At 37.2% G+C, this 72,089-nt stretch overlaps 4 protein-coding genes across 5 annotated transcripts in view; 1 reads left to right on the forward strand and 3 right to left on the reverse strand.

Annotated features, from left to right (window-relative positions):
• LOC140152467 (arylsulfatase B-like) overlaps nt 1-11,723 on the forward strand; it is a 12,508-nt gene extending 785 nt beyond the window's left edge. The window contains exons 2-7 of the mRNA XM_072174788.1: nt 2,813-2,996; nt 4,309-4,505; nt 7,278-7,494; nt 8,328-8,577; nt 8,873-9,033; nt 11,190-11,723. Of these exons, the coding sequence (XP_072030889.1) occupies nt 2,813-2,996; nt 4,309-4,505; nt 7,278-7,494; nt 8,328-8,577; nt 8,873-9,033; nt 11,190-11,431 (1,251 nt within the window). The 3' untranslated portion in view covers nt 11,432-11,723. The remainder of the gene's footprint in view (nt 1-2,812; nt 2,997-4,308; nt 4,506-7,277; nt 7,495-8,327; nt 8,578-8,872; nt 9,034-11,189) is intronic.
• Nucleotides 11,724-19,094: 7,371 nt separating this feature from the next.
• On the reverse strand, nt 19,095-38,311 carry LOC140152469 (carbohydrate sulfotransferase 15-like). 2 transcript variants are annotated; one of them, XM_072174789.1, is made up of 9 exons: nt 38,205-38,311; nt 32,220-32,291; nt 31,225-31,449; nt 30,504-30,714; nt 29,549-29,638; nt 25,743-25,899; nt 21,983-22,133; nt 20,291-20,438; nt 19,095-19,560 (listed from the first exon to the last, which is right to left on the reverse strand). In XM_072174789.1, the coding sequence occupies exons 2-9, from the start codon at nt 32,277-32,279 to the stop codon at nt 19,355-19,357; spliced, it is 1,248 nt and encodes a 415-aa protein (XP_072030890.1). In that variant the 5' UTR covers nt 32,280-32,291; nt 38,205-38,311; the 3' UTR covers nt 19,095-19,354. The 2 variants fall into 2 exon arrangements, with proteins under 2 accessions (XP_072030890.1, XP_072030891.1); XM_072174790.1 differs by lacking the exon at nt 38,205-38,311 and having other exon boundaries at nt 32,216-32,277.
• Nucleotides 38,312-61,645: 23,334 nt separating this feature from the next.
• LOC140151734 (NXPE family member 4-like) lies at nt 61,646-63,085 on the reverse strand. The gene has a single exon (XM_072174072.1). The coding sequence runs from the start codon at nt 63,083-63,085 to the stop codon at nt 61,646-61,648; it is 1,440 nt and encodes a 479-aa protein (XP_072030173.1).
• Nucleotides 63,086-70,296: 7,211 nt separating this feature from the next.
• LOC140151737 (uncharacterized) overlaps nt 70,297-72,089 on the reverse strand; it is a 5,994-nt gene continuing 4,201 nt past the window's right edge. Inside the window, exon 1 of the mRNA XM_072174073.1 lies at nt 70,297-72,089. This exon is cut by the window's right edge and continues 4,201 nt beyond it. Within this exon, the coding sequence (XP_072030174.1) occupies nt 70,297-72,089 (1,793 nt within the window).

Here is a 72,089-nt window from a genome sequence, read left to right on the forward strand (position 1 = left end):
AAGTCTATCCATACGAATTGGCTTACCGATGTAGCTACCTTGAGAAATACAGGTTTACATTTATCTTGCATTGTTTGGCTGTATTTCAGCCAGAGCGCCATAGGTAGAAAACCCGGGTTTTTTTCTGAGAACAATGCAAAATACGTAATTTTTTTTTCATGATTTCAGTGACGCGACCTCGATGGCTATCGTTTCTATACACCATTTCTATACACCATAAAAACATTTTATGGACATTATCCAAAGCTACAATATGATGCTTACTAAACTTTTGGCTTCAGTTTTTAACCGTTTCCGATGTACCAAATCTGTATTTGCTTTGACCAACATATTTTAACAACCAAAACTCACATTTTCATTAAATAAGTTTTATTTTGTAGCCTAGATTTCAGAGTATAATCATTGGTAATTTCAACTGCCTGGCACGTAAGATAACAGAGATGTGATGATGGAGTGAGAACTTTTTTGAATGTCCCTCGTATATACTTTGAAAAGTTAAGAAGAAATGACAGCAGTAGTACAAGCGAGTTGGTATAGATAGTGGATATGATGAAGTAGTGTGGTATTAGTAGTAGATAACCGATGAATTATGCTATCAGCAGACAGCTGATGAAGCAGTGTGCTATGAGTACGATCATGTCAGAAATTAATATTTTGTTCTGGGTCTGATTACTCGGACTATGCTATGAGCAGTAGATAGCTGATGTAGTAGTGTGCTGTCCGTAATATGTAGCTGATGATAGTGTACTATCAGCGGTAGATAGCTGCTGAAGTCAGTGTTTCTGTCAGCAGCAGATTTCAGACGAAGCAGTATGCTATCAGCAGTAGATAGCTGATGAAGTAGTGTGCATGCTATCAGCAGGAGATAACGGATAGCAAAGTGTTTTATCAGCGCGCAGTCGATAGTTGAGAAGTGTGCTATCCTTAGATTGCTGCTGAAGTCAGTGTGCTATTAGGAGTAGATAGCCGATTAGATAGCAGATGAAGTAGCGTGCTATCCACAATAGATGGCTCATGAAGCTGTGTGCTATATCAGTGGTAGATAGCTGCTGAAGTAGTGTGTTATTAGCAGTAAATTGCCGACGAAGCAGTATGTTATCAACAGCAGATAGTCGATGAAGTATTGTGCTATAAATATCTGCAATAAATAGCTGATGAAGCAGGGTGTGACATGTTATTTGATATCCTCTAAAGATCTCTAAAGCTTTATATCTGAAAGATTAGTATTCGTTTGCGCATATGGACTGCACATTTAAGATGCAAAACATTAGTTATTATTACAAATATTGGTATTATGACATACGGTATATAGAGGTTATCCACTTTACTCATGTGTGACAAAAGGTGCTGATTCCCGTAGTATTCCTCATTCAAACCAATTCAATGCACGACCTCGGGAGTTACCTGCATGACTTTGGCGGGCCTTTTTGAAATAGTCATGGTTGCACATGTAGGTACTTCTTTTGAAAGTCCTAAACAAGGTATAGCAGTTGCTGATAGGATATGCAGCTTATAGAACACGGATAACCTCTATAGATGGTATAGACTATAAAACGACTAATAAAAGGTTCATTATATCCTGTATGTTTATCTAAATTCATTAATATTTGAGAACAATGTCTATACCCATTTAATATGTATAGGCCTACACAGGAGGAACCCTGCTTTTTTTAATTTTCGTTTCTAGTAGCCTACATGCAGCGTCTGACTCGACCTGAGGATCTAGCATAAGTCCCACGGGCAAGAATGGCTCTCCATACACAAATGAACAAAATACGACGAAGGGTCGCCACTGCTCCCGGGCATTGCTCTCCATACACAAATGAACACATACAATGCAGGAGTCCGACTGCTATGCAAATTAGCCTGTGCCCACTCAAGAATATCTATTCTCTGGCTATAATGCTGACTGTTGCGAGGGCGGCCTGTTTCCTCTCTTCGACTTTTAACCGCTCATTTTAGGGGAGTCAACCTTTTCGTCATACACCGTTTTTAGAGTTGTCCTTCATTTAACTCCTTGAAAGAGTTAAAATTCACTCTTTTAGAGTGGTTTTCACTCTTTTTTGAGTGGTTTTAAAGTTAAAAACACATTTCACTCTTTTTGAGTGGTCTTATAAGTGAATCACTCTTTTCGGGAGTGAGTTTTTCACTCTTTTACATTTAGAGAGTGGCATGTGGGTCTGAGTTGCCTTTTAAAAGGAATTTATGCTTCGTTACCATACCTAGGAAACAACATAAAATAGGTCATTGCTGCATTTTGGCAACAAAAAGCATTCTAGATAGTGCAAACTATTCCTTATTTGAGTTCATTTTAAATGGCGAACAATTTGAGACCATTTTCATTGAAATCGGAGCACTTCTAATTTGTGACCGCCTGTGTGGCCAAAAAAATGAACACCTCCAATTGTGACCTTTCTGCTTTTAAACAAAGGACGGTAAGCCGCAGATAGGTCAAACTATACTTTTTCTGAATCGTTTATGACCAGAGGAATACTTTGGTGTGTGACAAAATCTGAACAATTTTGGAATTTCAACCCTATGTATGAAATTTGACCCCTGTTGACCCCTTGGGACACTTTTTAAATTTGTTAACATAGCTTATCTTTTTCAACGTATATATGTTTTCTGATCTAGAAATGTTGATTAGAAGTATATTTGCGAGGGTGCACGCTAGGCCCTCCTTACAACTAAACAACTATTTGTTCTGATGTAGTAATAAATTTCGTTTTGTTTCTTTACGTTTTAACTATATCATAAATGTATCAACGTATACATGGTATAAATGAATTTTGTCTTTTTATGAACTTGACAGAGCCATAACGGGATAAATAGATACATTCATCCAACGGAACCCACCTGTTTACCACTACATTTACCAACCATTGCTGACAGTCTACGACAGAATGGATATGCAACACACTTAGTCGGCAAATGGCATCTGGGCATGTCCAGGAATAATTGTCTTCCACTCAATCGGGGATTTGATTCTTTTTTCGGTAAAGTTTACTTGAATAATGCTTGTGTGCTAAACATTTCTTGCAGATTTATTCGCATAGCAAAAATATCGCCAAATTTGTATTTGCGTTCTGTTAACAGAACGAGATTACAGCACAGTGGCCTATGTATGGAGCAATGTAATCCCGGGAATGTAATACGGACCGCAAAAGAATTAAGGTACCAGTTATTTTCATTCCTGTCTATCCTAAACAAAGACAAGCATGTCATAATTAGAACCAGGAGCCAATAGCTGCATCTTCTAGCTCGTTGAAATCGGTCAAGAAATCATGCACTTATTATCCGCAATGGGCTATTCCAGAAATTAAAGGCACCCCCTAAAGAAGACATGGGATTCCCAAACTTTTTCACAAGTTTTTGCTCCCGGAATTTCCCCCCCCCAAAAAAAAAAAAAAAAAGGTCATTATTTTCACAACCCTAAAGAAGACATTGGAATTCCAAAGAAAAAGACACCTGTTTATTTAGGCTTGGGATTTCCTAAAAACTTTGGCAAAAATTTGCCTGTCTTCTTTAGGGCCACTAGGAATTCCCAATTTTTTAATCATTTTATTGTCAAAATGGGATTCCCATTTTGTTGGATAAAATTTTGTCCTGGGAATTCCCAAAGTTGCAATTTGCTTAGACTCGGTCGGTGGTTCCATATCTGGATAATGTGACAATTAATAATTACATAATGCCCTATGCAAAAAAATCCCCCCACCCCTCCCTTAGTTTTCTCCAAATACTCAGTCAAACCCGAGACACAGGGAGTCTACAGTTTGCTCTATTGATGCTTTATTGATTTATACACAAAACGTTCTTGAACAAGAGATCCCGGCAAGAGCTCAAGCGCCGTGCTCCCGGCCGTGCTTTCCATTGATTCGAACATTAATGATATCATTCCTTCCTTGGGTTTTTATGGTTCTAGGTAACCGTTTTTTTCAATCGCAACAGATTTCAACAAATAAATACACTTAAATCAGAGCTGAAGAGTACAGGTATTGGCTGCTTGTTTTGATTTTTATATATTTTGGGGTTTTGGGGATATACAGGGGTAACTGGTACCTAAATTCTCTTGTGGTCTGTATAATTATACATAATCTTGTATAACTCGCAAACGCAAAATCGGAATCAGCTGACATTTTGGGAATACATTTTTTTTTTCGTGGATATCTACTCAAACATACTATAAAACGAGGACAATGGAATCACAAAATTCCTTTAATTGATGGTTAAGAAACAAAGGTTGTTCTCTTTTGAATTCGATAGTTTGTACAATTACAAAGTACATCTTTATTTATATTTATTGAACAGGAATTTACGGTGGTTCAGGAGACTATTATACTCACCGCGTACATCGCAATGCTCCATCTGGTGAGTTTTCTATTGAAGGATACGATTTTAGGGACAACGAGAGAGTAGCCAAGGAATTATCAGGCCAATATGCGACCAAACTCTATGGTAACAGGGCACTGGAAATAATTGAACAACATGCAAACAATACAATACAGGTATTTCAATAGTATATTTGTTTCAGCACTCCCTTTTCCCGCGTTTTTCCATCCCGAGAAAAATCATGCAAATGGGGTGCAGTGCCGCCGAGAGTCATTACGGACCCGGGGTAAAATGAACGTCAGGGCCTCCTTTTTACGGGCCCCTGGTGCCTCTTTTCTTTGCTTTTTTGGGGCCATTAAGGTATGTTTTCTTTAGGAGGCATCTCTGTAGACGATAAATCAATATGACCTTCATCAAGTGAGGATCAGCCAAGCACGCAAAGTTTCTTGTATAGCGTAACTAGCATATTGTCTTATATACGTATTTTTACCGTGGGCCTATGATCATATCATAATACAGGCCTGCCTCAAATGTAATGTGCGAGTAGGATGATTTCTTTGATATTCTTCTTTATTTGATTAATATTATACCTATTTCTTTTCTTTTAATAGTAATACATTTACATCATCATCAAATTAACTTGTATTAGTGAAAATATTGTCTAAAACAAAATGGGATTTCCCTCCACCTTTTCGTTTTCAAAGAAAGTTTTCAAGCTGGAAATAATGTCACAGATGCCATGTGTAAAGATACGAAATATTTATGTGATGGTTGATGAAGGCTCTGATATCAACTACCGGGACATTAACTATATTGGAATGGGAAGTAAATATCAATTGTGTGAAGAATACTTTGTGGGAACAAGTTAAATTTAATGTAGTATATGATTCTGAATTACAAAGTATTGGTTAGTACTATTGTGATTTTTCCAATTGGCGTTATAAAAACATGTTTAATACACGCCTGCTTTTGTAATTCTTGTTGGGGAGTAGGCCTAAACAAGATATTCTGTGTGCGTGGCCTGAACTAAAGGTCTGTAGTGCAAACCTGTCTATTTATCCAGCGTTTAGAAAATGTGTACTCAACCGTTGCTGTCAACGTCAAAAGACCTTTGATTCTGGATACTTTTCCAAGTATAAATGACATTGTACCATATATGCCTAATGTGGATGCGGTGGCATGGCATAATTCTCCACTGACGGGTATAGAACAGCATTGACAAACTTTAGTACTTCTCGGACCTAAAGATTATAAGAGATTATACACTTGGATGATGTTGTATTCATACTTGCATCTATCATCATCTACATGATCTACGGCGACGTCGCCCGAAGCTAGCCTTTCGAATATGCTTCTCGTGTGGCGTGTGCAAATAAACGAATTAGGTATGAAGCATGCACTTAAGGTTAACATCGTCACACGTCTGCCCATGTCCGTAGTTTTTAGGCCAAGTATAAACGTTCATTTTACATTCTAAGCTATTCTAACCAAGCACATATGCACCTCAAATCTAACCTTCTTCCTCTCTTCTGGCAAACATAGTCCAAGGGTCCCTTAAACGTACTATAACTTATAACGTCAGGGCCTCCTTTTTACGGGCCCCGGGCCTCTTTTCTTTGCTTTTTTGGACCATTAAGGTATGTTTTCTTTATTTTTACGGCCCCTAAGGCCCCCTTAACCCCCTTGTCGGCGGCACTGATGGGTGGCAATGACACCCTTATAATAACTTATATCAAGTCTTATGACACCCTTATATTAACGTATAACGTCAGGGCCTCCTTTTTACCCATGGACCCATTAAGGTATGTTTTCTTTATTTTTACAGGCTATAAGGTTTTCCTCTGGCTCTCTCCTTACCAATAGGTAACTGTAGGACTACCCATTTTCTTTTTGACTCTCCTCCTCTATACTTTTTCCTACTCTTTTCTCTCTTTATTTCTTGTCCATTTACATTAATCTCTTTTTTAAAGTAATTTTTTGTAATTTTGAGAACAAAGTACAAAATATGGTTCAAACATGCATTTAAACATATTTATTCACCAATTACCGAATAGGGTGTAACTTGCTAGACTTGAGTCCAGTCCTCGTTTGTGGAGTTTAGGGTTAGGGCTTAGGATTGAGTAGGGCAGTCTTGTAATAAGACTAGTAGTAGTAGAGTTGCACCCTATTCGGCAATCGCTCCCAAATCTTTTTTAACAATTTTTCAAATTAGCGTAAGTACATCAAAAACGGTTCAAAAAAACTTTCATACCCTGTTTCAGTCAAGACGATACACGATACACGATTGCGTACACGATGTACAAGACGGTTTCTATGGACCAGCTAACCATTGTTGATGCTATTTAGATATTAATTTGTTCTAAACACTCCAAAAAGAATGTGGCCATAATTATATTATTGAAATATCTTTTGGTGATTCCAAATGATGATGTATTGGATTCGTGTATTTGCATTTGCATCAACTTGCATGTCAACTTGCACAAAACATAAAAGACACAGAATACTTCCCGTCTTATGCAATGTCATCATCGTATTATTATCCACATTAATTTTTATTTCATGTCTTCTCTAAACGTTGTTTTTTGTCAGACTGGACGGAGGATGGAAGTAGCAGATCACTGGTTCGAGTCCCATTGAATCCTTGGAAACTATTTTTCTTTTCCTAATGCATGATTGCATTCCGAGTCACGAAGCAACATATTCTCTAGTGCCCTTAAATCTATTGTGATTTTGAATTAAAGGTTGCTGTTCATACCATCTCCATTCTCCATCATGATTTTGACTGCGAATGTACACGTAGTATCAGTAGAGTAGCCCAAGCAACGTTAACGCAAATGAAAGAAAATAAGAGGAACAGAGAAAGAAATCAAAATGCAAAATATTACAGCTTATTTCCGTCCATTAATTACTGTGACTGTTTATTTCATACTTCTATTTTTCATTTTCAGAAGCCACTATTTCTGTTTCTATCAATGCAAACCCCACACTGTCCGATACAAGCACCCGACGGAGAGAGGTTCATTGCTCCCTATGGCGGTATCCAGAAGGAAAGGCGACGTTTGTATGCAGCAATGGTGTCCTCTATGGATGAGGCTATCGGCAATGTGACACACGCACTCGACAAGCACGGAATGAGAAATAACACTGTCATCATATTTTCATCGGGTAAATTTACATTATTTAATCATTGTGAATACACGTTTTTTATTGTAAACTTAAGGGATGGGTAGTAACATTTGCGCAGTTTTTTTGTGAGACATGAGAGCACATCAGACGTATCAAATTGCATTCAGAATACGAGGAATGTCTTTCTGATATCACATTTATTTTGATTTTTTTTAAATTCACAATCTAATACAAATTTTATGGCAAATTATTAAAATTGATATTTTTGACATTTAACAGTCCTCGAAGTAAAATTAATAAATCTAATGAAATTTACTTAAAGTGTAAGTAGCTGGGAGGAAAAGCCGACGATAATTGGAATTTTTTTTAACTTTTCGTGTTGAAGATAGGCCTTCCCCAAAACACCTAAAAATTATGGTCTTTTGGGAACAATGTGTATCTTTAATGCGAAATGTCAAATTTTTCAAATGATCGTCGGCTTTTCCTCCCAGCTACATAACACTTTAGTACATAATCATTAGATTCATATATTTACTTCGAGGACTGTTAAATAAAATAAAAAATCTATTTTTATTAATGCCATAAAATTTGAATAATGTCGCCAATTTCAAAAAAATCAAAATTATTTGATATCAGAAGGACATTCCTCGTAACTTCTTCATTGATATGACAATCTGCTGCCATGTCAAATGATGAATCAAGGGATAACATACTTTCAGGCCTCTTCTTGGCCTTTCCTGTGATTCCTTCACTCTCACTTTTTGTATTATGAATTTTGTATGCATACTAATTCTTGTTATTTGATGAGTGAAAAAAAAATTAATGAAATGAATGAAATGAATTACCGATTGCATTATTTTAAATAATTATAGATAATGGAGGCATCTACAAACAAGGAGGCAATAATAAACCACTTCGGGGTGAAAAACATCAAGTTTACGAAGGTGGTATTAAAGCCGTTGCTTTTGTCAACAGCCCACTGTTATCATCCACGGTAAATGGCACTTCATATTTGGGTTTATTGGGGGCAGCAGACTGGCATTCGACTCTAGTAGAAGGCATAGTTGGCGGCAAAATCACTACCAATCAAACGGATGGACACAACATGTGGAATGCTATCAGGTGAGAAACAAATGTGCTTATTTAAAAATTTCCAAAATAGAACCAGTCTATAACTAGATACGGAATACTGTACCAAAAATTGCCATATGCAAAGGGCAAGGGGGAAGGGGGGGAGCAAAGATTGTTTGGCAGGCCGAGAGGGAGGACAAGCAATTTTGGAAATTTACCCCCTGCTCATAATTATTGCACAGCCCTTTTAATAATTTCATTCTTATTTAACCTGGGTTGCCCCTTACCAACTTGAACTTTGACTGCTAGTACTATAGTTGTTTTGATTTACCATCTTTTCTCACAGGTTGGGCGAACCCTCACCTAGATCAGAATACCTATTTTCAGTAGGAGGAGACTGTGCCTGGACTCCTAAGATACCATTCAAAACCCAGGATCCAAATAATGTTCCAACAATGTATGGCAGCATCAGGAAGGGACCGTGGAAGCTTATAATTGGCGACCCCAGTAAGTCAACCATTTCGTATTCTATAGGCAAGGTGTAAACATTCCGGGTTTAGTTCCGGGGCATGGTATCGCTCACAACAGCCGAGAATGAAACCTCCATAAGGCGACGACGGACCTTTCAAGTAGGGTCGGTCGGTCTCAGGGCGTTGTTTTTTCTATGTAGGCTATAATTACCAGAAAATTTCACCAAAATCTGAAAAATCTGAAAAAAGGGTATTTTGGAAACATATTTTCGACAAATGTTCAGCCAAGGTTTTTTTAAATAATTTTCGTCACCTAATCGAGATCTACAGTTGTGGGTATGGTATCGCTATACACAACTGTATATCTTGTAATGTTAAAGCTAATGTGTATTCCTACTTCAACACACTTGTGGTGTACATTTTTTTTAATATCCACAAGAGCCTATAGATTGATAGAGTGTATGCATTAAACCAACCGGAACGGTATAACAATCGAAATGGCAGCCATGTTGGAGGATAGTTCTTTAAGATCGCACTGTTGTCACCTTGTTTATTGCTAGCTACTCTATTCAGCCCATTGTCACGGTGCGCAGTGCAGAACAACAGTTAAAACAAGAACCACTAACCGCTAACCGCTAAATTTGGATATCCAACAACAAGAACCACTAATCGCTAAATTTGGATATTCAACTAGTTTGCCCCGCAAGGCTACAAAGAACCACTAACTGCGAAATATGGATATATCCAACAACTACGAATTAGCTTGAAGAATGAGGGAAATTAAGGGGTAAAAGATAAAAACATTAATAATAAAAGTAGAATATATATTCAGTATCAACAAAACACAAACTAGCGTTGCGTCGGAGCATGGTCGGAGAGCCAAACGCCTGTTAAGATGACAGAAGGACAGGTCTTTTAGATCGATTCCACGACCATTCATACCTATCATCTGTTTTATTGTATTATCATGCAAATTGCCCCAAGGTACCTTATGGAGGACAGAATTTTATTTAAATGAGGATGACTCTTGTCATGAGTGACGTCGTATTGAATACCATCTATAGAAAATACGCGGATATATAGGGTTTCTCTACCGGAACCCAATTTGTGCCAAAATTCCTTCCCACAATGCAATATGCGTATTGGTCATTACTTCCTTCCACGATTAAGGTGTCCAAGAATGGGATATTCTCTTCATCTTCCTCTTAAAAAGAGGAGGAAAATAAAATCAGAAATGCTCTTTCAGAATGTGGCTACCCCAAATGTGCGCTAGACAGAGTGAAACAACAGATGAAGGACAAACTTCAAAAACAGAAGAAATCAAAGAAATCGGAAGAACCTCATCAAGAGGCATGGTAGTGATTCCGTAGGGCTAGCAGAAAAGCTATAGCGGATCTTTCAAAAGCACAAGATCTCCACAGCGATGCGTCCAACCAATACCCTGAAAAACATCCTGGTTCACCCAAAGGACATCATGGAAACCAGTGATGCGATCTATGATATCCCCTGCAAAGGCTGTGATAAATCGTACATCGGCGAAACTGGAAGACCCTTTGATGTCCGGATAAAGACACGGAAACTCTCAAAGACACTAAATTCACCAGATCCAACAGAAAGGCTTCCACGTCAGAACAACACAAATCTGCAATCACAGACCATGTCGCTCAGGAAAATCACGTAATCAACTGGGAAGGGGCAAGCATTCTTGACAAAGACTCTAACGCCACATCTCGTAGAATTAGAGAGGCGATACAAATACGCAGAAAGGAGGCTAAAACAATCAACCGCGACGACGGGGCTTATTCTCTCAATCACGTATATGATCCACTGCTTAAAACAACCTTCAACCCTAGGAGTGAGAGTGCATCCAACCTCCGCGGGATAAATGCAGTGGACCAGCTCACAACAGTCACTTGTGATCAAGCCATCAGCCTCGATGGCGAAAGCTCAAGCCGTGAGTAATAATATTTCTGGATTTGTCACACACAATAAGAAATATTATAACTGAGCTATACTTCTATTTACATGATTTAGGGGGAATATACTTGTATCCAAGTGTAATAAGCAATTTTGAAGAAACAAAAATGGTCATGACCTCCTATTGTCATGGTCAGTTATAATTTCTCTGCACTTGTGGATTGCATTCTTAACTGTCTTTAAGTAATAATATATTTCCTTTCCTATTTACTACAGAGCAACTGGACTTACAATCAAAGCAAGTGTACTTAAGGAATGCGGATGCAGTCTCACTCTTCAATATCCACGTTGATCCTTATGAACAATCAAACGTACTGGCCGATCATCAGGACGTCTTTGAAGATCTATTAAATAGACTAAAATTTCACTGCCGAACACATGTGAATTATAGTCCAAAGAAATGGGATAGAAACTCCGACCCGAGACTACGTGATGGTGTGTATGGTCCTTGGTTATGACCGAGGTTATAATCAAAAATTAACTTTAATTTGTGGTTAAAAACATTGCTGTCTAACTGTATGCGTCCATGCCGTAAGGGTAATTCCATTAAGGCGCTATATCTGACTATTGACAGAATAGCACAGAATAGCAGGAAAGAGCTATTGTTGAATTGATATATCAAAAGAGTATTATTTTGTGTTGATGTTTAGTTGTGGCAGTTCTGTATTGAGACAATCTAGAACAGCATCTTCTTGTACATGATATTAAGAGGTTTTGGTTCTTTAATGCCTCTACTTGTACCAGTACTTTGTTAGCTGATATAATATACATATATATATCTATTGTGCCTTGGATAAAACTCGTATATTATGTACAGTGTTTTTAATCAATCAGATGTATTTGCCATTAAGCCGCTCTGTATTTTTCTCATGGTTGGGTTATGCAGTTTTCCGTTTTCCTTTTTGTTTGTGTTCTGTGTCCGTTTAGGTCCGGCTGCGGAGCGATGCATGATCTGACTTTTGGAATCATTTCGGTTTTGATATGATTCTTATTTTTAACTTGTTTACTATTGTTCATGTATTGTCGTTGTTGCCATTGTTACTTTTACTTAGTAGTAGTGGTAGTGGTTGTGGTAGTAGTGGAAGAGGTAGTAGAGGTATATAGTAGAGGTAGTAGAAATAGCATCCTTTTTGGCATAATTGTCCATTTATGACATAAACAGAGTTACACAGAATGGCAGGAGAGAGCAATGGTTGAATTGATATATCAAAATTGCACAATGGCAATTATGTATTGTGACAATTGCTAGAAAGGCACCCTTTTGTGTTATTTAGACACTTCAATTAGTTTTCTGAATGTGTCCACCGTGGCGTGGTTACGGCAATTGTGTACATGGCAATTGCTAGATTAGCAGGAGAGAGCAATTGAAAATATGAATACAAAACCCACCCAAGTCCATACTTTGGTCAAATTAAGTTAAGCATGGGAAAATGTTACTATACATAGGCCTGTCATATGTATGAAAGAACAACTCAAATTCATCCTCTGTGTCTATTGAGCATGTGAAAAAAAGCATGTATGAAAGAACCACCCAAGTCCAGGATTTGAGTCTTGTAACACATTGATTGTAATCCAGTATGTATGAAAGTCCACTTGTAACACATTCATTGCTGGAGAGTGACTTTTGACAAAATGGGTTTAATTAATGTGTGTGGTTTATATTACATGGCAGCCTATCAACATTATACATACCTGTTTGCTTTATTTTGTATTATCTTACTAGTGGTAATCTCATTTAAACATTGTTGTCTTTGTATATGATTAAAAAAACCACCCAATTCCAGCATTTAAAATGAACCCCACGAAGTCCCTGAAATGCTAATCGTCATACTTAATACAGTTTAACCCACTCATTTGCACGTAAAACTTACCATATTCACCAGGTAAATCTAACTGAAGGAATAAAAACGATACACAGGTTTTTTTCTCAAAATCACTTCCCATGGACTTGGGTGGGTTTTGAATTCGTGTATTCAATTGTTGAATTGATATATTTGACTTAACTTGACTTAGGACGTTGTGTCCCTTTGCCCTCTGCCGAGTAATCCTCCTCCATTCGGTTCTGTCTGCTGCTTGTGTCTTTGCTTTTTGCGGTGTCATTCCCAGGTCCCTCTGAATTTGCCCTCTTGGGCAGAACATGAAAACATAACAAATCAAGAGTAAAGATATATCTGAATTAATATCCAAAAAGTTCCCACGTTTTACTTGGCACATTTAGAAGTTATTTAGGGTTAAAATGTGTTTCGTGATTTTTTCCATTTTTGCCCAAAAATGTCAAATATTAAAATAGCAGTAACTTTAAAAATAAATTGAGTAGTTTCATTTCTATTGTAGCTTATTGTAGATGTTACATGTCACATGCATTTCCAACACTGGTGAATAAAAATGTCACAGCACAACACTAAAATATAAAAAAAGGTAAAAATCATATTTATTTGCTATTTTGGCTATTTTTGACCTAAATATGGAAAAATAAATATATATTTTATTGACTTAAAAAGTGTGTCATTATGTCAATCTACTTATTTGGAACAAAAATGTTAATGACGATGCATGTCTGTGACCTATAGTTTTTGATCTTTTAATGATCACATGTGGACTAAATATGCATGATTTTGTTAAATTTCAGTGTTTGGAAAGTGGGAACTTCATTTATATTATGGATATATTATATTACTTTCGTTTTAAGCTGTTTGTAGATCCACTGGTAGCTCGGTTTCCATGGCAGCAGCAATTATATCATCAATTTGACTAATTTCAATACAGCAAAATCATTTTAGTCAACATTTTACTGCATTGAAAGTAGATAAAATTGCTGCTACCCCGGTAGTGGGCATACTAGTGGATCTTGAAATAACTTAGAAAAACGTTAAGAGTCCCACGTTACATCGCATGGTAAAAATTGTAAAGAAACTGAACAAAAAGGTGTTGTTTCTCATATTTGTTTTCCGCGCTCGCAGACATTCTCTATTTCATCACTTTGATAAAGTACTTTTGTACGAAACGTCAGTGAATTATTTTATATTAAATACATCGTTGAACAACACCTTTTTGTTCAGTTTCTTTACAATTGAAATAACTTAACATTAAAGTACAATTACATGACCATAATAATTATTAAGTGAAGTTCCCACTTTCCAAAAACTAACAAGTTGGTTAAAATGGCCATAAAGGACCATTTTTGGCGTAATATTGAAAATATTGAACAAAAACATGCTATTTTAGTCCATATGTGAATTTGAAAGGGCCATAGGTCAAAAACTATAGGTCACAGGCATTCACCATCGTGAACTTTTTTGTTCAGAATAACTACAATGCAAGACAAAATAGGTTGGAATGAAAAATAGAATGTGCACCTTGTAATGGCCATATTTTCGTTATTTCTAGAGTGATGAAATGGCACTTTCTTGAGTGTCAAGTCTAAACATTACCCTCACCCCAATACCTCCCCTGCCCCACCAATCAATGTTGGGTACTACTGAGCGCACATGAACGAAATGTCAGGATTCAACATTGATCGGGGGAACGGGAAACTTATTTGTAAAACAGTACTAATTTCATTCCAACCCTTTTGTCCAGGGTTGTCTCTAAGGCTACCCGAAATTACATAATGACACATGTTTTATAGCTATAGTTTTTTATTCTTAGTCCGATTTGCATGAAAATTTACATCAAAATAAAAAAATTAATTGTCTTTTCCTCAATGCCAAAACCAAAATTGTTTTAGTGTCACTAGTGTAAGGGAGCGGTCAATTTATGTACATGCAGCCTTTAATTTGAAGTTCATGCAATTCAACTAAAGTAGCTCATATAACGTCATATATTGCATCATAAGTGTTGTACGTCCAAGAAATGTTAATTTTACCCTTTACATGTAAATGAAATATTATAAATGCATTTCATGAAAGTATAATCTTAGAAACAGAACATGAAAAAATGAAATAAATGTTTTTGAAGTTAAAAAATATACAAAATACATAGAAAATCATTATTTCGTCTTCAGTAGATAGTTAACATGTGTTGTATATTTTACAGATTTATAGCTATATTGTTCTTATTGTAAGTCTGTAGAAAGGAAAATTAAAATCAAATGTTCAGTACAAAAACGAAGCATTTAATTTAGTTTTATTCATAGGCAAAAGCAAATTAAAACAAAACAAATTTATATTTAAAACAAATGCCGGGAATTGAACCCAGGCCCTTCCGTTAACTGTCAGTCGCCTTATCGACTGAGCTATTGAGGTGTTGTAATTCTACGTGTACTCTTGTACTGTAGATTCTTTATAAATGAATAAAATGCGTTTTAAACTAATCCACTTGTTTTATGCAATAATAATTGGCTTATTGAATAGAGAACCACGGTATTCAGACCCGTTCTTCACAAATTAGACTCCAAAACTTGACATAAATAGAAAAATGCACGGTATGCAAGCCTGTAAACAGTATAGAGACGTAGTATTAAAATCTTTATCGTGTCTGCATACCGTAAAACTCATACATTGATATGGTATAAATTATCGCAAACAAATCGAGTAACATTAAATAGCTCCATTGGTAGAGCGCGTACCAGTTAAACGGGTAGATTTAACCGCAAGGGTTCGAATCCCACATGGTCGGTTTTTTTATTTTGATCCAGATATTTTATATTTTCCTTAGCATTTATTTTTACAGAGTAGATTTCAGATTTTTGTTGATCTAAATAATGTTTTACAAGTTTGCAGACTTAAATTTTTGGCATTTAAAGTGGTCAATTGTGTTTCTAAACAGGGCCAAAAATAGGATATTAGGAATTTTAGTGACCAGTCCCTACATATGACAGGTTAGCTATTGTTAATTTTTGTGATAAAGGATAATGATAAGAGCTGCTCAGCCTCCAAATTGCAGGTCCATATCTTATTTACTTTTCATTTTATGGCCAAAAAACCAAAATTAGATGATTTTTTTTCAACTTTTCAAATACAATGCAAGACAAAATAGGTTGGAATGAAAAATAGAATGTGCACCTTGTAATGGCCATATTTTCGTTATTTCTAGAGTGATGAAATGGCACTTTCTTGAGTGTCAAGTCTAAACATTACCCTCACCCCCAATACCTCCCCCTGCCCCACCAATCAATGTTGGGTACTACTGAGCGCACATGAACGAAATGTCAGGATTCAACATTGATCGGGGGGAACGGGGGCTTATTTGTAAAACAGTACTAATTTCATTCCAACCCTTTTGTCCAGGGTTGTAGGTTGACATAATGGCATATTTAAATCAATAAAATATATATTTTTTCCCCATGCAAAAATTACATTTTTAGGTCAAAAAATGGCCAAAATAGTAAAAAAATATGATTTTTGCCATTTTTTTATATTTTAGAGTTGTGCTGTGACATTGTTATTTACCAGTGTTGGAAATGCATGTGACATGTAACATCTACAACAGGAATGAAATTTCTACTCAATTTATTTTTAAAGTTACACAGCAAAGAGTCAAAAGATATGTAGGATTCTTTAGAATTCAATGGAATTTGTATTTATTTATTATCTATCTTCTAAACTTGACATCGCATATAGTAAAAACTATTCTTTTCCTGAATCCCTTGAACATGTTGAACTTGAACAGTTTACGCCCATTTTTACGAAAATCGGAGGAACTTTTAATTTTTCATCCCTGTATAACATGCAAATTGACTTCGGGCCTGTTGAGCCTCATAACTTGGTAACTAAACTCCTCAACAGAAGTTTGGAAAGTTTTTTCAAGCATCTGTATCTCCAATTATTTGTGACATATTCATATCGTGTTGCATATCAATGGATAGCTACAATACTCCCCTTTACAATGACACCCAATTTGAAGCAATAACATTTTTCACGGCTGAGTACACCCTTTGTGAATGTAGTAGGGTCTCAAACAGAATTTGCCAAATTGACCATTATTCTGTGCTCAAACAACGCTAGCCACTAACCTCAATAGCGGGTGGAAAAACCATAAGCATCCACAATAGTCAGGCATCTTCTTCTCATACTGCTCACCGACCTGGTTACTATGGGATGGCATTCCATTCTTCAACAAGGATTCGTCGCAGATCATTCAACGCGGTTGCATATTATGGGCTTCTCTGGCACGCACAGCACGATCAAACTGGTCCCACAATTGGGTTGAGGTCTGGCCCCCGGGTCTGGCCTGATGGCAGGTCATTTTGACTCTACTCCCATATTCTGTAGGTAGTCGTTGACTACCGTGGCTATGTGGGAGCGGTGTCATCTTGGAGGATTGCATTAGGTCCCAGATTGTGAAGATATGGGATTGCAGCTTGCTGCACAGAATAATGGTCAATTTGGCAAATTCCTTTTGAGACCCCACTACATTCACAAGGCGTGTACTTAGCCGTGAAATATGTTATTGTTTCAAATGGGGTGTCATTGTAAAGCGGAGTAGTGTAGCTATCCATTGATATGCAACACGATATGAATATGTCACAAATAACTTGATACAGATGCTTGAAAAAACGTTCCAAACTTTTGTTGCGGAGTTTATATGTCCTACGTGCAAATATGTTACATTTTTCATTTTTGTGATCCTTAGATCCAGATAAATAGTTTGGCATGTTTTTCAGTGAATTTGGAGCATTTTTAATTTTTACCCCCTGTATGATCATGTAGGGAGTTTAGGGGTCTTTTTTAGGGTCACGGGGTTCCAATATAGCTTAGCAGACAAAATGTTTGAATTCAGCATACCCGAATTAAGCAAAATAATTGGTTGTCAGCTTTTCCGCGAACTTGCCGCTTGATCCTTAAATAAGCAGATAATATTTCCAAAATAGAACCAGTCTATACAGTGGCAGAGCACATACCTCATGATCGTGATATTGTGGGTTCGAGCCATGTGTCTGGGGCCCTTGAGCAAGGTGCTTTACCATGTTTACCTCAATTACTCCTCTCTACCCAGGTGTATAAATGGGTACCGACACCCACAACATCGTCACCACATGGAGGGGTATTTTATGTGCATCAGTATCTTGTATCCGATGTCTTCTTCAGGTCTCGAGCTGTTTTCAGGTGGCTTCTTTCATCCGCGAGGTGTTTTATCTTTAGTTCAAGTTGTATCGAGCATAATTGGTGCTTGTTTGTGTTACATAGTTTGGATAATTTATACTACACAACTGATTTATCATTAATCCTCCTTTTATTAATTTTGTGTACATGTATCAGCATGATCAGAGAAGATCATTTCCACTTCTTCCTAGGGTGTCGCTATTATGCTTTGCTAGACATTTTTCTATTGAAAGATAATTATTCAAGAATAATACCCTTTAGGTATTCTATTCTTTATTAGCAACTTCTATGAATATGCGTGAATAGCATATTTGACCTTGATAATTATTGTTGATAAGAAAGCACCATAGATGGTTAAAACTTTTTTTTTCTGTTTATTTGCAACAAGACAAATAATTTGAGATATTTTTCAAATTTTCTGAGCAAATTTCATTCCCGCCCTCCGGTGGTGGCAAATTTAACCATATGACCTCGTTTGGTCTTTTCCCCATAGCTTCATAGATAGTCAGTTATTGCCACAGGATTACGATGTTACCCTCGAACATGTCTAGTGTTACACCGCTCAGAATGTTTAGTTCTGTTTAGTACTAATCAGAATATAACTTTTTGTGGTCCGTAGTTCACGGGTTAGTCGGCACGCTCGCGGCGCAAAAGCATGGACGTTACTATCAAACAAAAACACTGACGTCACCGATGACGTCACCAATCTGGAGGTGAACCGAAGACGTGTATGTAGTTTTCGTTGCTGCTCCGCAAACATCGACATCACATCCCAGTGTTAAGCTAGCTTCAGACTCCGAGTATTGTACGTACAATATTGTATGTACAATATGTACGTTATTTAATCTATTGCCATTCTATTTCCAGTAATGTTTTAGTTCTAACGAATGTTTGATGACGAACAATCGATAATATGTTACATACAATATCTAGCAGAAATAGATTATCGATTTTACGTCATCAAACATTCGTTAGAACTTAAACATTACTGGAAATAGAATGGCAATAGATTAAATAACGTACATATTGTACATACAATATTGTACGTACAATAAAAAGTCTGTATACTGCTTTACTTGACAGGTGCAAAATATATATCATATTCTAGAAAAATATAAAGAAATGATTGAAATGCAACGTACATTTTAAACATGAACAAATGACGTTCTTTTCTAATAGAAACTCTAGATCACATAGCACTGTCCATTCATCAAAATATATTATATTTATTGTTTGTTGTAACCAGAGTTAGTTTCAGGAAAATTTGTGGCTCAACTGTCCCAACAAATGTCCTCCTGATGGATGTTAATCGTCTCGTATTGAGATGTTTTATACTTGCTAGGTATTCCACAAGAATCTTTTATCCTTCAAAAATGTAGCAAGTTGCTTGTTGTAAGGTGCATAAAATTCATCCAGCAATTTCCTTGTTTTGGGAAGGATGTCGCCATGTTTGTTAGATTGTCTTTGAGTTATTTGTTTACTTTTAATTTCATTGAGTGTTTCTTTCTTTTTAATCGGTTGTAGATTGCTTTCAGGTAGAGCTTCTGCAATGGAAACAAAAACAAACAAAGAACTATTAGAAATATCTCCGACCGTAGCGTGAGAACCAATCACCAGAGATGTTGCAAACTACACGTTTCTACACTTGAGGTCACGTAATGTTGTTGAAGATATTCCAAGCAAGGTTTTGCGATTGTATAACTAAATAAATAGGCCCGATTATCATCATATGTCTTTTATTCTATTGTCAAATAAACAAGAAATTACAGATCAGTTTTTAAACAAGATTGCCATCTTTGTTCTTCAAGCTCCATGCCCTCTCTACCCTATCATAATTTCACCAACGCATGCAGGAGATGGCATTTAAACGTAAACATCAGATTATGCGCTGTGATTGGTCAACGCACGGGAAACCCGGCTGGGCCTGTCATATTCATCAGCTTTTAAAGAATGTCGCGCACTCCAAAGTATCCGAACACTTAAAATAAAAGCAATATGTTAAAGACATGAAGCCTAATTTTCTAAATGAATTCTGCGTATTTTGATACCTCATTCGGCCACAATCCGACTTAATATAAGTTTTGCCAATTTGAATAAAAAATAGCATAACTTTTCTCTTGAAACACGCTAATTATATGTTGATCGCTCACGCTATATTGAGGCCGTTAGAATAGCCGGTAGTCGCATCGTGTCAAATGAGGTATCAAAATACGAAGAACAAAATTATCCATCTATTGATTACTTTATATATATATAATATATATTATTCATTACCTATATCAAGGAATTTAAAAACGTCTTGCAAGAGGTTTGTATCTTCGTGATAATGCCAGTCTTCGGTTCTCAAAATGAGAACCTGATCCTTTGGAAACACCCTCAGCCATTCTCGTATATGAGCAATATAAACACTTATGCCAAGTCTCTGCGAAATTGAAATTGAACATTAAATTATTAATTCAGAGTATTGCATAATGGGTATCGCAAGATTGTTGTTGTAAGATTGTGACAGTGATGAGGTGGAAAAATATTTGAATAATCGTAGCCTATTTAATGAGCAAAAATTTAACTCAGTAAATAATGTTCCTTGTATCTGATCCAGAAATTCCACTTACTTGTGTTTGTTTCAGCAAACACTGTTGCCTTTGTCAACATTTGATGAGGAGTGACTGCAGCTACTGGCAATAAACGCTAGAGGGATTTCCAGCGTGGATTTTAGAGTTGCCAGTTGATTTTCCGTTTTGGGATTTTCTTGATCCCTGTTGCAGAAACTCATCGAAAATGTAAGATAATTGATATTGTCCTTCACCTCTGTTCATTATTGTAAGCCCCCGACTTGTGAGTGGTTGTTAACGATTCCTTGCATCCTTATCTAGTGACCACTATGCTGCTGACCTTCTCTGCTTCGCTTTTGTGTTCTTCCAAGTGCGTCCCGAATTTCCTTCCTGTTTCTCCGATGTACGATAAGTTGCAGTTCATGCACGGGATCTTGTACATCGCCTGAGTGGTGTTGAGAGGATCGCGCTTATGTATTTGATGAACCAGTTGTTTTCGAGGGTGTTATGCGGTCTCATTGCTGTGGAAATATTATAGTTCTTCATCAGTCTGGAAACTATTTCAGTGACACCTTTAAGATATGTTAGAACAACCATACCCTTGCTCTTGGTGTTTTCCTCTGTCTTGTTTGTCGCTTTCTTTAGTTTACCACTTTGCATTAGATCTTTCACTTTTTCAAAAGTCCAATTGGGATAACCACATGATTGAAGGGCTTTCTGGACTTTTTTTCTATTTTATCCTCCTCTTCTGTCACTATGGTGTCCTTTCAGTAGTAGAGGGATCGTATCACTTCCAAGTTTTTGATGCAGAGGGTGACGGGACTGGTAATTAAGGTATTGGTCGGTGTGCGTTGGTTTGCCATAGACCAAAAGCTTAACTGTACCGTCCTATTTCTTTACAATCAATGTGTCCAAAAAAGGTAGAGATCCTTGCGTTTCTTGCTCAAACGTAAACTTGATGAGCCAGACTTGTCAACCTGATTGATGTTGTCAGTCAGCTGCTGTACGCTGTGTTTGCTTATAACTTCTAACACACCATCCACGTAACGAAGACAATTCTGTAAAGGCAAAGAGGGCGACCTGTGTGTTCACAGGCCGGAGTGCCAATATCTCTTACGAAGCGGCCAGTATAATGTTGCTGGGGGCTACATCTCCTCCACAGTGAATCTGTTAACTTCCCGGCATTGAATAAAGCTAAGCCGGTACCCATTTGTACACTTGTGTGAGGAGAGGCAATAGGGTTGAAATCCACAACATGTTGACATTGATTATGAGTGGAGGTCTAAGATCACCGTGCCACCGTAACTCTGGGGTTTGTTTAGTGTTAGGGTTCCAACTGCCAATGTTATTATATTTTTTGCAACTTGATCATTACACAAAATGTATATTTAAAGCTTGATTGAATATAACTTACCGGAATATCTCTACTACCGAGTACATTAGCACATGACTTTAATGATCGTGACCGGAGACACTGTTCAAACCATTCAATTTTTTGGACAACTTTTGCATGAAAGTGTGTTGGTGATTTATCTCTTGAAAAAAGAAAATAATCCGATATTGTTCTGCAAAAAAGGAATTCACATGTTAGCATGAAAGTTCATCTGTGTTGGTAGACATTATAATATCACATGTTATTTGCTGTAAATGTCAAGGGATTAAACTAGACACAAATCATTTTAAATTTAGTTGTTATTTGTTTTTTGTTACAGGTTTCTCAACATATAGGCCTACCATGTACTTGATAAAAAATAATAAATAGTTATGTGCAAACTATAAAGTGTAATGGGGCAAAATTACACATTGTGACTACTAAGACATCGTCTGTACCTGATATGACTTGATTGACGGCCATGCCCTAATTCAGGGTACTGACTTCAAGCTACTATATCACTTCAATGATTGTGCCATGGTGTTCGTGCTGAATGTGATAAGCTACGTGAAATTTAGTACGGAAGCGGGAAGATATGTTTGATACATCAACAGCCAATTAAAGCGCAAACAAGAGGAAACGAGAACAAGACCCATGAGAAAGATTGTAGAACACAGTTTTATTCCTCTTCCGCAAGAATGGATGCAATGCGTAATTCGCAATGAAAATACTGCGGATCTTGCTTGGTTTTTATGATATGATTGAAAACATCATTCTTTTTATGCTCTTTATGCTCCTCCAGGAGGAGGCTTTGGGGATCATCAGAAGGCTCAGTTTTCCAAAAGAGGAAAGCTTCTGGGTTAAAGGTCTAATGCATGTGAGACAGTCAATACGGCTCCAACAGAATGCTTGTTGTCAAAGACACACTATGTATTCCTCTTGTTGTTACAATTCTCTGGAAGAAAGCGAAATGTTGAGGTATGGAATGTGGATGACAAATGGTACTTTAATCCAAACGAAATATTACCATGTTCATCACATTGCCAGAATGTACCACAAGCTACGAAATATTACCATGTTCATCACATTGCCAGAATGTACCACAAGCTACGAAATATTACCATGTTCATCACATTGCCAGAATGTACCACAAGCTACGAAATATTACGCTGTTCATCACATTGCCTGAATGCTCCACAAGCTACGAAATATTACCCTGTTCATCACATTGCCAGAATATACCACAAGCTACGAAATATAACCCTGTTCATCACATTGCCAGAATGTATCACAAGCTACGAAATATTACGCTGTTCATCACATTGCCAGAATGCTCCACAAGCTACGAAAAATTACCCTGTTCATCATATTGCCAGCATGTATCACAAGCTACGAAATAATACCCTGTTCATCACATTGCCTGAATGCTCCACAAGCTACGAAAAATTACCATGTTCATCATATTGCCAGCATGTATCACAAGCTACGAAATATTACACTGTTCATCATATTGCCAGCATGTATCACAAGCTACGAAATATAACCCTGTTCATCACATTGCCAGAATGTACCACAAGCTACGAAATATTACCCGTTCATCACATTGCCAGAATGTATCACAAGCTACGAAATATTACCCTGTTCATCATATTGCCAGCATGTATCACAAGCTACGAAATATTACCATGTTCATCACATTGCCAGAATGTATCGCAAGCTACGAAATATTACCATGTTCATCACATTGCCAGAATATACCACAAGCTACGAAATATTACGCTGTTCATTACATTGCCAGAATGTACCACAAGCTACGAAATATTACGCTGTTTATCACACTGCCAGAATGTATCACAAGCTACGAACTATTACCCTGTTCATCATATTGCCAGCATGTACCACAAGCTACGAAACATTGCCCTGTTCATCACATTGTTAGAATGTACCACAAGCTACGAAATATTACGCTGTTCATCACACTGCCAGAATGTACCACAAGCTACGAAATATTACGCTGTTCATCACATTGCCAGAATGTATCACAAGCTACGAACTATTACCCTGTTCATCATATTGCCTGAATATACTACAAGCTACGAAACATTACCCTGTTCATCATATTGCCAGCATGTACCACAAGCTACGAAACATTGCTCTGTTCATCACATTGCCAGAATGTACCACAAGCTACGAAATATTACCCTGTTCATCACATTGCCAGCATGTACCACAAGCTACGAAATATTACGCTGTTCATCACACTGCCAGAATGTACCGCAAGCTACGAATATTACCCTGTTCATTACGTTGCCAGCATGTACCACAAGCTACGAAACATTACCCTGTTCATCACATTGCCAGAATGTACCGCAAGCTACGAATATTACCCTGTTCATTACGTTGCCAGCATGTACCACAAGCTACGAAATATTACGCTGTTCATCACACTGCCAGAATGTACCGCAAGCTACGAATATTACCCTGTTCATTACGTTGCCAGCATGTACCACAAGCTACGAAACATTACCCTGTTCATCACATTGCCAGAATGTACCGCAAGCTACGAAATATTACCCTGTTCATCACATTGCCAGCATGTACCACAAGCTACGAAATATTACGCTGTTCATCACACTGCCAGAATGTACCGCAAGCTACGAAATATTACCCTGTTCATCATATTGCCAGAATGTACCACAAGCTACGAAATATTACGCTGTTCATCACACTGCCAGAATGTACCGCAAGCTACGAATATTACCCTGTTCATTACGTTGCCAGAATGTACCACAAGCTACGAAATATTACGCTGTTCATCACACTGCCAGAATGTACCGCAAGCTACGAATATTACCCTGTTCATTACGTTGCCAGAAAGCCCAGAATGTACCACAAGCTACGAAATATTACGCTGTTCATCACGTTGCCAGAATGTACCACAAGCTACAAAATATTGCGCTGTTCATCACATTGCCAGAAAGCCCAGAATGTACCACAAGCTACGAAATAAAGGGTTCACAAAATATAACTACCCCCTAGTACAAAACATTTCTTGACATACATTTCGTTGATTTGAAAAAATTAAAAACCTGTGAATAAAGGAATCGTTTTCCTACCATCACAATGTTCTTTCTACTAAATATCTTTTTGTTTTGGCAAGAATAATCACATTTCCCACGAAATATTACCCTGTTCATCACATTGCCAGAATGTACAAGCTACGAAATATTACCCTGTTCATCACATTGCCAGAATGTACCGCAAGCTACGAAATATTACCCTGTTCATTACATCGCCAGAATGTACCACAAGCTACGAAATATTACCCTGTTCATCACATTACCAGAATGTACAAGCTACGAAATATTACTATGTTCATCACATTACCAGAATGTACAAGCTACGAAATATTACCCTGTTCATCACATTACCAGAATGTACAAGCTATGAAATATTACCCTGTTCATCACATTGCCAGAATGTACAAGCTACGAAACATTACCCTGTTCATCACATTGCCAGCATGTACAGGCTGCGAAATATATTAACCTGTTCATCACATTGCCAGAATGCAAGCTAACACTGATGGTGCCAGTTTGCGCTTTGATTAACTGTTTGATATACCAATCACACTATCCATACGCTTCACACTCAATTTCACATAGCCTATCGCTTTCACCAATAGGCATGATCAGTGATAGGAACACTGAAAGCTAATTTTTTTGACATTTAAAAGTACTCGAAGTAAACTTTATAAATCTAATGATATTTATTAAAAGCTGGGAGGTCTACTAACACCTACCTATTTGTCGGATCTCTTAAAATGAAGATGACTTTTGCCTTCGGATGTATTGCATGAATAACGTCAGCAAAAACAAATGGAATTTCACCTTCAGTTTGAATACCAGCCTTCTTGACGATATCATAGTTTGCCCAAAGCGTTGATGCTGAACCGTCACCTGAAAAATGATTACTTGAAAGAATTATCCATTTAAATTTATTGTTCACCATGTGAAATTTGTGGAACTGTTTGGGTAGGTTTAGTTTTCGTTTCAAGATGTCAAAATTGAAATCATTTTTGCTGGCAACATTAGCTGTAAAAATATGTTTTTAAATTGCAATATAATTTCATATTAATACATATCTATTAAGTCTCAGCATTATACTACCGTCTGGAAAACCCCCATGCGAAATATGAGGAAAGGGTCATCAAACTTTATATAAGGGTCAAATTAAAAAAAAAATTCATATCTTGTTGACACCCACTCCAATCCCTAAGGATTCAGAAAAAAGTATAATTTGAATCATTTCTAGAGCTATTAGCAAAAAGGACAAATGTCAAATATTTGTATATACAGGGATCAAAACCTAAAAAAATGCTATGATTTAATCAAATCATTATTATACCCAGCAAACGTAAAAATGTTTTAAAACTTATAAACGTGTTATGAATGCGTTTTGGTTTCGTTCAAAACTTTTTAATAACATTTTATTGTCGCGCAATGTAAAGGTCATGAAAACATTTGTAAAACCATTTAAAGTCTGCACAAAAAGTAACTCAGCTGTTATAAATACGCCTGTAGCGTCAGAACTAATAAATGTGTTCACAATATTTTAACATCAAAATAAGGATGATTTATTTACACGCATTTTGATACCGCATTTGTCAAATGTGAGTGGACGCGGCGAATCAGCCGTAAACTCGGCAAATTGTATTCTGAGTTAAAGTGTAAAATGTATGTGAAGGTCGTATTCATAGGTGTATCAATTCGTTGCGACAAATATCTTATAAAACGCTGTTTTAAATCAATCAATAATACTACTGCTGAAGAGGATAATAAGCTTCTACCTATTTCTATAGAATAGTTCTTGTCTTTGTTTGCTTTGGCTAAATCCTGTTCAAGTGGTAGATAACAAAGCATTGTATTTTGTCTAGGTATGTATAATCAACAATGAACAATGAGAGGATATTTCTGAACCTCGTTGACTTGGGGATGATTTGAAATGACCGCCAATTATGACTGTTGGATATTTATTACCAGAAATGTAGAAAAAGAGACACATGTAGAACCGATAAAAAATAGAATTTTGTCGAAGGAACAGAGTTCAACAAATCACAACCCCGCTTTTGGATATCGTTTGAAGTCAAATGATATACCATTTTAAAGCTTATGGTATATAATTTGTAAACACGAAATAAAACAAAATTTACCGGGGCCGACTTTACGGCTGATTCGCCGCGTCCAGTCACAAATGTCGTTCAATATTAACAACAAAGTAGTGCTTTTACAGAAAAATACCCGAATTTAAAAGTTGCAGTTTACAGCGATCAATGGTTATAATGCCAGCACTGTAACACGTAAAGCCCGCCATTATCTTCGCGCTTACTTCAAATCAACACAAATAGCTGCAACTTTTAAATTGGGGGTATTTTTCTTTCAAAACACTGCTGTATTGTCAATAGTGAACAAACAAAATTGGACAAATGGGGTATCAAAATGTGCGTAAATAATATGTCACAGTGGCTGCACAATAATTCTGCTACACTGTGCATGCAAGCATAACAGTGAATTGAAAAGGGCGCGCTTTAAATTAGGCCAATTTTAGAAAACATCCATGTCGATAAAAGAATTTCCTCATATGCTTCATTTATCCAAATTGTTTACATTTTTAATATATGGTGTGTGAAGCCTTTCCGAGGCTAACATCGGGTCCTCAAAAATTAAAAATTGTTTTGTTTAAGTGCTACTGCCTGTTTTTATGGATTTTTGAAGATCGCTCATAAATCAGTAAATATAGGCCTATTGAAGTAAAGGGACCTACCACCATTTAGCTGAAATACTAATCTTTCTTAGCATGTAAATTATTTCCATCGACAACAAATGAAGCACTTCCCTAAAACTAGTTGAAGCAAAACATTAATCAATGATATTTTTAGGGAGTAATTTTTCAAACCACAATAGCTCTAAGCCATTGTGTGTGTCCAAGGCCATACTATTTTTGTATACGCGGTACACGGCCCTGATTTGGTAAAATGATCTTACTTGAAATTAAGATCGCTGTTTTGAGAAAAAGAGCTTTAAAGTTTGAACACTTGACGTTTTTCTTTTTGAATAAAATAAATTATTAAACAGATCTAATGTCTTAGAAAATATAAAAATCTCATTATTTGGTGGCATGGTGGTGATTTTAGGATGTCACCAATGGAAAGAGCGCCTCACATTACCCATGATATGGATTTATCTCAAAATGTCCAAATTTCAAGTTAGATCGTTTTACCAAATCAGGGTCGTACAGTAGAATAGCTGTTCATTTTACCGATTGTCCTCCCATGTTAATCCAGATGACAAAATGTTAATTTAAAGTCTCATTGCAACTGAATTTTTATTTTTACTTTTCGGACTTGGCTTTGAGTAATGGTGACACATACCATGTTTACTGTAAAAATGAAAATTATGTTCCAGACACCGTCAAAATGTCAAACTTTTTATTTTTTTGTATTGTTTTTAAATAATTAACTGCAGTTCATTTATTCAACCTCATAACAGGATCATACTTAAAAAATTTATGATGAATGAACAGACGTTCATTAAATATTGAAAAAAAAACCCAAAATTACTCATGCCTAACTTGCATAATAATATCATAAATACATAATTAGCTGTAATTACCTAATTTGCATAATTAATTACTTTTTGTGAATTTTTTGTTATCAATTGAAAGAACTTTGTATACATATGTGTGCAAAAAAAATCGCACCTTTATATCATGTACGGTATTCTATTGGCATCAATTTTGCATATTAATTAGCTGAACTTTTTTGAGATTAAATTTGTCTGCAGATTGGCCGAAATTGCTAAAATAGTATATTTGGTTAATTTATTATAATTATTCAATAATAGATTTTTAAATTTTGTTTTCTGTAACGAAGTCAGGAAAGATAGGCATTTAACATGTGATATTTAAGTTAACGCTGCTTTTTCAAGCAAGCGTCCAAATAAACCTTCAAAATCTCGAAATGTGCCAATTTTGTCATTACAGCCATTTGTGGCAGGATTTCATTCCATCTACGAACATCTTTAAATTGACACTACATAACAATGCATTGACCGATTTCAATTCTGTTTTTTGATTTTTGATGCTTTAATAAAGCTCAATAATGTAGGAACATTAAATAACGTGTTTTTGTTGCGATTATTTTTGAGGTGATATGCCTATTATTATGTTGAAATATTGTGAAAACAATTATTTGTTCTGAATCTATAGGCGTATTTATAACAACTGAGTTACTTTTTGTGCAGACTTTATATTAAGAAACACTACAGTATTCTAAAAATGATGTCAATTTTACAATATTTTTCGCAAATATTTTTGCAAAATATTTTGTCAAGTCTTTATTCAATTTTGTTAGAATGTTTTGCAGCAAGTTTTCAAAAATATTTTCTGAATTTCATACGTTCTATACCGTCTATATAACACGTCATTAAACGTTTTATACAAAACATTTTGTGTTAGATGGTTAAGATTCAGTTATCTACTTGTGTATTTATTGATCAAAGACGTCTGAATTGACTTTCGTTACGCTGTTTCACACCTATAAACACTTACCAACGACGGATTTTGCTGCCCCATATGGATCTCCGCTTACCCACTTTGCAAACGTATCAAAATGATTGAGGTATTTCTCCGTTCCGCTGTCTGAAAGCAACAAAGAACACGATTATTGGGTCTACAAAAAAGCATACCCGTTATCATTATTTTCATATATTCACGATTTTACCTAGACTATGCCATAGTCGATTTTTGATAAATAAAACATGTTATTAATCATGATGAAAGCATTCAGTTGAACTCGAAATTATACTGATATTTATTACATCAAAATACTAGTATAAAATTGTTATGAAAACGTTTATATAATTATATTACTGACAGTAAATGTAAAGTATACGTAGGCTTATATTAGCACTTCAATACTGAACAATTCTGATTTTAGAATCTACCAGTTTATTAATCGCGAAAGTAAAAATCCCACTTGGGAAGCTAACAAACAGAGGGAGTACGGTGACTGAAAAGTTGATCAGTTGTGAAAATCTATCAATTGTGCACAAATTAATTAACTCGGAGTTTTAAGCTTAAATGCAATATCCAGAGTATGCACAGTATACCAAAATGTAAATGCAAATTTACACGCCCCCATTTGTACCTGATTTTAGACACAATCGAAGGACTTGTAACGACAAATGCCTTGAATGGTTAAGATTTATATTGCGCTTATAATGCGTTAAAAGGGTGATCAGCTGGAGGTAGACTTGGTAACCATGGTAACTGATTGAAAAAAATCTCTTAAATATTACCCAATCTAGTCTATGAACGAGCCCGTAAACAGCGCCCTCACTGTTTTTGACATGCTCTCAAAATTGCACTTGATTCTGCCCACTTTATTTTAAGTATAAAGATTCTTTTTATGGGCAGATATTATGGTGGGCACGGTATTTAATACGAAGGGCGTCACACAGCAAACGATTTACAATATTTTTGTTGATTTTCAGCTGCAACTCACATGTTTTAGGAATATTCTTCAAGAAATGAGGTTCTTTCACGATGTTTTTAAATACTCTAGGATGTCGAAGTAAATTGAACCACAGATCTGTTGTCCCACACTTAGGGGCACCGCCCAGGTAGAAGTAAGGTAAACATCGTGTTCTGTTGCCTTCCAAGAAACATGGATTCTTGTATTCGGGTAAGAAATCACGCTTCAATCTACCAATAACCTTAGAATATAAACAAAATTGATAGGGTTAATCATCAAGGCGCGGAATAATTACGCCTTGGCAACGATCATACCTCACCGTTACTGCAACAACTTCACAAGCTTACAGTTAATGAGCGTATAGAAAATTTTCTTATGATTGTAAAGCTTTTGTATTAAGGAAGCCGCTAAGTTGAGCAATCGTTTCTAAAATCGTACTCATTTTGAAAGAACAAATTTTCTTCAACATGTTCAATATGATACTGATAACAATGTTCGTGTTTGTAATAATGACCTGCGTATCTTGTGGTGGAGACAAAGTGTTTTGGGCAATGTTTATGTTATCATGGTTGGGCCTATATACAAAAAACTCTTCGAAACACTTCGCTCTTCTTCCAACATAGGCCTATAAACTAGACCCGTAACTAGAGGGGGAGCGGACGCAAGTGTGTAGTCTTCCTGCATGTACAATCTTGCCCGTGTTTATTTAGTACAAGTTCCAATTATCAGTCTTGAACGTTTTAAAACTTACTTCGGGGAAATATTGCTGCATCCGAATCCATATTTGGCTGTCAGCAGCATACATGGGCTTCTCTGTTAACAGTGAAACCTCCATTGTGAGATCATCTTCCTCCTCAGATTTTATGAGTCTGGGAATCGCAAGTTCTCGCAGGAAAAGATTGTTGGTATAAGAATAGAGTCCAAGTAGCAAACAAGTGGCAACGAAAAATCCCAAGCAAAACTGCCGATTTAATTCCTACAGAAAACAATTAAAATAAGGGACCGATCGTTATTTACGGCAGGGGGGGGAATGGGTGTTTTGGCAAAAATATTGACAAAAAATTTCGCGTTCCCCCCTCGCGTCCGCTCAAAATTTTCGCATTCCCCTTGTTTTCCCAATTTTCTCCATTTAAAATTTAACAATCCCCCTCCTGGTTCAACTAAAATTTCAGGTTCCCCCTCAAGACCACAAAAAATTTTGTGTTCCCCTAAATTTACCCATTCCCCCCCTGGCATAAATAACGATCGCTCCCTAAGCAAAAGGTAAATTAACGAAATCGGTTAAAGTATCGTAACACATACCCCTAATCCCCAACGCCACACACACCCCCCTACCCCCCCCCACCACACACACACCCCTCCCCCACACACCAACGTTAATATCTTTATTCAAAAGCCCCGGCTTCAGCAATGTTGCTCCTTACTTCTGCAATGCTCCGATAACGCGGTATCTTATGAACGTTAACGCATTTTTTTAGTAATGTACTCATAAATAATTATTGTAAATATTGTAAAACATAGAGCGGATCGTGGTTTGGATTCCAGAGGTAGGCTGTTTGTACGAGACACATAATGCACTTGTATGAGATGTTGATGCATCTAATGCATTCCCCCTGCGGGGCTCGTGTGTTAGACGCACCAACATCTCAGTACGCGTCGATTATTTTGTACAATTACACTCCCAACAGTGATACGAAATTTTAAATATAAACTATAAATAAAGGCTGGTTATACTGACTTACTCACCATCATTCCCCACGGTATCAATGGATCTGCTCCAAATCTGCAAAGTAGGCATATATTCATATATGCCGATATCTGTATATAATTTGAAGTAAAATAAAATAGTTCCATAACATTCTAAGACTTTTAGCCGCCATCTTGGATTTAAAAAATGAGGTAGCCCGTGGGCTTGCCTATACAGCTATCGGCTGAGCTTTAAAATTTCATTTTTAGCTGTAATAATTTCTCTACTTTCTTTTATTTGAAAGAAAATTCTACGGTGTCAGACATTTAAAACATATGTATTTCATTGAATGCGAAACACTCATTCATTTTGGACAACATTAAGTACACTTTTCTGAACAAAATCAAAAAGAATGCAAAAGGTGATGCAAAGATGATTTTTAATTAAGAAAGCATTATCCATGCAAAATGAGCCCCCCCCCCCCATCAGGTTAGGTTATATGGTTAGGGTTACCATAAGGGGTAAGATAGATTAGGAATAGAGTTAGGATTTAAGCCGGGAACTAAGATCTGATTTTGGGGCAAAATGGGGGCTCATGCACTGAAATTACAACATTTTTGTGGGGGTCTGTGAACTAAAGTTGGGCCAAATTACTAGCTTTGGAGCTAAAAATATTCAAATTTAAATATGGGAGGTAGACTGGAGTCTGCAAATTGAGTGCATTTCTATAGATAGTATAACAAAGGATTTAATGTATTCTATTCATGTACTCTACTTGAACATGTTGAATAGAATAAATTATGGTTTGTTATGAAACACACATCTGAGTTACTAGGATACAAGAAGAGGGGTACTGATGAAAATCCCCCGGAAAATCCAGGGTATTATAACCCCTTAATATACCCATGGATGGATGGCTTTGCATGCCACAATAGAAATATCGATTATTTCTGCTGGTTGTATAGGCCGTATGCAGACTTTTTATTAGACGTAAAATATTTGATGCAACTTGCCTATTTCATCTTTTCTACCAGATATTATACGTAACATTTTATCGATTTTACGTCATCAAACATTCATTAAAACTTAAACATTACTGTAAATAGAATGGGACTAGATTAAGATATGTTACATCAAATACAGGGTGAGTCAAAAAAAGTGCAATAGAGAATTCAATCAATTTTTATATAAGAACCGAGTTGAACCTTTTTGGTTTTAAAACATTTTATACATAGTATGTCCATCAGTGACCTTGTGTGAAAAAATAAAGGTATTAGCATTTACCGTTTTGTTTTTATGACACATTTTATAGCGGTACCCAATTTTAATGTTTGTCCAAGAGACATCTAAAATTTGAATGTCAGCCCACTCTGTGTAAGGTAGATTTGGAACAACTGCCATTTTCTTAACCTCACTGGCATTGAAATAAAATAGAGCACCCAAAGTGTTATTGCACTTGGTCTTATTTAAGGAGAAGAAACATTATTTGTTGTTATTTTCATTTTACCTTTACTTTAAAGATGTTTATTCTCTATCAAAAACATACACATTTGTAGGCGGGTTTTTCAAATGTCAAAATGAAATGCGCACAAGTTGAAGTGGCGTGAATTACAAAATATCCAGGAAGTTGGACATATTGTGATTTTAAAAAAACTGGAGTTAGAGTCGAGTGAGGTATGAAGGACTCAAAGAAATGTTAGAAGGTTTGTTTGAACAGAAAAAAGAAATTAAAATAACACAAAAACCAACCTTATTAAAGTTAAAGTCAGTTTCAGATCTGGTGCCTTTACCGTGCAATGTGTGCTGTCATTCAAAATACATGGTACCTCGTGGACAAATAACGAAATTGGGTATCGCAGCAAAAGGACTCATAAAAATTAAACGGTATTCGCGATTCACTTCATATTTTTATAGAAGGTGGCCATTGAGTGTGGCATTTATAGAATATTTCAATATCGGGAAAGTTCGACTTGGTTCTTACATAAATATCGACTATTTGCTCTATTGCAGTTTTTTTGACTCACCCTGTATTATACGTCTATTACTCGGAGTCTGCATACGGCCTAAAAGCCTGATTATGTGGGTTTTTCATAAATCGCAGTTTAACTTATAATCATGATCATGAAACTAAATTAATTAAGTAGAACTACTTCCAACTGATATCATTAAATACGACAATAGTATCAATCATCAACGTTAACTAATCGTTCAAGTCAAGTAATTTAGAATATTATGATAATAATTAATCATAAACATTTGAATTTCTGAATCAAAACAATAAACTTGAATATAAAATTGCTATTAATTAATCATGACGATGCTAAATCCAACTATTATAAGCTAAAAGAAACCTTTAAAGAATTTGTCAACTTATCTTTGCAATATAACTAGTATACAAATATTGAATGTTAATGAGTGCCGGTAAGAATATTATCAAAAGGTGAAATATGGACTACCTAGCATGCTAGTATTCCATTCAACGAGGCTTTACCGAGTTGAATTAGAAAAGATGAGAAGTTTCTTCTCATCTTCTCTGGTTGAATGGAACTAAATTCCACTTTTTACAATCGTAACAATAAAACTACTTTGCGGTTTTATTTGCAAAAGCATGGCCCAGTGAGTTTCAATAGAAAGTGAAGGGTGAAGGTCTCATCATTATGCATAGTTGGGGATAAGGGTCGGTTCATAGTGCATATTCGAAGGCGAATATTCGGCTTCGAATACTTTTTGTGACGTCAAAATATATACGGCAACGAATAAAATATGAGTTGGATCGGATTAAATATCGCTCAACTGATAGCGAGATACTATTGATTTATATGAAAGGCTCGAGGTCACCTGAATATCGTTCGACGAACGATGATTTCAAAAATCCCCAATGATTTTGACATGCTCTCAAGACTGCAAACCCGATTCTGCCATTTTTTAATTCGCGGACCTATTTTCTGAATAATTATAAAAATGCGACTTTTTTTGGTAAAAATGCGACGAATTTATGTATAGGCTTTCCACTTTTATTTAAGCTATAATTCGCCACTCTTTCTGATTAATAAGTCTAAAGACCAGCCCAAAATGCCTCAAATAGTTTCTGTATTTTACCGGAACTCATTAGGGTTACACAAATGGCGCATTGATTTAGTGGTGTGCCCCTTATTAGTGCGGTACAAGCTTTTTATATGATATGAAAGTAAGGGACTATTAAGACGTCCAGGAAAAGGAAAATGCCTGGCAGTAGCATTCCAATGCTGTAGTGATGGTATAAAGTAATGTTTTATGCAAAATTATGATATTTAGGCTTACAAACATAACCTAAATGTACAAGTGAATGTTTCCATATTAACGTAGCTCTATTTAAATCGACTGATGTAGGAAAAAGTCTAACTCCAAATTCAGATTTATGCCTCCACCCCGGTTCAGAGGATGATTTAAGCACTTCCCACCACGCCACTGTGTTGACTTGCGGTTAGCACAGCTGTGTGAGTGAACATGACACCACTGCTCGCACATTGCATTGAAGGGCATGGTTAAATTTGAATTTGGACTGATATATTTACAATAAAAACGCATTCAAAATGCTAGCCGATTTCACATTTTATGTTACCTACAGAAGGTGTGAATTATCCTTTATGCATACATCACTTTTGTTCTGAAATCGACCAAGTAATAATGACACACGCACAATATTCTTAAACAACATCTTTTGCACAGAATTCAATTTGAAAAGTAAAGTGGCAGTTGAAACTCTAGAGATAACACGTTTGCAGTGCATGATGGGGCTTCCTTAAATCATCCTCTGACCCCGGTTTTACATAAATAATGTTTGGCCCCAGTTCTAGGTATATGCATCTGCCCCTGACAGAGGATGTGTGAGGGTCTGGGGTGGTAAATCATTGGTTATTGATATAAAAATGCGTTTGCCACGGAGGTTCACCCATTTTTGTCATCTTTTCCGCACTAGCGGAATTCTTGACGTTTTTGGGCACCTATAAACGATGTTATTTTGGGCGGAATAAAGATGCAATGCGTTCAGTCAAATTCATAATTATAATTAATAATTAAGAGGGCAAAATAAGTAACATGTAGGAATGGATATATAGCGCTTTGCAATGAATATCTTCATAAACTATGCAGAACAACCAAAACCACGAGCGTTGGTACCCTATCATTGCGTGTTCTTTAAAAAAATCTTGTTTATTTCTATAATTTGTGAATCGGGCATTAAAACACACTTAGGCCCTAGCAATGTAAGCCTACACAAGTTCGGAACGAGACTTTTTATCTTTTGACGCGTATTTCGGTCGAATGCCAAAATTGATTGCTCAATGAATCATGAAATGAGAGCAATACTACTTTGATGATACCGATCTCAAGTGGATATCAGCCAATGAAAAAGTATTTACTGGAAATATATTTGTGGGAGTTGAATTTTGTTGAACTCGACAGATATATATTTGGTGGGTCACCGTTGGTGGTCTCATATCTAACACTTGTGAGGGCTGTCATATTTGTCGTCGCTTCAATCATATCTTATTATATTTTTATTTATTTATTTATTTATTTATTTATTTATTTATTTATTTATTTATTTGTTTATTTATTTATTTATTTATTGACTTGTTTATTGACTTATTTATTTATTTTTTATTTATTTATTTATCTATTGCCGGCCTCATTCATTTCTTGATTTGCTTTGCAGTTGAAACCTACAAGAAGGTATGTGTCAACCTCCGCGCCGGTTACAGGCAGGTCGTAAATGCCCTGAAAAGCAAATCTTTTTGACTCTCAGGGGCGTAACCAGACCTGACCTTCCGGGGGGCAAGATTGAAAAATGTCCAAATTTCTGATCAAAAGTTTTAGTATTTATGTTCGAGAGAAAGCTCGCTTGCCACGAAGCGTTAAACGGGTGGAGTCGGTGGGGTCCAGGGGCAAAGCCCAGGCGGGGTCAAGGGGGCTGAGCGCCATGAAACCCCTGGTTTTTGGCATATTAGAAAATATCAGTGTTTCAGAGTTCAAATTTCACAATGAAAGTAGTAGGCCTGTAGATCTTCTTCTCTCTTTCTTTCCCTTTTCTCTTCTCCCTTGAGTCCCTTCCCCTTTTCTCTTCTCCCTTCCCCCTTTTCTTTCCTCTTTTTTCTTTTCTTCTTTCCCCTTTCTCTTCCCTCTTTCTTTCCCTTTTTTTCTCTTCTCCCTTCCCCTTTTTCTCTTCTTTCCCCTTTCTCTTTCCCTCTTTTTTCTTCCCTCTTTTTCTCTTTTCCCCTTCCCAATTTTTGACTCTTCTTCCAGGTTTTTTGTGTCCGGGGGGCAGCTTGCACCCCCGGCCCCCACTGGTTACGCCACTGCTCCTATTTAGACCCATTTATACAGACAATTAATCATGACAATAGTTAAATGGAGTTTACCTATTATGATTTTATTAACGTCGTTAAAGAAATTCTCTAAATTTTGCTTAACTTGCTCAACGGGCAATACTTGTTAACAGTCGGGCAACGCTGTGAATTGTAGAAATATATCTTTCTCCGGTTCATAGTTTTATATTCGAAGCCGCATATATTTTGACGCCCAAAACGTATTCGAAGCCGAATATTCGCCTTCGAATATTCACTTTGAACCAGCCTTAACTCGCTCGAAATATTCTCTTTCCGTTTATGCATGGTTTATGCATCAAAATCGATATCATGTAGAACTGATTTTCATACTAGTCTCAGTTTTCATGGACCTCCGTTGCAATATTCTGTTGATCATGTTGATGTTCATATTAATAGTTAGGATGATAGTTATTTTGATGAGTCAACTGCCGAGGTCAACTGTATTTTTACAGCAAAGGTTGCCTATTTTGAACATTCTAAAACTAAGTTGAATTTTGAAATGCAATGTTTTGGATGCGATCGCGATCGGCTGTTTTATTTCCGAACTTCCATCTAAAAGGAACATAATAATATCTTTATTCTGATAACATACCTCAAAAAATACCTTACCTAAAATATAAAATCACTGTTTAACCCGCTGTTTAAATATAAATAAAATAATTTAACAAATGTACATACCTGTGTGACAGTGGAATAACAGCAAGACTTAGTTGATTGAACTCTTCGTCATCACTGATCATCAGTGCGTACAACAAGGAGGATGAGAGTACACAGATCAAATCCTTGAGTGGTCACTGGCTCATTTGCGTGGCAGTCGGACTCATCTATTATAGTTTATTTGTGTATGGAGAGCAATGGCGACCCTTCATTGTATTGTATTTGTTCGTTTTTGTATGGAGAGAAATTCTTGGGGCCCGTGGGACTTAGGCTAGGTCCTCTGGTAGAGTCAGACCATCGACGCTGTATGAAATGCCTATTCTTAAATCTGTATTCATTCAATGTTTAGCATTAAATTTTGCATTGCCCGGTAAACATTTATTACCTGTTCTTCATGTTCTAAATGGAATCAACTTTTAAAAAGGGTGAAGGGCCACACAGGAAAGATTTTTTAAACTTTGGTCCCTTTTTACGCTTTGAAACGTTTTGTGGTAGATGATCCCGGGAGATGATCGATTTACTAATAGAATAGATCATATCAATGTTTATTCGCCACTTGCACGGTTCCGCCATTATGCACTATGTGCGGGGAGAGCCTCGAACTGGCAGCATACATGAATGGGAATTGAACCAGTCATATAACATTCTGTGTAAGGTTACGTAATTCTTCCTTTCATGTATGCTGCCAGTTCGAGGCTCTCCCCGCATATAGTGCATAATGGCGGAACCGTGCAAGTGGCGAATAGTATTAATGTTTTATCATATTGATAACATTACGTTTGGGTTTTGGAAAGAACCTTCTGTTAAATCATGCATGACTCAATTACAAATCTCTACATCCCTTTCTTCTTGTCTATTGATATTTTGAATAGTGTTTATCTTTCCCTAATAGATAGCACCCTGATCGATTCTTCCTGCATATCAATATGCTTCATTTACATTACATTACAGAGATCGGACACTAATCCCTACCATAACAAACCATGTAAAGGTGATATAACAGGTCTATATTACAGGATTAGATTAGTAAACTATGATCTATTTGCAAGTATTATAATATATTGATTGAGCAGGAAAGATGTGATACTATTTTTTTGTATAGTAGTCTAGTTGCCGGCGTGCGATATTTTTTTTCCTAGTCAACATTTGCATCACATTAGAGTCACGCGGTAGCTTGACAAGCAAGTTTTTAAAAAAAAACGACTGATAAAGAAGAATAAACAGATGCACCGCGAGACTATATTTACACGGAACAAAACGCTATTGTTCTATGATATTTTTCGCTGGGTACAAAATATATCTAAAACCATGCTAAATCGTATTTACTGTCCAAAGTGTCATATTTTAATAACTCTTTATTTCAAAAAGTTACACGAATCTTACAGTCAATCCGATTGTTTGATAATAAACAAACATTCTTGCTTTATTTCACGCGGTATTTCATAGCCAAAATTAGTGGCAAATCATAGCTAATCATACTGATATCCACAATCTTTCGACACTGCTACAGCCATACATGGCTGTCACTGTCGCACTAATTTTTCAGATTCACTTTCAAATATACCCAGGCATTTTCCTGGATACCCTACATACAAATTCTGGACCCCATTCGCCAAAAAATCAAGTTTTTCACAATTCTTTTATTCTTTCCGGACCACAGCATATATTCATGTTATAAATACTCCACTTTCACACATCGTAATAACGGGACGTCCCCGTGGCGAAGTGGTTAAGGCCATGGACTTCTAATCATTTATGAATTTTTGCTCAAGTTCGAAACTTCCCACCACTTTTTTTTAAATGTTTTATTAATCAATTTATTGTCGTAAATCAAGAATAACACCATTTCGAACATCCATTGCTATTGTGATATTATTATTTTTTCATCAAACAAACATGTTTGATTTTTATTCACATTTAGGCCTAGGCCTTGGGCCTACTTTCACCATCCAGATGCTATCACCATGCCTGACTATCATGGCATCTTCGTCATTTAAAACACCGAAATTTATTTATTATTTATTATTTATTTATCAGTGGCTCTGTTCACAGCTCAGACTGAAATTATATTTGATATAAATATTATAAATGAAAATCACAAACCGCGAAAGATCGCCAACAACTGCCGCTGAATATTGATATCCAACTAGATTTCCCCACAGGGCTAAAGGGCAGGACTTAATTAGGGAATTAAAATCACAAACCGCGAAAGATCGCCGACAACCGCCGCTTAATAGGGTATCCAACTAGATTACCGCAGGGCTACAAAGAACTACAAATCGCGAAATTTGGATATCCAACCAGATTGCCCGCAGGCATATCGATTATATGGATATCCAACAAATTAAGACCACAAACCGCGAAAGATCGCCAACAACTGCCGCTCAATATTGATATCCAAGTAGATTACCCCGCAGGGCTATAAAGAACCACAAACCGCGAAATTTGGATATGGAACTATTGCCCCACAGGGCTTCAAAGAACCACAAACCACGAAATATGGATATCAACAAGCTTAAACTACAAATTAGCTCCCGATAGAGAGCAAGACTTGATGAGGGAAATTAAAACCACAAAACACGAAAGATTACAAAGAACCACAAACCGCGAAAGACTAGATTGCCCGCAGGTCTATCGATTATAAAGAATCACAAACCACGAAATACGGATATCCAACAAGCTTAGACTATAAACTAGCTCCCGATAGAGGGCAGGGCTTGATGAGGGAAATTAAAACCACAAACCACGATATTCAACTATATTGCCCTGCTGGGCTACAAAGAGCCACAAACCCCGAAATTGGGATATCCAATTAGATTGCCCGCAGGCCTATCGATTATTCGATTATAAAGAACCACAAACCGCGAAAGATCAACAACAACTGCCGCTTAATATTGATACCAACTAGATTGACCTGCAGGGCTATAAAGAACCACAAACCGCGAAATTTACATATGCAACTAGATTGCCCCACAGGGCTACAAAGATCCACAAACCACGAAATATGGATATTCAACAAGCTTAAACTATAAATTAGCTCCCCGATAGAGTGCAGGGCTTGATGAAAACCACAAACCACGAAAGATCGCCGACAACCGCCGCTTAATAGGAATATTCAACTAGGTTGCCCTGAAGGGCTACAAAGAACCACAAACCGCGAAATTCGGATAGCTAAGTAGATTGCCCCACAGGGCTACAAAGAACCACCAACATTAAAACACGATTATCTGGGGCAATTTAGACGCTTCCGTAGTATAGGCTTAAATATATGCGCATTTACCAGTTCCGACATGAAGTAGGCCTAAATCGGATTTACTCTATGTGTGTCTCTCTGGCATTGTCAACATTGGGTGTGTGTTGTTCATATTTACATTTTATTTACATATTTACGTAGCCTTGAATAATTAAAGTATATTAAAATGTTTATTGATCATTGTGTACGCCTCTGAACATTACAGTCACGCGTGACGAGCAAGTTTTAAAATAAACGACTGATAAAGTTTTGTTTAATTATTTATTGTCATGAATCAAGAATGGCAACTTCAAACATCCATTTTCGTTTTATTCGTTTTATGGTGCACTTCATAACCTGACTTTCCAAGCTTGGAGCTGCTTGGCTACATTCATAAAAAGAAAAGAAATCTACCAAAAAACGTTGACAACGTAAAGAAATCAGCAAGTTTAAAAAACCCACCTCGGCTCACTTTTTGAAACTTGGTCCCATTTGAACACCAACAGCAAATCAGTGTTTTTATTTTATTTCAACAGAATACAGCGTTTCCAACAAGATTACAAACAACCCTACTTCTTATTCGTTTAATTCAATCATTAATCATGATATTATAAAACAAAACACAAAAAGATATTGGCTTATCATGCAAGAACAAGATAATAACTGTTCAGGTCGTTCCAGAAAGCTTACAAATTAATATTGCATCTGCACATTAAAGATACACAACACTTCTGGAAATGTTTTAAATTGATGTAAATATGATAAAGTTTAAATCAGTACCTTTTACAAATGGGACCAAGTTTCAAAAGTGAGCTGAGGTGGGTTTTTTAAACTTGTTGATTTCTTTACGTTGTCAACGTTTTTTTGGTAGATAATACATTTACATGATATAGGCCTATGAGGCTGGATTGAGCTGTGTTCAGTTTTATACGGCGGATTTATTGCCATAATTATTACCTCTTACTTAAGGGATCTAAAATGAGCGTTTATTGCGTTTCGACAGTATTTTTTGTGGGACATGAGAGCACCTCAGACCTATCGAATTGCATTCTGAATACGAAGCATGTCTTTCTGATATCAAATAATTTTAATTTTTGAAAATCACATACAAATTTTATGACAAATTATAAAAATTTGATATTTTTCAAATTTTGATATATAACAGTCCTCGAAGTAAATTATATAAATCTAATGACATATTCTTAAAGTGTATGTAGCAGGAGGAAAAGCCGACGGTCAATTGAAAATGTTGACCTTTCATATTGAAGATAGGATTTTTTCCCAAAAGACCTATTTTTTTGGGTGTTTTGGGAAAAAATCCATATCTTCAATACGAAAGGTCAACATTTTCAATTGATCGTCGGCTTTTCATCCCACCTACATACACTTTAAGTATAAATCATCAGATTTATAAAGTTTACTCCAAGTACTGTTAAATATCAAAAATATCAATTTTTAATGATTTGCCATAAAATATGTATTAAATTGCGAATTTCAAAAAATCAAAATTATTTGATATCAGAATGACATTCTTCGTATTCAGAATGCAATTCGATATGTCTGATGTGCTCTAATGTCCCACAATAAATACTGTCCAAACGTTCATACCCCAGCCCTTAACAAAAGAAAAACAAATTTATTCCAATTAAAATTCTACCAGGGTTCGAACCCACAACCTTTTGATTAACAGTCGAGATCGAATACCACTACGCTGTGAGTGCTTCTGCCAGAAATGCGTTTGTTCATCATACTTATTGATTACGGAATAAATCGCAAACACACGATATATATATTACTTGTCTATTACTAATAAATACGTATATAATCTCCAATCTATGCGGTTCCTATGCAAATGTTGACTAGTAAATTAATATAGGCTGCCGGCGGCGTCAGGTATACATAGAATGGGTTTTTTTTTATGATGATGACATGTATGATGCAAACTCATAGGTTTTGTGCGTTTGGCAATTTGGGAGGGGTGGGGATGGGGGTTCAAAATAGTAGAAGTAAAAAAACCGGATACTATGGCCAGAGTTCTAGGGCTAGTTCAAAATGACCCCATAGGATTATAAAATCAAAATTTCAATTGCTCAAATACCTCTTTCAAATATATCAAATTATTTACATAAATAAACAAAAATAAATAAATAAATAAATAAATAAATAAATAAATAAATAAATAAATAAATAAATAAATAAATAAATAAATAAATAAATAAAAATAAATAAATAAACGAAAAAATTGAACAAATTGTAGCGTAGTATTAAAATCATAAATATAACCATTGCTGGCAGGAGGACTCGAACCAACGATATTGACATTAGCAGTCTGAAGCTGTGTTCACACATGCACTTATTACCGGTAATATTTTATCTAGGCTTATGTCCGATCGAATTAAATATTTCCGCTAATCCCTTAGTGCGTCCACATTTGTCGGCAATAGCGCTATACGCTGGCGAAGTTACGTAATAATCGGATTAACTACCATAGCAATAGGTGAATCATGCTGATTAGTTGCACCTGTAAGATTAGTATCTTTGAAAAGACCGGTATTGTATTCAATCTATGATTGCAGACATACAGGTGATGAGTGCAACCTGCTTGTAGTACAGCGCGAAATGTTCAAAATTGTTTTCACCTATTGCTATGGTAATTAATCCGATAAATGACGTAACTTCGCCAGCGTATGCCCGACGTGTTATGTCCGTTAAAGCCTATTACCGGTCATAAATCTCTTCTTTCTACATGAGCATCATCAGAAAATTTAACCCGATTTTAAATGTTTTCACTGAAAATTCACTTTCAATAAACGCCCTCTTTAGAACAAATTACAGACAATGCGGTAGGTATGTCATGTAAGAAAATGCAAATTCAAAAGTTCCAAAATTAAGACCAATTTTGTATTTATGTAGGTTCTTCTTCTTCTTCTTCTTCTTCTTCTTCTTCTTCTTCTTCTTCTTCTTCTTCTTCTTCTTCTTCTTCTTCTTCTTCTTCTTCTTCTTCTTCTTCTTCTTCTTCTTCTTCTTCTTCTTCTTCTTCTTCTTCTTCTTCTTCTTCTTCTTCTTCTTCTTCTTCTTCTTCTTCTTCTTCTTCTTCTTCTTCTTCTTCTTCTTCTTTCTTCTTCTTCTTCTTCTTCTTCTTCTTCTTCTTCTTCTTCTTCTTCTTCTTCTTCTTCTTCTTCTTCTTCTTCTTCTTCTTCTTATTATTATTATTATTATTATTATTATTATAGTTTGACAAAGTAGTCCCATTTTACAGTAGACTTAGCTCTATATCGCATTTTATACATGTAGGCCCTACTACATGGTGGACATCTTTGAAAAAATGACAAAAATAAAAAAAATTACACTGACTCCCATCATCATGCTATTTTTTTCTTGGGGGGGTCCCAAATTTACAAAAAGTCGGTTTCAATAAAATTGCGACCTCCCCTCTTTCTGCGGAAAATATTTTATGACCCCCCCCCCCCCCCCCACCGTTTACACCCCCCAAAAAAACAGGCATCAGTCTTTTTGAATAAAATAAACACACTATCTGTAGTAATGCTGTGTTGTGACTCCCTACATTTTGGTCATCAAAAATATAAATAATCATCTTATAAAATGCAATTGCATGCCTTTCTGTTATCATGCTTATGGCTTAATAAATTTCATCTCCATCTACATCCAGGGCCATACTCTGCCCCCCCCCCCCAAACTCGTGTAGGTTATCCCAATAAGGATGGTCAATTGCTCCTGCGCCTGAATTTTTCACCCGATCATGGAGGGTGCGATGGAGAGTTTTCAGTGCCTTTATCACTACAGGTATCTGCTCCCCCGACCGTATCGGGACCCCCCCCCCTTGTCATGTAATAGCGTGGCTATCTCCTCCCAAAGCTTTTTTTTATCCCAGAAATACTTTCCGTGTCTCTCCAAATTTTGAGTATAGCCAATGTTTCCTTGTCATTCCAATTGACCCCTCTATGGAAACGGGAAATCACAAGCAGCAAATAAAAAAGAAGCTAAAAGGAAATGTAAGAAAGAACAGATTTTAATGTTCATTTTCAATGATTCTACCTGTTCAGTAATTCTTCCTGTTATAGTGAACGCTCCCATTTACTCATCTAACGGTGATGTCCGAAATAAATAATCGCATCCCCAGGCCTTGCCGTTTGAGGCGAGCGATCGCTCTCGCTCGCCGCCGCTCGCCCAAACTCGATTTTTAGTGAGCGATTTTCCACTCGCCATAGACACTAAATATCACTCGCTGCGAATCTACCAAAATCAGCCACTGAATCAGCCATTTCAGTATTTAATCGATGCTGTACTCCCTCCAAGCGCATTTCAACATAAATGTACATAAATACCGTGTCAAGACAGAAACTCTACTTGATTATTTCCTAAATAAGTGATATTTGTGAAAATTCGACCACTCGCCTACAATCATGCTAGCGAGTGATTAACCACTCGCCTTTAAAATCTAAACGGCAAGGCCTAGCTGCATCCCGCTAGTTTATATTAATATTTGCAGCTGCAGCCATAAATTACTCTGCTTAAAATTTTCCGCGAGTGATATAGGCCTACTCACAATTATATCCGACAGCCCAATAGTGCTGCGTGTCCACACGTAATTACTATTACCGGACGTAACGTTTCGATCGGTCTTAACAGCTCTTAACTCTGGTCATCTTCAGCCTTAAATTGTCGGATTTAAAGCACATTACGTCGGATATAGTAATTTTTTTTATATCCGACGTTCATTCACACTGCCACTTATATCCGATACTATTACCGACATAATTTAAGTCCGGTAATAGTCCGACTGTGTGAACACGACGAGTCGGCAATAGCTCTATGTCCGACGTGTTTATATCCGAGCTATTACCGGTCATAACTAACCGGAAATGGTCAGCAGAGCTAATGTCTCCTTCTCTTGCCAGTTAATTCCTCTATTGTGTTTGATATTCGCACCTGCATCCATGATGATTTTGTTTTATCTCTCACTGGTCACACTATTTATACATCAGTTGCGCGAGTGATTTAATTTAACCCGGAAGTGTTCTTCACGCTGAATCACGCAGAAAGGTGAAAGGTCACAGTTATATCCGACAGCCCAAAAGCGCTGTTCAGTGTTCACACGTAATTACTATTACCGATCGTAACGCACTACGAACTTACACACTATACTGCTGTATCTAAATACTCGACAGCTTTGTAAGGTCAAACTTTTCACTGTGAGGTTACCACGCTTGCGCGGAAGCTGTTTTGTGTGACCTTTATGCTAATTCAGTGACCCGTGTTCACTCACGCTGCCCTGCACTTCCCGCCGTGAATCAAATCATCCTTTCAGACACGCTCCATAAGATATGCTAATGCATGGAGTACAAAGAATTACTTTGATCAATACCAGTTAACAGGTAATTGGTATTGTACTCCATACATTTGCATGTCTTCTGGAGCGTGTCTGAGGATGATTTGGCCGAGTAAAAATAAAAACATGTTTCTCGTCCGGGTTTAAAAAGGAGGAAGAGGGCTTGAGGCCCTTTTAATTTTATTGTTCTGGTAGGTACGGACCCGCTAGTGATCACAGAACCATCCAGAATTGTTTCTTGCATATGAGCAAGGCTATAGAAAACATCTCAACTTCCAAGACATCTTTCTTCAAAAGTTTTGACTGAATTTAAAAAAAAACTGAAAATAAATTTGAAGCGGCCTCAAAAAAAGGAAGCGGGAGGGGACGAGAAACATGTTTTATTTTTATTCGGCCTTATGATCTTCCGTGCAGTAGAAACGGGAAAATCCGAAATATTACTCAAATTTGGTCCAACTTTGGCTTAAATGTAACACAAAACTAGAAAATGTAACACGTTAAAACTTGCACAGTGTTATACTGTGTAGTTTTCCGATGATGGAAAAAATCAAAGTATTCATCGAAAAAATCCAAGAAATTGTGAATCTTGCGATGAAATTTATACCTCAAAATGTTTCAGAATTGTCAACTTGCCTAAAAATTCCGAAGATCAAAAACATGTGTGCTGAAAATGTCATTATTTTCCTTATCTCTTCACCGATTTTCAAGGTTTAAAAAACTTCGTGTAGATTGCCATTTTGTCTAAATGCGAGTAGAAAGTTGTCAGATTCAAAACATCATTCAACCCTCAAAGACCTTTCTAAAATTCCCGTGCCGAACACACGAAGATTAAAAGTTCGGCTGGTCATTCGGCAAACATCGGCAGGATCTTGCTGAGTCGACTGTGATTGGTCCAGCGGCTGGAGCATGCGCGAGTAATTTAACAAGCATTTGGATACAGTAATATTTGTAGTGTAACGTTTCGATCGGTCTTAACAGCTCTTAACCCTGGTCATCTTCGGATTTAAATTGTCGGATTTAAACCACATTACGTCGGATATAGTTATATCCGACGCTCATTCACACTGCCACTTATACCCGATACTATTACCGACGTAATTTAAGTCCGGTATTAAGTGGTTTAAGTCCGACTGTGTGAACAAGGCTTATGATAGGTGCAACAGGATTACCTACGGGATTATCTCAAGGATATAATTCTGTTCTCCATCCTTTTCTTACATCTTCTCTGATATGTGCTAGTGTCAATGGTTATTGTTAAAAGGCAATAAGGTGTGTAATTGCAATATTTCCTCTGAATAGGAAAGACTCTCTACATCGAGTTATGTATGCTGGTGGTTCGCAATACTGTTATTTAAGAGAAGGTATCTTCCAAATCCAAATCCAAATGAAATGTGACCAAATGTTTATTTAAGGGGGCGCAACACTAAATAAGCGTCCCATCCGGCGGTGATGGAAGCGATATCGCCAATTTTGAGGTCGCCATAATTGGATTAACACATAATCATGAAATCTTCACAAACAATTCTAAATTTGTTATGTGGTGTCAGTGCAAAATTATCTTACTCTAAAACCGTCGGGGTTCGACAAAGTCCCCCATTGCAAGTATGTTGATTTTCCATTTGTAATTGCTAACCGTGTATTTTGAATGGGGCTGTCAGCCCTGTATCTTCGCCAGCCTCGTACGTCACGTGTTGCGCTTCCTATGCCGCCTGCGTCCCATAGGATAACGTGTGATTTTGGCCTACTTCGAGCGCCATTCCTGGCGTCCCTGCAATACTTGGGAAAATAAATTTGGTATCAAATTAAAGGAGTGTTTCGTGATCCTAGCATCCTCTTTTTGTGACATTTTTCAGTACATATCCACGAAAAAGCCTATTCCCAAAATTTCAGTTGATTCCGATTTTGCGTTTGCGAGTTATGCATGATTATGTATTACACTGCTCCATAGACAATGCGTTGTAATTTCGTTCTGGTGCACCAGAACGAAATTCAAATTTCACGATATCTTTGCAAAACGAATTAATCTGCAAGAAATATTTTGTACATAAACATTATGTAGCCAGAGGTTTCCAGTGATATAAAAATCTCAACTTGTTTTGAGAAAAGTGGAGGGATGAGGCTGTGGATCACGAAATGCCCCTTTAAAGCTCTGTTTCTGTAGATTCCAAAACTTTTGTCGGCATATATCGATGACCGTTGACTTTTTTCGCTATTTCGCGGTGCAAAAAATATGGCCTAAAATATACTAAATTCACCACTCACATTTCAAAATCGGAAGTTGTCTTCATCCGCCACAGAGAATTGCTTTTGAGATAAAATGTCCGGTTTTTTCTGCATGTTATCATTGAAGACACTTGTCGAATTCATATGAGCTGATATTGAGTGATTTAAAGTGAACATGTCGGTAGATATGGGGATGGTTGCTACAATCTCATACTCACTATGGACTATATTACTACCGAATTTCGTTCTTACATAAAATGCGTAGTGATTTAGTGTTGCGCCCTTAATATCTTCCGGGTTTTATGGTGAAACGTATGTGCCTGAAGGACGCGCACCATTAGATATCATCGGGGGGCTAGGGAGTTTTTTGAAGAAAAAAAAAGTTTTGCCTCACTGATGAGTAAAAAAAAAATTTGCCTCACTGATGAATAAAAAAAAATTGCCTCACTAATGAGCAAAAAAATATTTTCCCCTACCCAGCTCTGTATAAAGGTATACATTAAAAAAAAAAAAGACAACTTCGCCGCAAAAAAAAAAATTTGCCTCTAAAATCAGCGAAAAAAAAAATCGCAGTAATCTTTAGTCGGGACCTACGTAAAATTTACATAAAATTTTCACCATCAATTGAGTGTTAATTTTGACTAAATTCAGAAAACATTTTGGCGTATATAAAATTGAAATAAAATTCTCTGCCTCCTAATCAGATCGAGTGAGATGGCGTACTCTTGTGAAGACCATAGCAGCGCTACACAGCGCCACCTGACACACAGAGAGATTTCAAATCTGACGTATGATTTTAAAATTTCGACACATACAATTTGTTCCTTAGCTCTCCAGCTTCATTGTCTTAAAATGTAAGACTCGCACCTGTTAAGATAAACTGTCCCGGACGATTCTAAAATCTTATGTATTTCTTTATAATGTTGCAATGAATTGTGAGAAAATTATGACGTCAGTACGTACAAGTACGTATCATAGTACGCCTTTGTCTGCACTATTAATGGCGGAACTCCTTTGTTCGAAACAATGGTACCACTTTTATGAACAGCCTGTCGGCAAATCAAATCGGCATCAAAGGAACAATACGTTACGTATGATCTATTCGGCGAAAAAGTGATAAACTACCATTGCAATGATCACTCGCACCTGTAAGATTAGTATCTTTGAAAAGAGCGGTATTGTATTCAATCTATGATTGGAGACATGCACAAGTGATGCAACCTGTTTGTAGTGTAGGGCGATATATTCAAAAATTGTTTAAACCTATTGCTATGGTAGTTAATACTGTTACATCATCACTTCTAAGGCGAATTGCTTCTCCTTCCTATCTAAGCTCCTTGGTGCTCACCAACCCGTAATAATTTTCTGTTGAAGCGGTTACGATATTGCCGTCGTACTGTCTTGTCAACAGCATGCGCAAGAGATGCTTGGAAGTCATCGTTAAAAGCATTTAATAATCTGAAGCATTCATTTTAATTTGTTCACTGAACCATGAAACAATTTTCTGAATGTGTGACACCTAAATCGGGATATCGTAACTTAATAATTTTACTCATTTAAAGTGAAAAAGTTGTCAAAATTTTGTTTGGTCGGAAATTTTATGGCTGTATTTCTGAGTGAAAGGGATAACAACAAACACCAGCTCACTTGATGCATATCTATAATATATTCACCGGTTAGTACTGCAGACCAAGATTGAGCCCAATGTGATACAAGCAACAGAATGGCACATACACGATATACCCACTTATAAAGAAAAGAACATTAGCATTCAAAATCCAAGATGACCGCCATTTTTCAAGATGGCGCCCCTAAATGACAAATGAAGAGCTTATTTACAAATGTCCACAACCCCATGTGTCTCATTTACTTGTGTGACAAGTTTGACATTAGCAACAATGAGTTGTACTCTCTACAAGCTATTATTTACCTTAACAATGCTGCATAACAATATGCAGACTATTGTTCTCATTTGGGAAACAAAGGCCCACACAGAATAAATCTTCATGTCTAATTGATGTCAATGAATAGAATCATTATTTATTAATTAATTTTCATTATCATGATTATGTTCCAATACTCGATTTTGTTCTTTTCATATGGCAAGCATATGACAAAAAAACATGGCGACTTCTTCATCCTTCTCAGTATATGGCATATGTACTTTATTTGGGGCCGGGTAAGAAAGTGCCAAGTCCCACGTATCTAACAAATAAATCTGTATTCCTGGTTGATTGAAAATGTTTCGCGCCAATTGTAGCATTTCATGAATGATATAATCACTAATTGCAACATTAATGTAAACGTCATAAGGATGATCTCGAGGATGCAGTCCTTTGAAAATAATTGGTACAGCTGGACATCTTGCAAGTAATTCCATAGATGCAGCGCGAAGGTGGAGAAGGCGGTCCTTATAGGCTTCTCTTGACCACTGAACGTAATGAAAACCAGCATCAAAGACTATGACATAATTGCATTCAGGATTTCTTAAAGATTTTATCACATCGACCTCATATTGATTCAAATCGGTTGGATATATCTTCCCAATTCGTACTTGATGGAAATGGAATGTCAATGTGAAATTATAAGCTTTAACATGGTGTTTAACAATCTGATCATCAATGTCATGGCCAGACATTAACGAAGCCAATACTTTTCCCCATTGTCTTAACGTAGAATCACCTAGTAAATGGATTTCTTTATTTCTCATACATTCTCCAACATATTGGATGTCTAGGCTAGGTTTTTTACACTTAAAAGAAGTCCAGCTTCCATCATGCCAATAGCCATCACTTATTGGTCTTTCTAGGTTAGGACCACAGTAAGGCAAATCGATGGGTGGTACTAAATGTCCATGTCCTTTGATTTCTATCTGCTTTGGGCCAGAAACTAAACGTTTGTTAACTTTCCAAGATCCATTCGATATTCCAAATAAGTCGTCATGGCCTTTCAAAAGTCGTTTAATATTAACAATTATTTTCTTCGGGTTTGTGCTAATGCTAGCACGAGTCAGCGAAAACAAGGAAACCCATTTCGTTTTTCACACATGAAACTAGTTTTCCCAAGTGCTTTTGGATTTGGGTATTCACACATATTATTCCATGTACTTATTCCGGACGTTAAAGTAAAGCAAGACGTATCGACTTTCTTATTACCTATGTTATATGAAGCTGTCCATTCAACACGCGGGGTTTCCCATAGAGTATCAAGGAAACTAGTAGCATCGGCATGATGTACTAAAGAAATTTGGACTTTGGCAAATCCATTCCAAGCTGCGACAAAGTAAACACTATAGGTCCCGTTGTCATAGTCTACGATCTTGCCTGCAGTGCTTGCTTTAGGGTTCTTTTCAGAAGAAAGCGTAGCAACCCAGAAGTCGCCGCCTCCCACACGCTTTCTCTCATTAGCATCTTGTGCTGTGATTGCAAATTGTATTATATCACCAACTTTGATGTCCGTCGGATTTAGTAATTTGTAATACGACTTTTCAGCACTTGTTGTCCCCATACTTCCTGAATCTGAATGAGTCCACGGATTGGAAGACAACCTGTACATTCCATTCATGTGTTTGAAATAATTAAAGGATGGAATCCATGAATCGGAATCAGCATGGATCGAGTGTAGTGTAGAGTTAGAGTTTAATCCGTCGAGGCGCACTGTAGTGTTTCTTAAATCGTGCGAATATTGTCTTTGAACAACAGGCAGTCTATCACGGATGCCTGAAGAGTTTGAGCTTCTGTCATAAAACAGAGGAGCTAATATGACACAAATGAACAGTGCAACAACTACTTTTCCTCGGCGTCCCGTGTGCTTAAGTTGTTCAGGCAATGGTACTAGTGAACAACAACTCGGTGGTGTATATAAACTAGCCATGGCACAGCGATCCGTAGGATGTGCACATTAGGCTTTCAATATCTACGGTGCGATAGTTCATAGTTTTGAAGACCTGTGGTTAAATCTATAGTGTGCACAGCTACAACGTGCCCTGCACATTGATAGTAGAAAGTATCATTTCCGCGATATGTAAAATGTTAATTTCTCTGCGCGATGACCTTTTGGTTGCTCGTGGGGGTAGTGATGCCCACCGTAATGATTGAAAATGGACACTAAATTGATCATTTGATATACGGAGAGTGGTTTGAGCAAGCTTTATGAGAACGACTATTGAATACATAAAATCAATTATTGATAACTAAGATAACTTCAATAAGGTATATTATGGAGATATCCTATATGGAAATTGATTAGTCTATATTCAATCAATTATGCATGTGCTACCCAGCAAACAGTGCACGTTTAAATGTCAAGTTATATCTGGGGTATACATAAACGTTTTTTAACACTTGCTGACTAAATGTTTTGCAAAAATGTTTGGCAACAAATATTTTACAATAACATTTTGACAACATTTTTAAAATGTTGTCATAGTGTTTCTCAAATAAAACGTTTAAAACGACATTTGAATCTTACTATAAATACGGTAAATTGGCAAAATATTGGGGGATTTATTCCCCCCGCCCCCATCCCCCGGGATCTACGCCTATTGCGGTTGCCTAAACTTATTTTTAATGCGATTTCTCATTATTGAAAGCATACTAAAATGGGTATATCATAACATGAACTACTCCCTATTCCAGAAAAATCAGCACTAATTTTTTTGGATTAAAAAAATATTATCCTGTTTTGCCAAGTGAAACATGGCTAAACCCTAAACTTTTCTAACTGGCAATAAAATAAATAATAATAATTAATACATGCGTTTTGGGGTGTTTTTCGTATGCTGTGACAATAAAGCCCAACGACTTGTAGAAAGGCCAAAGTTCATTGTGTTGTAAAATTAGGGAGATCCCCAAGATTGTAAAGTGAATATGACATCATGTTGGGAAAAACCCACAGAAAGTGATGTAATGTGAAAGGCTAATGTTTATAATTATTCTTGGGAATTTCCCAGATAATATCATTTATGTTGTGAAGACGTGAATGAAGTAATTGGGTATGAATAAAATGGTATTTTCCATTGTTTGGGATATCAGCAAATGTAAACACAATTCTACACAGTTGAGAGTTGTTGTGGACTAGCTAGTGTGCGTACTGTCCATTTCTTTCAAAGAAAGGAAATTGTGAGCCAGAAATGTTTTATGTAGTCAAGGTACTACTATTTAGCCAGTAATATCGGAGAAGATCTAGAGTACGTCAAAGTGCGTACCTCTTCCAAGAAAGGAATATATTCTTCTGTCGACTTGCTGAAGTTTGGTTTATGAAACAACACATCTGTCAATGTAAGTGGAAACAGGGGGACAACTGCTGAATGCAGGCCTGTTTTCCATTAGAAATTGTGTGGAAAGTGAAAAGAGCACCATTTTGGAGATAGTCAACTGTGCGAGGATTTTATACAAAGGATAGAAAATTTAGTGGACTTTGCTGAACAAACTTTAAAATCAACAACAAAAAGAAGGCTGCTGGACAAGTAACTTTGCTAAAGAGTGTATTCTGTATGATTGATTGTATGTTGACTCACATAATTGATGTTAACCCATGCTTTACTTTTGATTAAAAGACTTAGAAATTATCAAGTTAATTAATCAGTGTGTTTTGTTGTGCATTCTGAAGTGAATTTGGGAAAAAGGTGTTTTTGGCCTTGAGTCCTTAAGCGACTCGTAACAACACAACTTCACGCTTATACTGGATTTCAATGGTCTCTATCTTCGACTAGCATTTGGACTTTTCAACGATGCCTAATTCATTTACAATACTGTCCAAACGTTCATACCCCAGCCCTTAACAAAAGAAAAACAAATTTATTCCAATTAAAATTCTACCAGGGTTCGAACCCACAACCTTTTGATTAACAGTCGAGATCGAATACCACTACGCTGTGAGTGCTTCTGCCAGAAATGCGTTTGTTCATCATACTTATTGATTACGGAATAAATCGCAAACACACGATATATATATTACTTGTCTATTACGTATATAATCTCCAATCTATGCGGTTCCTATGCAAATGTTGACTAGTAAATTAATATAGGCTGCCGGCGGCGTCAGGTATACATAGAATGGGGTTTTTTTTATGATGATGACATGTATGATGCAAACTCATAGGTTTTGTGCGTTTGGCAATTTGGGAGGGGTGGGGATGGGGGTTCAAAATAGTAGAAGTAAAAAAAACGGATACTATGGCCAGAGTTCTAGGGCTAGTTCAAAATGACCCCATAGGATTATAAAATCAAAATTTCAATTGCTCAAATACCTCTTTCAAATATATCAAATTATTTACATAAATAAACAAAAATAAATAAATAAATAAATAAATAAATAAATAAATAAATAAATAAATAAATAAATAAATAAATGAATAAATAAATAAATAAATAAATAAATAAATAAATAAACGAAAAAAATTGAACAAATTGTAGCGTAGTATTAAAATCATAAATATAACCATTGCTGGCAGGAGGACTCGAACCAACGATATTGACATTAGCAGTCTGAAGCTGTGTTCACACATGCACTTATTACCGGTAATATTTTATCTAGGCTTATGTCCGATCGAATTAAATATTTCCGCTAATCCCTTAGTGCGTCCACATTTGTCGGCAATAGCGCTATACGCTGGCGAAGTTACGTAATAATCGGATTAACTACCATAGCAATAGGTGAATCATGCTGATTAGTTGCACCTGTAAGATTAGTATCTTTGAAAAGACCGGTATTGTATTCAATCTATGATTGCAGACATACAGGTGATGAGTGCAACCTGCTTGTAGTACAGCGCGAAATGTTCAAAATTGTTTTCACCTATTGCTATGGTAATTAATCCGATAAATGACGTAACTTCGCCAGCGTATGCCCGACGTGTTATGTCCGTTAAAGCCTATTACCGGTCATAAATCTCTTCTTTCTACATGAGCATCATCAGAAAATTTAACCCGATTTTAAATGTTTTCACTGAAAATTCACTTTCAATAAACGCCCCTCTTTAGAACAAATTACAGACAATGCGGTAGGTATGTCATGTAAGAAAAAATGCAAATTCAAAAGTTCCAAAATTAAGACCAATTTTGTATTTATGTAGGTTCTTCTTCTTCTTCTTCTTCTTCTTCTTCTTCTTCTTCTTCTTCTTCTTCTTCTTCTTCTTCTTCTTCTTCTTCTTCTTCTTCTTCTTCTTCTTCTTCTTCTTCTTCTTCTTCTTCTTCTTCTTCTTCTTCTTCTTCTTCTTCTTCTTCTTCTTCTTCTTATTATTATTATTATTATTATTATTATTATTATTATTATTATTATTTTAGTTTGACAAAGTAGTCCCATTTTACAGTAGACTTAGCTCTATATCGCATTTTATACATGTAGGCCCTACTACATGGTGGACATCTTTGAAAAAATAACAAAAATAAAAAAAATTACACTGACTCCCATCATCATGCTATTTTTTTCTTGGTGGGGGGTCCCAAATTTACAAAAAGTCGGCTTCAATAAAATTGCGACCTCCCCTATTTCGGCAGCAAATATTTTATGACCCCCCCCCCACCGTTTAAACTCCCCCCCCCCCCCAAAAAAACAGGCATCAGTCTTTTTGAATAAAATAAACACACTATCTGTAGTAATGCTGTGTTGTGACTCCCTACATTTTGGTCATCAAAAATATTTTATGACACCCCCTATTTTTCTTTCCGTATATATTTGGGACCCCCCTAATCATCTTATAAAATGCAATTGCATGCCTTTCTGTTATCATGCTTATGGCTTAAATAAATTTCATCTCCATCTACATCCAGGGCCATACTGCCCCCCCACACTGAACCCTCTGGGGTTAACATTTGCTACCCCCCGAAACTCGTGTAGGTTATCCCAATAAGGATGGTCAATTGCTCCTGCGCCTGAATTTTTCACCCGATCATGGAGGGTGCGATGGAGAGTTTTCAGTGCCTTTATCACTACAGGTATCTGCTCCCCCGACCGTATCGGGCCCCCCCCCCCCCTTGTCATGTAATAGCGTGGCTATCTCCTCCCAAAGCTTTTTTTATCCCAGAAATACTTTCCGTGTCTCTCCAAATTTTGAGTATAGCCAATGTTTCCTTGTCATTCCAATTGACCCCTCTATGGAAACGGGAAATCACAAGCAGCAAATAAAAAAAAGAAGCTAAAAGGAAATGTAAGAAAGAACAGATTTTAATGTTCATTTTCAATGATTCTACCTGTTCAGTAATTCTTCCTGTTATAGTGAACGCTCCCATTTACTCATCTAACGGTGATGTCCGAAATAAATAATCGCATCCCCAGGCCTTGCCGTTTGAGGCGAGCGATCGCTCTCGCTCGCCGCCGCTCGCCCAAACTCGATTTTTAGTGAGCGATTTTCCACTCGCCATAGACACTAAATATCACTCGCTGCGAATCTACCAAAATCAGCCACTGAATCAGCCATTTCAGTATTTAATCGATGCTGTACTCCTCCAAGCGTAGAAAGTGAAAATGTTAGTAGCGCTTCGCGCGCATTTCAACATAAATGTACATAAATACCGTGTCAAGACAGAAACTCTACTTGATTATTTCCTAAATAAGTGATATTTGTGAAAATTCGACCACTCGCCTACAATCATGCTAGCGAGTGATTAACCACTCGCCTTTAAAATCTAAACGGCAAGGCCTAGTTGCATCCCGCTAGTTTATATTAATATTTGCAGCTGCAGCCATAAATTACTCTGCTTAAAATTTTCCGCGAGTGATATAGGCCTACTCACAATTATATCCGACAGCCCAATAGTGCTGCGTGTCCACACGTAATTACTATTACCGGACGTAACGTTTCGATCGGTCTTAACAGCTCTTAACTCTGGTCATCTTCAGCCTTAAATTGTCGGATTTAAAGCACATTACGTCGGATATAGTAATTTTTTTTTTTCCGACGCTCATTCACACTGCCACTTATATCCGATACTATTACCGACATAATTTAAGTCCGGTAATAGTCCGACTGTGTGAACACGACGAGTCGGCAATAGCTCTATGTCCGACGTGTTTATATCCGAGCTATTACCGGTCATAACTAACCGGAAATGGTCAGCAGAGCTAATGTCTCCTTCTCTTGCCAGTTAATTCCTCTATTGTGTTTGATATTCGCACCTGCATCCATGATGATTTTGTTTTATCTCTCACTGGTCACACTATTTATACATCAGTTGCGCGAGTGATTTAATTTAACCCGGAAGTGTTCTTCACGCTGAATCACGCAGAAAGGTGAAAGGTCACAGTTATATCCGACAGCCCAAAAGCGCTGTTCAGTGTTCACACGTAATTACTATTACCGATCGTAACGTTTCGATCGGTCTTAACAGCTCTTAACCCTGGTCATCTTTGGATTTAAATTGTCGGATTTAAACCACATTACGTCGGATATAGTTATATCCGACGCTCATTCACACTGCCACTTATACCCGATACTATTACCGACGTAATTTAAGTCCGGTATTAAGTGGTTTAAGTCCGACTGTGTGAACAAGGCTTATGATAGGTGCAACAGGATTACCTACGGGATTATCTCAAGGATATAATTCTGTTCTCCATCCTTTTCTTACATCTTCTCTGATATGTGCTAGTGTCAATGGTTATTGTTAAAAGGCAATAAGGTGTGTAATTGCAATATTTCCTCTGAATAGGAAAGACTCTCTACATCGAGTTATGTATGCTGGTGGTTCGCAATACTGTTATTTAAGAGAAGGTATCTTCCAAATCCAAATCCAAATGAAATGTGACCAAATGTTTATTTAAGGGGGCGCAACACTAAATAAGCGTCCCATCCGGCGGTGATGGAAGCGATATCGCCAATTTTGAGGTCGCCATAATTGGATTAACACATAATCATGAAATCTTCACAAACAATTCTAAATTTGTTATGTGGTGTCAGTGCAAAATTATCTTACTCTAAAACCGTCGGGGTTCGACAAAGTCCCCCATTGCAAGTATGTTGATTTTCCATTTGTAATTGCTAACCGTGTATTTTGAATGGGGCTGTCAGCCCTGTATCTTCGCCAGCCTCGTACGTCACGTGTTGCGCTTCCTATGCCGCCTGCGTCCCATAGGATAACGTGTGATTTTGGCCTACTTCGAGCGCCATTCCTGGCGTCCCTGCAATACTTGGAAAAATAAATTTGGTATCAAATTAAAGGAGTGTTTCGTGATCCTAGCATCCTCTTTTTGTGACATTTTCAGTACATATCCACGAAAAAGCCTATTCCCAAAATTTCAGTTGATTCCGATTTTGCGTTTGCGAGTTATGCATGATTATGTGTATTACACTGCTCCATAGACAATGCGTTGTAATTTCGTTCTGGTGCACCAGAACGAAATTCAAATTTCACGATATCTTTGCAAAACGAATTAATCTGCAAGAAATATTTTGTACATAAACATTATGTAGCCAGAGGTTTCCAGTGATATAAAAATCTCAACTTGTTTTGAGAAAAGTGGAGGGATGAGGCTGTGGATCACGAAATGCCCCTTTAAAGCTCTGTTTCTGTAGATTCCAAAACTTTTGTCGGCATACATCGATGACCGTTGACTTTTTTTCGCTATTAAAAAAAAAAAAAATATGGCCTAAAAATATACTAAATTCACCACTCACATTTCAAAATCGGAAGTTGTCTTCATCCGCCACAGAGAATTGCTTTTGAGATAAAATGTCCGGTTTTTTCTGCATGTTATCATTGAAGACACTTGTCGAATTCATATGAGCTGATATTGAGTGATTTAAAGTGAACATGTCGGTAGATATGGGGATGGTTGCTACAATCTCATACTCACTATGGACTATATTACTACCGAATTTCGTTCTTACATAAAATGCGTAGTGATTTAGTGTTGCGCCCCTTAATATCTTCCGGGTTTTATGGTGAAACGTATGTGCCTGAAGGGACGCGCACCATTAGATATCATCGGGGGGCTAGGGAGTTTTTTGAAGAAAAAAAAAGTTTTGCCTCACTGATGAGTAAAAAAAAAATTTGCCTCACTGATGAATAAAAAAAAATTGCCTCACAAATGAGCAAAAAAAAATATTTTCCCCTACCCAGCTCTGTATAAAGGTATACATTAAAATTGAAAAAAGACAACTTCGCGGCAAAAAAAAAAAATTGCCTCTAAAATCAGCGAGAAAAAAAATCGCAGTAATCTTTAGTCGGGACCTACGTAAAATTTACATAAAATTTTCACCATCAATTGAGTGTTAATTTTGACTAAATTCAGAAAACATTTTGGCGTATATAAAATTGAAATAAAATTCTCTGCCTCCTAATCAGATCGAGTGAGATGGCGTACTCTTGTGAAGACCATAGCAGCGCTACACAGCGCCACCTGACACACAGAGAGAGATTTCAAATCTGACGTATGATTTTAAAATTTCGACACATACAATTTGTTCCTTAGCTCTCCAGCTTCATTGTCTTAAAATGTAAGACTCGCACCTGTTAAGATAAACTGTCCCGGACGATTCTAAAATCTTATGTATTTCTTTATAATGTTGCAATGAATTGTGAGAAAATTATGACGTCAGTACGTACAAGTACGTATCATAGTACGCCTTTGTCTGCACTATTAATGGCGGAACTCCTTTGTTCGAAACAATGCTACCACTTTTATGAACAGCCTGTCGGCAAATCAAATCGGCATCAAAGGAACAATACGTTACGTATGATCTATTCGGCGAAAAAGTGATAAACTACCATTGCAATGATCACTCGCACCTGTAAGATTAGTATCTTTGAAAAGAGCGGTATTGTATTCAATCTATGATTGGAGACATGCACAAGTGATGCAACCTGTTTGTAGTGTAGGGCGATATATTCAAAAATTGTTTAAACCTATTGCTATGGTAGTTAATACTGTTACATCATCACTTCTAAGGCGAATTGCTTCTCCTTCCTATCTAAGCTCCTTGGTGCTCACCAACCCGTAATAATTTTCTGTTGAAGCGGTTACGATATTGCCGTCGTACTGTCTTGTCAACAGCATGCGCAAGAGATGCTTGGAAGTCATCGTTAAAAGCATTTAATAATCTGAAGCATTCATTTTAATTTGTTCACTGAACCATGAAACAATTTTCTGAATGTGTGACACCTAAATCGGGATATCGTAACTTAATAATTTTACTCATTTAAAGTGAAAAAGTTGTCAAAATTTTGTTTGGTCGGAAATTTTATGGCTGTATTTCTGAGTGAAAGGGATAACAACAAACACCAGCTCACTTGATGCATATCTATAATATATTCACCGGTTAGTACTGCAGACCAAGATTGAGCCCAATGTGATACAAGCAACAGAATGGCACATACACGATATACCCACTTATAAAGAAAAGAACATTAGCATTCAAAATCCAAGATGACCGCCATTTTTCAAGATGGCGCCCCTAAATGACAAATGAAGAGCTTATTTACAAACCGTGTTATGTCCACAACCCCATGTGTCTCATTTACTTGTGTGACAAGTTTGACATTAGCAACAATGAGTTGTACTCTCTACAAGCTATTATTTACCTTAACAATGCTGCATAACAATATGCAGACTATTGTTCTCATTTGGGAAACAAAGGCCCACACAGAATAAATCTTCATGTCTAATTGATGTCAATGAATAGAATCATTATTTATTAATTAATTTTCATTATCATGATTATGTTCCAATACTCGATTTTGTTCTTTTCATATGGCAAGCATATGACAAAAACATGGCGACTTCTTCATCCTTCTCAGTATATGGCATATGTACTTTATTTGGGGCCGGGTAAGAAAGTGCCAAGTCCCACGTATCTAACAAATAAATCTGTATTCCTGGTTGATTGAAAATGTTTCGCGCCAATTGTAGCATTTCATGAATGATATAATCACTAATTGCAACATTAATGTAAACGTCATAAGGATGATCTCGAGGATGCAGTCCTTTGAAAATAATTGGTACAGCTGGACATCTTGCAAGTAATTCCATAGATGCAGCGCGAAGGTGGAGAAGGCGGTCCTTATAGGCTTCTCTTGACCACTGAACGTAATGAAAACCAGCATCAAAGACTATGACATAATTGCATTCAGGATTTCTTAAAGATTTTATCACATCGACCTCATATTGATTCAAATCGGTTGGATATATCTTCCCAATTCGTACTTGATGGAAATGGAATGTCAATGTGAAATTATAAGCTTTAACATGGTGTTTAACAATCTGATCATCAATGTCATGGCCAGACATTAACGAAGCCAATACTTTTCCCCATTGTCTTAACGTAGAATCACCTAGTAAATGGATTTCTTTATTTCTCATACATTCTCCAACATATTGGATGTCTAGGCTAGGTTTTTTACACTTAAAAGAAGTCCAGCTTCCATCATGCCAATATCCATCACTTATTGGTCTTTCTAGGTTAGGACCACAGTAAGGCAAATCGATGGGTGGTACTAAATGTCCATGTCCTTTGATTTCTATCTGCTTTGGGCCAGAAACTAAACGTTTGTTAACTTTCCAAGATCCATTCGATATTCCAAATAAGTCGTCATGGCCTTTCAAAAGTCGTTTAATATTAACAATTATTTTCTTCGGGTTTGTGCTAATGCTAGCACGAGTCAGCGAAGAGCAAGGAAACCCATTTCGTTTTTCACACATGAAACTAGTTTTCCCAAGTGCTTTTGGATTTGGGTATTCACACATATTATTCCATGTACTTATTCCGGACGTTAAAGTAAAGCAAGACGTATCGACTTTCTTATTACCTATGTTATATGAAGCTGTCCATTCAACACGCGGGGTTTCCCATAGAGTATCAAGGAAACTAGTAGCATCGGCATGATGTACTAAAGAAATTTGGACTTTGGCAAATCCATTCCAAGCTGCGACAAAGTAAACACTATAGGTCCCGTTGTCATAGTCTACGATCTTGCCTGCAGTGCTTGCTTTAGGGTTCTTTTCAGAAGAAAGCGTAGCAACCCAGAAGTCGCCGCCTCCCACACGCTTTCTCTCATTAGCATCTTGTGCTGTGATTGCAAATTGTATTATATCACCAACTTTGATGTCCGTCGGATTTAGTAATTTGTAATACGACTTTTCAGCACTTGTTGTCCCCATACTTCCTGAATCTGAATGAGTCCACGGATTGGAAGACAACCTGTACATTCCATTCATGTGTTTGAAATAATTAAAGGATGGAATCCATGAATCGGAATCAGCATGGATCGAGTGTAGTGTAGAGTTAGAGTTTAATCCGTCGAGGCGCACTGTAGTGTTTCTTAAATCGTGCGAATATTGTCTTTGAACAACAGGCAGTCTATCACGGATGCCTGAAGAGTTTGAGCTTCTGTCATAAAACAGAGGAGCTAATATGACACAAATGAACAGTGCAACAACTACTTTTCCTCGGCGTCCCGTGTGCTTAAGTTGTTCAGGCAATGGTACTAGTGAACAACAACTCGGTGGTGTATATAAACTAGCCATGGCACAGCGATCCGTAGGATGTGCACATTAGGCTTTCAATATCTACGGTGCGATAGTTCATAGTTTTTGAAGACCTGTGGTTAAATCTATAGTGTGCACAGCTACAACGTGCCCTGCACATTGATAGTAGAAAGTATCATTTCCGCGATATGTAAAATGTTAATTTCTCTGCGCGATGACCTTTTGGTTGCTCGTGGGAGCCCCCATGTCACAAGGGAAAAAGCGGTAAATCGCACATTATTTCACATTATTTGCACATTATTTGCAGAATCTCGACTCTTTTTTCAGATTATAAGCTTACTTAACAGAAATTAGGGGAACTTTTGGCGAACTTAGCGTTTTTGAGCGATTTTGCTCGTTTTACCGCTTTTTCCCTTGTGTCATGGGGCCTGTATCACCCGCCATACACCAAATTTTTTGAAGGGAAAAAATGCATTGGGGGGTGTTTGGGGGGGTCAAAAAAATAAAATGTTTGAAATTGCCCATACTTTCAACCCCTGCAATTTTAAGGCAGTCAATATGTAGGATATTGTCCAATTTGAATTCCAAAATGTGGCTTTACCACAGGGTTCAATGGGAGAATTCAAACTTTAAATGGCTTTTTCCGGAATTTCAAGTGCTTTTTTCCTCTGGCGTCAAAAAATTAGAATTGATTCCGGATCAAAGTTTCGCAACGAGAACGCGCATATTACTTAGGGCTTTCGAAAGAAGCGGGAAATTTAAATCAAATTTGCTCCACAGGTTCCAAAGTACACAATGTGCTTACACTCAGTGATTTACCAGCCTACCTTGTATGTCCGATGTGTGAAATGCAGCAAATGCTTAATGGGCTGTTCCAGTTAAAATCCTTACACCCTCTAGATGGAGGTCATGACGTCAATCTTGCACAGAGGAGTGTAAAAAAAGCGGGAAATTAAAATCAAATTTGCTCCACATCTCCAAAGTACACAATGTGCTGACACTGTGATTTACCAGCATACCTTGTATGTCCTATGTGTGAAATGCAACCAATGGGCTGTTCCAGTTAAAATCCTTACACCCTCTAGATGGAGGTCATGACGTCAATCTTGCACAGAGGAGTGTAGATATCAAATATGGTCACCCATTCAGGCAACTCCATTTGATATTCACACTCCCTGTGTGGAAGATGTCTTGCCGGGTGGGGAGTATGGAATTCAAATGGAATAGCCCAACATTCTTCTTTGTAGGATTTGAAGGATTTCAATATTTAAGTCTGTTCCAGATCATGATTTTACATTTGAAATCACTCGCCTTTAAAAAATTAAACAAATCTGCAGGGGGGGTAGGTGGGGGGGGCTGAAAATTTGAAACGTTCAAAATCACTCATATTTTTAACCACTGGAATCTCAAGGCAGCCAATGTGTAGCATATAGCTCAATTTGGACTCCAACTTGTATATTTTGCATAGGGTTCCATGTAAAATTAAAACTTCAAATGCATTTACCTGGAATTCCAAGTGCTTTTTTCCTCTGGCGTCAAAAAATTAGAATTGGTTCCGGATCAAAGTTTCGCAACGAGAACGCGCATATTACTTAGGGCTTTCGAGATAAAAAAAAAAAAAAAAAAAAAAGCCGCAAAAAATTGAAATCGATATTTTGCTCCACAGGCTGTGTACTGTACAAACTCAATGTGTAGCTGATACAGTGAAATTTGACTGCCACACTCTTGCAGCCAATGGGCTATTCCATTTGACATGCATACACCCCCTAGATGGAGGTCATGACCTCAATCGCGCACGCAGGGGTGTAGATATCAAATGGAATCGCCTATTCAGGTAACTTCATTTGAAATTCACACTCCCTGTGTGGAAGATTAAGGGCATGTCTTCCATAGGGGTGTATGGATTTTAACTGGAATAGCCCAATGGTTTAATCACCTGTTTGAGTTCTGCATGTAAAATCATCTGCAAGTAAGAAGCCCCCATGTCACAAGGGAAAAAGCGGTAAATCGCACATTATTTCACATTATTTGCACATTATTTGCAGAATCTCGACTCTTTTTTCAGATTATAAGCTTACTTAACAGAAATTGTGGGAACTTTTGGCGAACTTAGCGTTTTTGAGCGATTTTGCTCGTTTTACCGCTTTTTCCCTTGTGTCATGGGGCCTGTATCACCCGCCATACACCAAATTTTTTGAAGGGAAAAAAATGCATTGGGGGGGTGTTTAGGGGGGTCAAAAAAAATAAAATGTTTGAAATTGCCCATACTTTCAACCCCTGCAATTTTAAGGCAGTCAATATGTAGGATATTGTCCAATTTGAATTCCAAAATGTGGCTTTACCACAGGGTTCAATGGGAGAATTCAAACTTTAAATGGCTTTTTCCGGAATTTCAAGTGCTTTTTTCCTCTGGCGTCAAAAAAATTAGAATTGATTCCGGATCAAAGTTTCGCAACGAGAACGCGCATATTACTTAGGGCTTTCGAAAGAAGCGGGAAATTTAAATCAAATTTGCTCCACAGGTTCCAAAGTACACAATGTGCTTACACTCAGTGATTTACCAGCCTACCTTGTATGTCCGATGTGTGAAATGCAGCAAATGCTTAATGGGCTGTTCCAGTTAAAATCCTTACACCCTCTAGATGGAGGTCATGACGTCAATCTTGCACAGAGGAGTGTAAAAAAAGCGGGAAATTTAAATCAAATTTGCTCCACATCTCCAAAGTACACAATGTGCTGACACTGTGATTTACCAGCATACCTTGTATGTCCTATGTGTGAAATGCAACCAATGGGCTGTTCCAGTTAAAATCCTTACACCCTCTAGATGGAGGTCATGACGTCAATCTTGCACAGAGGAGTGTAGATATCAAATATGGTCACCCATTCAGGCAACTCCATTTGATATTCACACTCCCTGTGTGGAAGATGTCTTGCCGGGTGGGGAGTATGGAATTCAAATGGAATAGCCCAACATTTCTTCTTTTGTAGGATTTGAAGGATTTCAATATTTAAGTCTGTTCCAGATCATGATTTTACATTTGAAATCACTCGCCTTTAAAAAAAAATTAAACAAATCTGCAGGGGGGTAGGTGGGGGGGGCTGAAAATTTGAAACGTTCAAAATCACTCATATTTTTAACCACTGGAATCTCAAGGCAGCCAATGTGTAGCATATAGCTCAATTTGGACTCCAACTTGTATATTTTGCATAGGGTTCCATGTAAAATTAAAACTTCAAATGCATTTTTCTGGAGTTCCAAGTGCTTTTTTCCTCTGGCGTCAAAAAATTAGAATTGGTTCCGGATCAAAGTTTCGCAACGAGAACGCGCATATTACTTAGGGCTTTCGAGATAAAAAAAAAAAAAAAAAAAAAAGCCGCAAAAAATTGAAATCGATATTTTGCTCCACAGGCTGTGTACTGTACAAACTCAATGTGTAGCTGATACAGTGAAATTTGACTGCCACACTCTTGCAGCCAATGGGCTATTCCATTTGACATGCATACACCCCTAGATGGAGGTCATGACCTCAATCGCGCACGCAGGGTGTAGATATCAAATGGAATCGCCTATTCAGGTAACTTCATTTGAAATTCACACTCCCTGTGTGGAAGATTAAGGGCATGTCTTCCATAGGGGTGTATGGATTTTAACTGAATAGCCCAATGGTTTAATCACCTGTTTGAGTTCTGCATGTAAAATCATCTGCAAGTAAGAAGCCCCCATGTCACAAGGGAAAAAGCGGTAAATCGCACATTATTTCACATTATTTGCACATTATTTGCAGAATCTCGACTCTTTTTTCAGATTATAAGCTTACTTAACAGAAATTGTGGGAACTTTTGGCGAACTTAGTGTAGGGTCTAATTTTGACTCGTTCTTGAGTCTATCGCTGATCTTTTAGCGACCCTGGTTCTTTTCATAATATCACATCGATTTGGTCTGACAAGACTCGGAATGACCCATTTCCCCATCACACGCAAGATTTGCAGATGATAATGACAGGAGTATAAACAACATTGAAGCGATACTTATCGTTCTTGTCCTTTGGCTTTATTTCCTTTTTCCTATCTTCAAACATATATTATCTATCCACTAGACAGAATCTTTACGCTATCTTTCCGCAATCTTTGCGGTAGAAAAAGATGTAACTTCCGAGCATTCAAACAACCGGCATGATAACATTAATGATATTTCTGATCTCTGGCTGAAGTTATGGTCCAAAATAGAGGGCGCCAGCCAGGTAAATTTCCAAGCCAGAAAGTGGTGGCTACATACCGGCCCCTTAATTGCCATGTGACAAACATGCAATTACTAAGCACTTCTTTTTAATTAACAAACAATAAATTTTGATCCAAAAATGGCAAACTAAATTTGGGCCAAAAGATTGCCAAAATTTAACAATAATCTTTTATCTCCAACTTTACTGATCCTGTTGAAAGCTGAATATAACACTTATTGATTCAACAATGGCGCTTTATGGAGATTATATACTGTCTATAATGATTTCTCCACTAATATAACTAAGTATAATGTAAGAGTTCACACTGTAGCAGCGCTATAGTCACATTTCACAGTCATAATATAGTTCAAATGATGCTTTATAGTTCTTTGACTGTGGTATCAAACAATTTAGCAAATTTCACTAAGAATCACTGGTTCCATGAGTTATCTTGAATCCTAATCAATAGTGTTCGTGTCCTAATCACAAATGTCCATTGTCCAAATAACATAATCCACGTCGGTTCGGCACTCCAGATGAAACATTGGAAGAAGATCATGCGCTGCTGGCTTACTGCTCCAACACTGCTCCTTACTGCGGGGTTCCCTGGAATCCGACGGTCCAAGATGAACTTGATGAATTACAAACTCGCTGGATCCATTGATCAGCAATTCCGAAGCTCATGCTCCAACATGAGTGGTACAAACGTTTGCTGATCCTAAATTATGGTCGGTAGTTCCGAAGCAAATGGCTCCATACAGCCATAGGTGGCACAAACGATTACCGACGCTATTACTATACAGGGTGTAACAATAAAATTTGTACAATTGCATTTTGACTTCTCAGGACAAAACTAAAAGAGTTACGGCATAAATGTTATGTGCAATAGAGTTAGTAATATCTTGGCTAAAAGAAGACGTTTAGTTGGTGTCTTTACTAGCTTGGGTTCAAAAGTTATGTCCGATTAATTAAATCGTCCAGAAAACGTGTTGGGCCACTTTTGCCATGTTAGCGTATATCAAGTTTGAACCGCGTAGATTGTGCTTATCGTGCATTGAACATCAACGAACTGACACAAAAGAATGATAAGTGGTGTTTCTTCATATAATTAACATGAACTTATAATAATATGATATTTCTCTAAAATCTATAAATGAAGTCATGAAATTTCTTTCAAATTATCTAATAAAGTAAAGTAATTGCTCATATCCCTGAGATTGGTAAAACTGAGAACAGTTTTTGCACCCATAAGTACAAAACAATAAAAAATTGAAATTAAGTTCAGCTGGGCTTCTAGCTGTTCTGGAGCGACCACTATTGCCAGCATTTCTGTCAACAAATTTTACATACTTCTCATAGTTATATGTAATTGTATGCCTTGATGGAAAACGTGATTTTGGAAAATGAGCTATAAACAATCTTATGGTTTCTGCTTGACTCCATGTGCTACCGAATGTCACAACCATAAAAATACCCTCTTCCAACGTGAATTGGGGTTAAAGGTGTTGAACTGCAGCCACGATTTCTAGTAAATGAGGTTGTTATGCCAGTGCTTAGTTGTGAGATATTCTATTATGTAATCATTTCTACCACTTCGAATACCCCATTGTTTAAATCGACCTATCATAAGAGCACCGTCCAACACCGTCCAACATGGTTCAACTCTATTCAGTCACTTTTGTAACACTTAGACAAAAGTGGCCCAAGTGGTTTTAAGACTAGGTTACATAATTGCCTATATCTTCACTTGTATACCTACGATTTTATTGCAACAAAGCTTATCTGGTGGCTAAAGAAATTATCTTGATAGATATATAAATATCAAACCAAAAAATAGGCGGCATACTTGTGTCATTCTATTTTCAAAATTGTACAAATTTTATTGTTACACCCTGTACTCAAAATTATTTTTATATTTTTTGATTTCTTTTTTATTCAATCTTTCTTTCATACAATAATATTTGTTTTTTGTTGGTGTTTATGGGTGTTTCGTGTCAGTATGATTTTTTTCTTCAAACCGAACAACGACATGGCAACTCGAAAACAACATGGTTGCCAATTACAAGTACAAGTACAAATACAAGGAATGCTCTATTTCCATGTTAGGCAATCAAATGTTCACGGATGACTTCCATCAAAGAATCAAACCTTTGAATCATACATTTCCATTACAAAACATATCCTCTCTTATCAATCCAATGCCTTTCAAAACATTCCACAAACAAATTGCACAACAATTGTCCATGTCCTGGCCAGAATACACAGACAAGGTCGTACACCATTGAAATTAGACAAATTCAAACGTTCCAAAAAAGCTCTTCACCAAATTCTTAATAATCTTACTCCGATAAACCCATTTGATTTGTGTTACCGTGTTCGCATCTGCGCGAGTGCTGCATCGCGTACCTACGCACTGCGCAAGTGTCTCCTAATGAATAAATTTGAATTGCCTGCGCAGATGTCTTTTGCATTGAAGACCTACGCACTGCGCAAGTGTCACCTAGTGAAATCTGTTGTCAATAGGCCATGATTTTGATGATTTTTAACAACAAGACACCTGAGACATTCCCTACCGGATACATCAAGACAAAGTCAATCTAACAAACATAAAAGACATAGGCTCTGGACTTCAAGTCTCCAGAAACCATGGAAACAGACAGCTTATTCTTCTGCCTCCAACAACAGGCACAGCTTGCTGATGGGCCTCCGTAGGGTGGATGACTTGGTTCGGACATCAACCTGTCGCACTCGACCATTCTTGTCTGGCAGAGTTGTGACGATCTTTCCCATCAACCAGGAATTCCTAGGAGCTGACTCATCTACTATGAGAACAACGTCTCCAGTCTTCAGATTCCTCTGTGGCTGCAGCCAGCGCTGTCTGCGCTGAAGTTCAGGTAAATATTCCTTCAGCCACCTTTGCCAAAACAGATCGGCCAGGTATTGGATCTGACGCCAACGTCTACGAGCGTAGATGTCCTTCTCGACAAAGCACCCTGGTGGCATGTCCGCCCTCGGTCTCAGCAACAAGAGGTCCCGGGGCGCGATGACATCCAAGTCATCCGGATCATCCGACACTCTTGTGAGTGGCCTGCTGTTCAACGTCGATTCTATCTCACACATGAAGGTATGAAGTTGCTCATCCGACCTGCATGTCTTCAGGTGTTGTTCATTGAGGATGGCACACATTAACTTCCTCACAGTACGAATTTGCCTTTCCCATACTCCACCGTGGTGGGAGGCTGCTGGTGGATTGTATCGCCATTCAAATGTGTGGGATGTTGAGAAGTTCTGTATTTGGTCTTGGTCTAGTTCTTGCAGAGCGCGCTGTAACTCATTGTCCGCACCGACCAAGTTGGTTCCGTTGTCAGAGTGAATTACTTTGACTGGTCCACGCCTTGCTATAAATCGCCTAATCCCATCAATACAGGAACTAGTGTCCAGGGTGTGAGCGACTTCAATGTGGACTGCTCTGCTATTCATGCACGTGAACAGCATACCGTATCTCTTCCTAGTTACTCTGCCCTGCTTTATATGGAAGGGTCCGAAGTAATCTAATCCAGTGACTGTAAAGGCTGGATCATCACTCTTTACTCGGTAGGCGGGAAGATCAGCCATCTTCTGTTTGCTAACTGGCATTCTGTGTTTTCTGCAGATTATGCACTTCCCTAAGACTGACTTCACCTTAGCTCGAGCCTTCACAATCCAGTATTTCTGTCGTAATTCGGCGAGAACATGGTTACTACCCTGGTGATGAATCTCTCCATGAATATAACGGACTATGAGAGTCGCTATGTGGTGATCTTTCGGAATGATAAGTTGATGCTTCGCATTCTGCGGTATCTTGGCGTTTTTCAGTCTACCGCCTACTCTTACCATCCCATCCATCACCTGTGGGTCTAAATTGGTAAGCTTTGAGTCTAGTTGCAGAGATTTCTGTGCATGTTTTATGATTGCACACTCTGCCTCTTCCAACTCCTGCACAGTAAGTGCGTCTGTGAAGTTGTGACTCTGTCTCTGTTTGGTTCTAAGAATCTTCTTAAGTCTAAGCCACCAGGCGGCTGCTCTTCTGAGCCTTGTCCAGCTGGAGTAGTGCTCTATCAGCTGGTCTAGAGCATTATCTGTATCGCTCTGGTCTTCAGCTGTGACAGCGTGGACTTCCACGTCTGTGGACTCCGGAGATTCTTCTGATACTGCCGGTTCTGCTCCCGGCCACTCTTCCTCTGGTTCTGACAAGAACGCCGGCCCCTTTATCCAGTCTGGTCTTTCTATCAGCTGCTTGACTGACAGGCCTCTGGATGCATGGTCAGCGGGATTGCATGCACTGGGCACGTACCTCCACTGCTTTGGGCTGGACCCGTCTCTGATTACAGCAATCCTGTTAGCCACAAAGACTGGAAATCGGGCTGTCTCGTTCTTGATATATTTAAGTACCGTCTGGCTATCTGACCAGAAAA

Source organism: Amphiura filiformis, chromosome 5 (genome assembly GCF_039555335.1).
Source record: "Amphiura filiformis chromosome 5, Afil_fr2py, whole genome shotgun sequence".
Taxonomy (NCBI): Eukaryota; Metazoa; Echinodermata; class Ophiuroidea; order Amphilepidida; family Amphiuridae; genus Amphiura; species Amphiura filiformis.

What these genes read in the sequence shown, in the direction of transcription:
- LOC140152469 (XM_072174789.1), bottom strand. Translation starts at nt 32,279, where the DNA reads ATGAATATATGCCTACTTTGCAGATTTGGAGCAGATCCATTGATACCG. An exon ending in TGCAGCAATATTTCCCCGAA is followed by an intron (nt 30,715 to 31,224) that starts GTAAGTTTTAAA and finishes TTATATTCTAAG; the next exon opens with GTTATTGGTAGATTGAAGCG. An exon ending in GGCAGCAAAATCCGTCGTTG is followed by an intron (nt 25,900 to 29,548) that starts GTAAGTGTTTAT and finishes ATCATTTTTCAG; the next exon opens with GTGACGGTTCAGCATCAACG.
- LOC140151734 (XM_072174072.1), bottom strand. Translation starts at nt 63,085, where the DNA reads ATGGGGACAACAAGTGCTGAAAAGTCGTATTACAAATTACTAAATCCG.